The sequence below is a fragment of the Camelus bactrianus genome, chromosome 6 (genome assembly GCF_048773025.1).
Source record: "Camelus bactrianus isolate YW-2024 breed Bactrian camel chromosome 6, ASM4877302v1, whole genome shotgun sequence".
Taxonomy (NCBI): Eukaryota; Metazoa; Chordata; class Mammalia; order Artiodactyla; family Camelidae; genus Camelus; species Camelus bactrianus.
The window spans coordinates 3620715-3691284 of NC_133544.1; the positions used below are offsets into that span (position 1 = coordinate 3620715).

General features: G+C 52.9%; 2 long non-coding RNA genes across 4 annotated transcripts; both read left to right on the forward strand.

Moving 5' to 3' along the window:
- Positions 1 to 10440: 10440 nt before the first annotated feature.
- LOC141577869 (uncharacterized) lies at positions 10441 to 18171 on the forward strand. The gene is made up of 2 exons (XR_012507336.1): positions 10441 to 11507; positions 12815 to 18171. It is a non-coding gene; the product is annotated as an uncharacterized LOC141577869 (long non-coding RNA).
- Positions 18172 to 34460: 16289 nt separating this feature from the next.
- On the forward strand, positions 34461 to 37591 carry LOC123612437 (uncharacterized). Of its 3 annotated transcripts, none has more exons than XR_012507337.1 (4): positions 34461 to 35076; positions 35391 to 35669; positions 36377 to 36465; positions 36796 to 37591. It is a non-coding gene; the product is annotated as an uncharacterized LOC123612437 (long non-coding RNA). The 3 variants fall into 3 exon arrangements; XR_006719682.2 differs by having other exon boundaries at positions 34463 to 35076; positions 36800 to 37591; XR_012507338.1 differs by lacking the exon at positions 36377 to 36465 and having other exon boundaries at positions 34466 to 35076.
- Positions 37592 to 70570: the final 32979 nt, after the last annotated feature.

Here is a 70570-nt window from a genome sequence, read left to right on the forward strand (position 1 = left end):
AGGTGCCCTGAGCCCGGCTCCGTGGGGCTTGGCACGAGCAGACGTTTCCCCAGGGCCGGGCTTTCGCAATCCTTCTTGGCCACTGGCTCCTGAGTCTCTGGCAATTGCAGGTTTTCTCGGCTGTGATTTGGACAATGTTTTTTCCTTTCTAAATAACCCCTCTGGAAAAAGGGACTCTAACTTTGAACGAGCTGGCTTCGATGTTCCACTTCTTTCCACAAACAGCACCCCCCCCGCACCCTACCCCCAGCACCCTGGCCAAGCATTTGCAGACCCGACAGCAGCTGGGGGTCACTCCGAGGTAGAGTCACGGGCAGGGGTCGCGGGCAGTGGCCGCTGACCTCTGGGGCCTGGAGTTCTGCCTTTGGGACCTCACGGTCCAGTCTCACTTTAGAGCGGTCCTCGTTCGCATGCCGGCTCCAGAGGGATGTTTCCTGATCGCCTACTACGTTCTGGGCGCCTGCCAGGCACCTCTCGGGAGCCTCAGAGGAGGGCACAGCTGGCAATGGCAGGACTGGGCTTTAAAGATGAGTCTGTGTGTCCCCACACCTGCCCTCCAGTCGCTGAGCACTTGGAGGGGGAGGGAGCCCTGCTGATGGCTCTGATTCTGCCCAGGGGCACAGCATTTTTTTTTTTTTAAATAGGTTTAAACGCCCTCCAGAGGGGCCCCCTCAATGCCTCCTTGGACTTCTCAAGTCTGCTCGGATCTGCCTCACTCTCATTCCAGGCATCATGGACTCAGGCTCAGAGAGATCAAGAGACTTGCCTGAAGCCACACAGCTGGAAGTGGCAGGGCAGGGACTAGACACCAAGGCATGCGACTGCTGGCTGGAGAAGGCTGAGGGTACCTCAGTTCCAGTCCGCGTCTGTGGCCTGGGGGTCAAGCTCGCCCTCTCTCTACACCCGGGGCCGAGCCCCTGAAACCAGCTTCCCCGTCAGCCACTCCAGGAACCTGGAGTGGTCCTCAGGCTCAATTCTGGTCTCAGTGAGAGGGAAACGGAGTCCACGCTCCAACAGGGCATCAGAGGCAGAGACAGGGAGGGCCGGGGTCTCTTGGGCCTGCCCACTTCTGCCCCCTGGGGCTTAGTGACATCGAGACAGTGCAGGATGGCTCGCTGAGCTCCCCTGGGAGGAGAGCGCCTGGTGGAGGAGGTCCTCCTGGCCTCTCGGGCCTGCCAGCTGCAGACTAGAAGTGGCATCAGAAAGTTGGTCCCTGGCGTCCCCTGGGAGACCGGGAACAGCTGGGACACTCCCACGTGTCTCCCCTGTAGCTTACGGGGATGAGCCATGACTCCGGGTGCACTGCCTCCCCCGTGCAGTGCGCCTGGACTCCAAGGCCCCTGGTGACTTCAGACCTCCACGGCTGTGTGCTCCTTCCTCATCCTGAGCCCTCATTTGTCCCCGTGAGACCTGTTGCTTCTGCATGGCCTTTGGTCCTTACTTGAAGGGCCCTCCCCAGCCCAGCCCTGGCCACAGTCCCTCCCTCACCTGCACCCTTGCTCTGGCCCTTTGTCTATGGTCCCAACACCTGCCCAATGCTGGTGGATGCTTCTTGAATAAGGGAATGGACTGTGTAGATGGGGTGTCTCTGTGCAGAAAATACATCAGCATTTTATTATTGTTATTATTTTGCCAACAATGACACGAATTTGTGTTGATTTAAACAAACAAAACTGGATGACTTGTAATTGAAAAAAGTAACACTCTTTACTTTGCCCTGTGAGCCCCAAGCGCAGAGGATGCTATGGAAGGCTGTATTTTGAGAGGTTTTACAAGGTAGACCCTACACACCAAGATTTCAGGAGGGAAGAGCTGGGCTTGTGACTTCTGGAGCCCCTCCCAGCCAGCCACAGGCTCCTGGCTGCCTGCCAAGCAGTCCCTGACATGTACTCTGACAATGAGAGGGGACAGGGTCCCAGCCAAAGTCCAAGCTCCAAGTAGTGTTGGGGAGATCCAGGAATGTGGATGCGTCTGCCTGTAACCAGGTAGAGCAGGGCAAGCGAACCCTGGGCACCGGCCCCCGCAGTCGGGCAGCTCTGGGGGTCCCCTGGCTGTGTTCCCTGTGGGTAGGTCCACCCTCAACCCCTGACAGGACGCGCTCTGCCTGAGCCCAGCCCCGAGCCCGTCCGAGGTGCCTGGAGGTCTCACGCTGCCCCTGGGGATCCTTTGCTCCCCGTGATCGCTTCCCTGCTGGGAGTTTGGGGGTGACGCCAAGGGAGGCCGGGGAAGCCAGCTTAACCGTCCCGCCTTCTGTTCTAACCCTCAGAGTAAACAGGAACATTAAATCACTACTTGGGGGTCAGGAAACTGGAAATAATCAAAACACAGTGTCCTGTCCTCGGCCTGGGTGCTGGGCCGTCTGTCATCAGCCCAGCCCTGCCGCCCTGGGGCTTTCCTGGCCTCGCCTCCACCCAAGTTGCCACCCCCACCATCTGCCTTGTGGGCCCGGGTGCCCACAGTGGCCCACGCCCCAGGGGACAGTTAGGGAGACACCCAGAAAGCTGGCAGCCGCCAAGCACACGCACACGGGCACCACCCAGCCAGGGACATCCCCATGGGGCTGGACCCCTACCTGCCCTTGGACCCCAGGGATGGGGCTGGGCACTTGGAGGGCCTCAGGGGTGACAAGGGGGCCGGGGAGCTGATGCCTGCTGTCCTTCCCCTGTTCCTACGGCCCGTGCTGGCTCGCGGGCGGGCTCCACCTGCCAGTCCGTCACCCAGAGGACAGGTAGGCGGGCCTGGGGTGCAGGGAGGGTGGGGAAGGCGAGCGTTTCTTCTCCTGTGACACCTCAGGTCACACGTGTCCTTTCCGACTGCCTTCTCCCTGGTAAGCACTGAAAAGCTGGTAGGTCTCCCAGGAGCCCCCAGCGGCCACTTCCTAAAGGGGAAACTGAGGCTCAGTGAGGGGAAGTGGCTTCAAGGCTTGGCCCCCAGGCCCCCGCTCCTTCCCATAGCCCAGGGACATCTTCAGGCTGGTTCTGCTCCCGGAGGTCACCGGGTGGAGTCGGGGTGAGAAGGCCCCTGGGCGGGAGACACGAGGCCCAGGATCTGTGCCCAGGCTGGGTGTGAGCTTGCTGTGCCACCAGGGGCACAGCCCTGCCCTCTCTGGGCCTCCACCTTCCCGCCTAGATGACCTTTATGGGATGCCGCATCTCTCAGGCCCCACCCCACAGTGAGATGAGCTGGAGCCTGAGGAACGCCCTCAGAGGACCCCAGCCCCATGTGGTCACAGATTCCCCGTGGGGCCCCGCTGCCTTCGGCCCCCAGGGCCTGGGTGCTCCCTGACCCCGTCCTGAGCCTTGACTGTGAGCTGGGGCTGCTGGGCAGGGGGCGCCTGATGGAGGAGTCTCACGGGGACCTGAACCACCGAGCTCCCAGTGGCCCAACGGGCCTGACTGGGGACCACGACAGCCAGGAAGCTGGGCCAGGGAGAACGCCCTCCCCAGCTTGGAGCCTGGGTACACATGGCCCGGTCTCAGGCTTGCCTGGTGGAGCTGCTGGTCTGGCCGGACGACCAGTGAGAACACAGGTGCTTGTAGCCCCTGAGACTTGGCAGCACCTGGTGGAGGGGCCTGGGTAGGAAGTGGCCCTCTCTGCCTGGTGCTCAGAGATGACTCGTTGACCCGCCCGGCGATCTGGGACCCTGCCTTCTGAGTGTGTGCACACCACGTACCTTCCTGAAAGCCAGCCTGTGATCATACCCATTCTCCAAATGAGGAGACTGAGGCCCACAGAGGTGAGTGGCTTGGTGAGACAGCAGCAGGGTTTTATGTCCAGTGAGGAATTGGAGCCTGGCCCCAGTGTCTCCAAAGACCCAGCTCCTCCCTTACTAGGGCTCTCGTCTCACGTCCCCCGGTGGTGGGCTGGGCAGCCCGCCGTGCTCTCTTCCTGGTCCTTTTCCTCCCTCGGTGCGGGGCCATGGCCCCCAGTGGCAGTGCATGGGGCAACCCCAGCATCTTGGCTCTGCTCTCTCCCCGGGCCGGGGAAGGTTCCAAGGCCTGCAGCCAGGGTGGAGGTTTAAGACTGATCCAGTATTCACGGCAGAACTGGGCTGGGGCTGGGGCTGGGGGAGAAAGGGCTCCACTTGAGAATGCAGTGGGTTCTTAGTTCTGGAGAAGGGGTGAGCCTGGCTGGGCTGGGCTGGGCGCTAAGGTGGGTGGGGTAGAGGGGAGGGGAGCATTCCGAAAGGTGAGTAGAGATAACAGTTTAGAGGGAGGCACAGGGCAGGAAGCTGCAGGATGGGAATCCCTGAGAGGAAGTGGGTGTGCTGGGGTGTCAGGAGGTAGCTGACCGCTGGCCTTTACTCCTTCCCCTCACCAGGTGGTACAGGCCTGGACGTCCACCCCTGGTGCCTGTATCACTTTGCCGGAGGGAATAGATCAGGCCAGAAGGACCAGAGAATCAGGCCTTCCCTGTTCCAACCCAGCAGAAAATCTCAGCAGATGCTGTGGGAGTAGGGGGATCAATACCCCAGCTCCCTTGGCCTTCAGGTCGGACACCAGAGTTCCCGGTGGCAATATGCTCCTGCCTTGCCTCTTGCTGTCATCTCCATCCCATCCTGTTGTCCTGGGACCCTGTCCAGGGTTGGATCTTGGGGAGTCCTTACTAAGTCTGCGGGTTATTGACAAATGTTGGGTAGGGTTAGAAAGACAGCTAGGATTGGGTCAGGAGGCCTTGGGGACAGATGAAGGAGTTCAGCCTTTTCCTAGAGAAGTCATGGGACAGTTTGGATTGTAAAAATATCACTCTGCTTGTTCAGTGGACAGGAAGGGATGGGCCTGGGGCCAGGAGACAAGAGATGAGGGACCTGGTGTAGAGCAGGAAGGACAGGCAGGGATGGGGAGGAGGTGGGGCTGGCTGGAGGCCAGGAGGGAGAAGGACAGGTTCTGGCACAGGTGACAGGTACATGGTGATGTCATTCACCTTGATAGAAAATTACCTTCCCAGACGCCCTTGCAGCCAGGAGTGGCTACAGGAGCCAGCTAAGGGCAGGGGATGGGATGTGAGGGGACATTCACTGGAGGGCTTCTGGGAAAGGTTCTGTCTTCCTGAGAAGAGAAGGTATGTGAGGAGGAACGCCTTCCCTGCACCTCTTCCTGCTTCCTGCCTTTGGGCTTTGAGAACTTGGTGTTTGGAGCTATGGCAGCCATCTTACAGCAATGAGGTCAACGTCACGAGAAATCGCCAGGGGCTGGCCTCAGGCTGTTGCAGCAGCCCTGGGAGACACCGACCTGCAGACTCCTTGTTATGTCAGAAAAACAGACCCCTCTTTGTTTAAGTCACCGTTCACTGGACCTTTCATTATTTGCAGCCCAAGGAATTCCTAAATATGACAGGATATGCTGACAAGAGCGGGTTTGGAAGTGATTTTCCAGCACCCAAGCAGCAGAATCTGCTGGGGCAAAGGAGTTGGAGAACGTGGCAGTGGTGGGGAGAGAGAGAAGGCTGGTGGGTGCGGACAGAGCTCCGGCATTCAGGGGGTGGGTGGAAGAGGACGTGACCCCAACGGTGGGAAAGCACAGTGATAATAATAAATCCAACATTCATCGAGCAGCTGCTCAGTGTGAATGATTTACGTGGACTGTCTCATTCGTCCAGTCTTCACCACTACCTGGCTTTCTGGGCACTATTATTGTGCCTGTTTCACGGATGAAAACACTGAGGCTCTGAGAAAGGGCCACAGGGACCCAGAGCATGAGGAGAGATCTCCAGGGGGCACCAGGTGGGTGTCGAGAGGAGGTGCTGCTTCAGTGGGCGCTGGGACCCACCGGAGTTTACAGATCCCAGGGCCAGGGCGGGAAGTGAGGTTGTCCAGGCAGAGGGGACAGTGTCAGCAATGGAAAGAATGGGTTCTGGATGGACTCAAGGATGAGCTGGGGGCCCGGGAAATCAGGTGGGAAGGATATGCTGGGGCCTCAGTGCTCACCTGCGGAGTCTCTTGACTGGAGAAGCCTGGGGAGGGGCAGCATGACCAGGGCCAGCTCGCCCCACATCACTGAGGATGCAGCTGCCCCCAGGAGCTCGGGAGGCCACACCTCCTTCCCAGATGTCTCTCGAGGCGGAGACAAGGCGAGACCACAGTTGGAGCCCTTGGCCTGTGGCCATGGCAAACAACTTGTCCTCACTGTCATTGAGTAACTGCACTTGGGCCATTTGGTCCAGGCCATTTCAGGACAGTGGGCTGTTGGCTGCCCAGGCAGGGTGGCCGGGACCCCGGGCTCACCAGCCCAGGCCACACCCCCTGGCTGCAGGCCAGAGCCTGGTTCTGAAGGGGAGGCCCTCGAGATGGCTGGGCCGGGTGAGGAGAGTCTCGGTGATGCCTGTTCGAGGGAGCCCTGGTTGTCTAGTTGGTCAGAGGGATGGTGGGAGTGGGACTTCCTGGAGTGGTCACAGGTTGAAGAGGTGCTGGGGAAAGAGCCCTGGGTTGGGGCGGGCGGACTCAAACTGATGGCCAGTGCCAGGATGACCACTTCTGCTGCTGGCTGGGTGGGAACAGGAGGCTTCCATCCGGAGGGTGGGGGCTGGTCCCAGGAGAAGAGCTGGGGGCAGGAAGGGAGGCTGTCAGACAGTTCAAACCCCACCCTCAACTTATGCGGTAAGATCTTGGGCAGGTTCTCCCCCCTCATCAGTTTCCCCATCTGTCAAATGGGCACCATGAACCCCATCCCGTGGGGGATCCTGTGACAATGAAAAGAGGATTTATACAGAGTCCTAGGCCTGTGGATTTCGCAAACAATTTAAAATTTCAGAAATCAGCTTTAGTTCCTGCATAGGATGCCAACTGTGTATTTTGCCAAGTAAGAACATTGAAAACAAAAACAAAACACCAGCTACCATCTACTGTTACCATCACTTGACAAAAGAAGCGGTATTTAGACACAAAAAGGGTTGGAGGCATCTCTGCAAGAAAAGGGCAGGCCCATCAGAAAACACAGGCAGCTGAGCCCTCAGGCCTCAGCCCCCACCTTACCTTGGCCTTCTTCTTTACTCTCACCCCTGGGACCAGGGGTGGGCAGCCCCAGCGCAGGCCTGGGGCTCGGTGGGCGTGGTCTCGGTGGGGCTGGGCCACTCCTGCTCCTTGCCGGCCACTTCTGGCAGAGCTGGAGAGCTCACCTCCTTTCAGAAGTGTGATCGGCCCCGATGACCACCCATACTGGCTCTGTGCCTCCTCCCCAGCCCGTCCAACTTTCTCAGCGAATATGCTGCTCTTTGGAAGAAGAGCCCACACCAGGACCATTCTAAGAGAGATGGCACTGAACACAGACACCCGAGGAGCTGGCACCCCTCAGCGCCTTAGTGCCCTGGGGCTGAGGGTGAAGGAGCGAGGCTCGGGGAGGCAGAGACCCAGGGTATGTGTGGCAGAGCTGGGGTCCCCACACCGTCCTTCGGGCCAGACTTCCCAGGCAGGTGATGGAAACTTGGGGTGCAGAGTCCTTCCCCAGCAGAATCAAAGCTGCGGACGGAGTTGGGCAGTCGTTCCTTGCTTCATTCCAAGGTCATGGGTTCAGGAGGAAGGGATGCCAGAATCTCAGCTGGGCTTGAAAAGCTGAGCCAGCAGGGACCCCGAGGTGTGGGGCTCCACGTGGCTGGTGTCACACACGGGTGCACGCAGGCACACGCGTGCACACACACACTCACTCACCTGGCAGCACCCCAAACTCCCAAGACCCAGCCTCCTTAAACCAGCCCTCCCTGGGTGCCGGGACTGGGCTAGAGTGCTCCTGGAGTGGGGGCGGGGGGGGGTCCTCCTTGCTTGTCCCCAACGCCCGGCCTGCCTGCCACGGACCCCAGCTGCCCTCACCCGGAGAAGAATGCCTCTGGAACGTGGCTGTTCCCACACCCAGGCCAAGGAGCAGGAGGCTGGGATCCCCGGGGAGCAGGCTCTTCTGAAGCCCTCATTTGTGGTGGGGATGTTTACGCAGCTCGCTCCTCTGAAACTGGCTGAGGAGCTGCCCAGATCACCACCAGCGGGCCGTTGACTTTACACCTCCATGAGGCAGGGGTGGGGGCGGACCAGGGCCTGGGCTTGGGGGAGAGCTGCCTGTGTGGCTGGCGCCGTCTTGTACAACAGGCTGGGGGTGGCATTTCTGGGTCAGGGACGTGACCATGGTTTCTGCTGGAGGGTGGGCAGGGGTCACAGGGCCTTGGCTCCTGGGGATCTGAGTGCCCCCAGCCACAGGTGTGCCTGCTTTCCCACATCTGCAGGCGTTTCTCAGGGGACCGGCGCGCCTGCATCGTTTCGGTCTGCAAAGGTGGCGTTCATTTGTGCCGTTCTCCCGTGCGTGATGCTGTCTTTGGTTGGCTCTCTTGACCCGGGTGGGGGAAGACACTTTCAGATAAGGCCAAGGTGGGGGTTGTCCCAACTACCAAATATGCCTATCTGAATTGTTCATTCCAGAACCAGGGAAGAAACCACTGGTCCCCAGACCCGGGGACTCGCAAGAAGCACACCAGGCTGAGGACTTCACTCAACACCTAGTCTCCACTGGCCTCATTCTAACAGGATCATTTGGTCTCTGGTACCATTTTTCAACTCAAATCCTATGTCTGGACATTCTCCTCTCCCAGTGTAAGGATGCTCATCTGGGGAAGATCAGGGGCCTTATTACCATTACACTTGCGGTGGCCTAGGGCCCTTCTTATTGGAGACATGCCCACCTGCCATCAATGGATACCTGGTCTGCAAACTGGCTCCAGATTGGAAACTGGGCCAAGAGTCATGACTTTTTACTGGGGCAGCTACCTTCGGCACCTCGGGTTCCCATTCTTGATTTCTTTTTACTGTGCAGACTGTAACTGACCCTCATTGGCTGCCCGGCTACTTTGCTCCAGGTCCTATTAACCAGATTAACCACGTCCAAAGCCCTCCTCTGGCTGTCACTGTGATCCTGCCCCCGCCCGGTTGCTAGCAGTGAGCCTGGTTCCTGAGTGTCACCTCCCACCGCCTGCCCTGGCTTCTGGAGGACAAGCCTCACTGGGCTTCTCAGTGGTGCCTGAGCTTTCCTTGCACTTCTTACTGCTTTGGTGAACGTGGTATAACTTCCAGGGTCCCCGTGGGACCGAGTCACCAGGTAGCGGCTCTGGCCTTCCATGTTATATGCATCACAGCGTGCCCACACCTCTGAGCCTTTACTCAGTCCTCCATCCCTCTACCAGGCAATTCAGGCATCTCGGCCTCCCTCCGTGGAGGCTGTCACTTCCCCCCTGCTGCTCCGTGCCATTCATTCAGTATATTTGCACCGTCACCCATGGTCCTTGTCAAGGTGTTAGATTCTGCATCCAGCAAACATGCTCCCAAAGAGACAAAACCCCTCCTTTTCCAACTTTATGGTCCAGCACCTTCAGAAGCCAGCCCTGTGCTGGCTGGGTGTCTGGCTTCCTGGGAGCCCAGACTCCTCTTTTATCAGGATCCTGGATGACCTATGCTGTGACTTCATCCTAATCATTGGCCTGGCTTGTCCTCCAGAAGCCAGGCAGGAGTGAATTCTGGGGGTGTGTTGCCTGCTGTCCTGCAGAGAGGAGGTTTCTACACATCTCCAGGCATGTGTGAACAGTTGCCTTTCACAGGGGCACGTGGACTACTTCTGTAGGCTTGGAGAGTTCAGGGGACTCCAGGTGGTCAAGGTTTTGGGTGCATCAACTCAGAAGTTTGTCAGACTCTTAGTGTTTTCTGGCAAATGTCTTAACAGTCACAGAGCTCCCCCCTGCTGGGGGCTCCCTGTACTCCACCTGCTCCAGGAACAGGTCCTTGTAGCCAGACACTCCCAATCTCACTGTCAGGGCTATTTGCTCAGACCATTCCCGGCCCCGTCTTTCACAGGCTGTTTCCCAGGAAGCCGACTCCAAGGTGGAGGTGAGCAGGTAGGAAGTGCTCTTGGTCAATAATTATGAACAGAGGGATGGGATGGCAGGCAGAGGGTGGAGGGAGGCTGGGTGCTGTCTCAGGAGGATCTTCAGATAGCTCTCAGGGGATGGGGTGGCCATGCAGGGTTGGGGTGAGCAGCGTGGAACTTTCTGCCTCCACTTTGACTGGACGTTGGATATGGGCCTCTAGGGAGAGGGCATGAGCCCAGAGGGAGCCTGGCTGATTGAGCTGGGTCACTTTCCAGAGGGCTGACAGCAGAAAGCCAATGCTTACAGCATGTCCAGAGGCCGGGGAGTGGCCCTTGGGGACGCTAGGCGGCACATCAGGGGACCCATTCCGACAGCACTGGCTACTCCCCTACCCTCAGGGCCTGAGACCTTCCCCATCCATCCAGGAGGAGAGGGAACAAGGGAGCAGGATAGGTTGAGGCAGTGTTGTGGGCCAGGCTGGAGGGGTGAGTTTCACATTGATTGGGTAGTATTCAGCACAGGCTGCTTTGGACCATAGGGAAAGGCAAATGATTTGATAACAACCACCTGGTCCCTGCCACCTAGCTCAGAGGGACTCGGGGCAAACCAGGTGAGCTGGCCCACGTCAGGTGGAACTGCTCAGGGTGAGAGCTAGAGCCAACCTCACGGACTCACAGGGACCTCGGAGCCAGGTTTCCCAGGATACCGGCCAGCCTTCCCTGAGAGCAGGCCTGTTGAGGTCTCAGGATCCAGAGGGCCCCCAGGCAGCTCCTTGCCCTCAACAGACCCAGGACCTGGTCTGGAGGGCGACTCCAGACTAGAGTGTTGTCACACCTGGGGCCTGGCCACCCAGCCCCTTTTCTGGACCCACCTCTCCAAGAGGCACTCCCTGCTCCTGCCCTCACTGTCACACATGCTCTCTGTGGCTTTGCTCACAGGGCACTTCTGCTCCCCTCATGAGGACTTTGCATCTTGGCTCCCGCCCCCTGGGGTGCTCTTTCCCCATTTGTTTTCAGGTTCACTTCTACTTGCTCCTCAGGAGCCGCCTCCTCCAGAAAGCCTTCTCTGATTCCTCCCCAGCACTGTGCACAGTGCATACGGCCATCCTGCAAGGTCACTGCCGTCTTTGGCCAAGACTGTCTCCTGCTCTGGGCGGAGGCTCTGCAAGGCCGGGGGCTGCACTGGACTCGTCTCTGAGGCCCCAGCCTCCAGCCTGCAGCCCAGGGCTGAGCAGCCCACAGCCTGAGCGAGAGGGAAGCGAGGAGATGACGCCCTTAAGCTCTGAAAAGACATTTTCCCAAGCAGCTGGCAAGGCCCCCGCCTGCTCCGGGGGATTTTCCAATCTGCTCCAGAAAGGCCCGGCTCCGAGCACGCTGGGATCATTCCGGGACACGGCGAGGCCCACTTCGCTAGCCCTGGCCATGGACACAGCACGTCTGAAGCTCTTTTCTCTTGCTTTTCCCTTTTCCCTTTTTCCCTCTGGTTTTTCCTGGCAACAGGGTGATTGGGGATGAGGAGAGATGAGCCTCCCAGAGCCCTTCTCTCCTCAGCAGCCTCTGGCCAAGTCCAAGACCTCGCCCCACACTCTGCAGCCTTTTTGTGTGATGTCGAAGGAAACCTGGCCTGAATTGTCCACAAACCCCTGGACCTGCAGTGACGGTGCCGGGAAGGAGGTGATGGCATCTCAGAGGGTGGGGCCAGGGGGCCGGGCTGGCTGCCCTGCCCCCTCTTTGGGGCTCCTGGACCAGTGTGTCGGGGAGGGGGGCTGTCCAGAGTTGGCTGTGGGCAGCTGGGGTGCTCCCTCTGGTCCCGGGGTTGAGGGTGAGGGCAGCAGATGGCTGGGGGCAGGGAGTGGGCGGGGCCAGAGGGAAGAAGGGACTGGGTCAGCTGTGGACACGGCTGGTGCCAACGTGATGGGGCATCTCCTGGGATTTCCAGAGACTGAGCGGAAACTCTTTGTAAAAGGGGCTTGTTCCTTGCTCTGTCTGGCAGCAGCTGAGATCTTCTGGGAGTTGTTTTGCTCTTAGTAATTGGTGAGAAGTTTGTTTCTAAAAGTCTGCCCAGAACCCCAAAGTGGAAGCAGGCAGGGAGCCAAGAGGAGTGGAAAATGTTCTTTGCAAACACGTTTTTTGCAGAAGTGCGTTCGGGGCTGCTCTTTGGACTTTGCGAGTTTAGCATTTGAAGAAATTTAACCAGGGCTGGGTGGGGGCTCGCCTTTGTCCCCTGAGGCCCTGAAGGACAGAGGGGTGTCCCCGGCCCTGGAGAGCCAGGTGTCTGGGGGCAAACACGCTAATCACAGGCACCTCTTATCTGTGCAGGAGAGCCGGCCCCTCGCCGTGTCATCGGCGTGGTGTGGGGCCTGGTGCCGAGAGCGGAGCAGGAGGGCCCGCCGGGCCTTCTCTGTGGTCACTCAGAATTCAGTGCCCGCTGCCAAGTGCTCAGCCAGTGTAGAAAGGCATGTATTTGCCTGGCCCAGTCCCGACTCTGACCCCGAACTCAGCTGGTTTCTGCTCTACACAGACAGCCACCACCCAGCCAGGCCACCTGGCTCCCGTGGAGTGAGCTGGTGACTTTGCAGGGAGAGTGAGCCCCTGACCTGGAGCCCCTTTTCCACGGTGATGGGCTGTCACTTGGGGAGAAAAGTCCCCAGGAGAGTGATTTTCTGAGCCTGCAGCAGTGAGACAAGCCACCAGCCTCTTCCCTGCTGGGTGATGGCATTGAGTCTCTTGCCCTGCTGTGCCTCAGTTTCCACATCTGTCAAGTGGGGTGGAGGGTGCTGGACTGGCTGTCCTTTAGAGTTCCATGCTGCTATAAAATACTGTCATGTGACCCTCTCTGCCTCGGTTGCCCACCTGTAAAAGGAGATAATTGGGGAAGCAGCTTCAGAAAAGAAGTGTGAGATTTGATTGGCAGATCCCAGGAGCTTGGAGAGGACCAAATTTAAAAATGGTGAAAGATGGACGGGATGGTGTGTTTCCAGCCTTCACACAGGGCAGGAGGGCAGCCTCTGTGCCAAGCTGTTTACCCTTGGCCCTCACTCGCCCCTGGACTGGCAGGACCTGTCTGCACGCCTAGAGCATCTTTCCTGGTAGGTCCTCAAAGAGGCTGGATGCCCCCGGGGGTGGGGTGGCATGGGCTGGCACACACCACAGAGGCTTTTCCTCTGCTCAGGTTTGGCAGGGGGGCTCAGAAGCTCGTGGTGTGTAACATATTTCAGAGCATGCCTTGCTGGAACATTTGACAGCCCTGGCAGGGCATGGCCAGTGTGAGGTGGGCTGGGCTCAGGCACCAGGAGGTCCCATGGGGTCTTGGCTCGCCTGGATCTTAAACAGTAGCGGTGACCATGCCGCCATCCGCAGCTCTTCCTCAGCTAGTGGGGGCTGCCCAGTCTCCCGCGGGCTGTGGGCCCCGTGTTCCCCGTGTTGTTCTTCATCCTCGCACTTGTCTTGAGACGGAGTGACGTCTCCGTTTGGTGGGGGCGGAGACTGGAGCTCAGAGTTTCTGGAACTTGCCTGAGGTCATCCCGCTTGTGAGAGGTGAAGCCGGGGTCCATCTGGGGGGCACCTGACTCAGGCGACCGCACTTGTGGCCCCTCCCCCGCCTGACTTTAGAGAGTAGGGTGGGGTGGATTCCAAGACCGCCCGAGAGGTGCGGGGATGGACTTTCACATAGTGGTGTAGCAGGAGAAACCTGCCCCCGTCAGATCTGTGATTCCACTGCACACACCACCTAGAAGAAAAGCAGGGTTTAGGAAGCGAGACCACTTAGGACTGAATCTAAGAAAAATGCTAAGTAAAAATTGGTCTAGACTGGAGGACAGCAAAAAATCAGGGATGTGGGATAAAACCGAGTGCTGCACAAGCTGCATCCACAGCCACCTCCCTGCCCTGCCCCTGCCTCCTGCACCCTCGGCCCCGTCAGTGTCCCCAGGTGTCCTGAGAGCTCCCATCTCAAAGCCCTCTTCCTGGACCCCGCCTCCGGCTGGCTCTCCACACCACATTCTGTCTCAGGGAGAATGCCTGCAAAGGAACCCCCTCCCCCTCCCCCATCCTCTGCAGTCTGACCTCTGCTCCCTCCACCCCCAGCCTCTGTCATCTTAGCGGTCCAGGGGCCAGCTTTCCAGAAGGCCCAGTGGCCTCTTTGGAACGGTTCACTGGCTGCACTGACCCAGGTGGCTGCTCTCTCTCAGGACTTCCGGGCCCCACACTCCAGGGGCTTCCCCTCATCTCTCTGGCTACTTGCCCCCAGCCTCCTCTGAGGACCCTGGCTTCTCCCAGCCCTGAAATACTGTTTCTCAGACCCCCTTTTGCTGCCCTCCTTTCTCTCTTCTTGGCTGATCTCATTTCTTCCCTTGGCATTTGCTACCAGCAGCTATAAGCTGGTAACTCCCTCCCTTGCCCCTCTGTGCCGTCTTCCAGACCTGCCCGCTGCAAATCTCCCCTGACCTTCCAGGCGGTGAGCCGAGCCCTGGACGCACCCCACCCGGCGGGCTGTCCCCCGCAGTCCCTGTGGGCAGATGCTCGGGGTGGGCGCTGGGGCGCCGTGTCCCCTCCTCTCCACGTCTCGTGCCCTCCCTCCTCTGGACTGTCTAGGGTCTAATCCCTGGTCTCCGTCTCTCCACACCCGCCTAGTCTAAGTGCCGTCAGCTCTCACACTTCAGGGGCCAAACGGCCCGCTTCAATCCACTTGGATACAACAGCCAGAGAACCTTTGAAAGACACAAATGGGCTCAAATCATGGCCCTGCTTAGAGCCGTCCTCTCCGCTCCCATCCCATCCCCTGGGATAAAATCCGGACTCCCCAGCACCTGCAAGGCTCTCACAGACAGAGCCCGGCAGCAAACCTCTGGACTGGAAGCTTGGGTTAGGGTGGGAGTTCATTGTTCCTTTACCTAGTGACCAAGCGGGTGCGTCCCAGCTCCCAGGGCGGCTCCTGGTGACAGAAGCCCAGGCTCCTCCTGTCTTGTGGCTCTGCTGTTCTGTTCTCATGGGTCTAAGGTGACTGTTCAAGCTCCTGCCATCCCAGGGGGTGGAGAGAAAGGGAGAGAGAGCCCAACCAGGAAGGCAGACACAGTCCTGCCCACATCCATGGACCCAGCTTCGATATGCTGCCACACCTGGCTGCCAGGGAGGCTGGGAGTACTGTGTGGCCAGGCGTGAGTGAGCCCAGCCAACTCTTCTATTATGCAGAAGAAGGGGGGACAACTTGGGGGGACGCCTGGGTTTCCTCCCCAGGAACGGATGGTCTGCCATTCCCTGAGGAGCCTCTCTGAGCCCCAGTGCCAGTCTCTAAAATGGGTTGGCTGCAAGGATCAAATGAGACTGTAAAAAGCCAGTGCTCTGGACATAATCACGTGTTTTTCCAGCATGGCCTCCCTCCTTCCCAGCCTTGCCTTGGGCACCTCGGATCTGGCATCGCTGGCTTGGGAATCCTGGGCCCTGTTTAGCAACCAGCACTTAGTAGGGCCAAACAAAGGTGGTTTTGCGGCGTCTCCATCGCTGCCTTTTTTGTGCCAAGGTTTTGGCAAAGGGTGGGGGTAGGGGGCCTGGGAGCCTCAGGAGACGAGGCTGGCGGGGTAGGCGCAGTTGGTGCGTGGCAAACCGAACCTGTCAATTCCAGAAGCTTTTGGCACAGTCTGGAAGCACTAGATGACTTTGAGAAGTGTCTGTGTGTTTTTTCCCCAAGTGCAGTTATTTTTGCCACTGTGAAATGTTCTGAAATCTGACAGTTTTGTTTTGAGTCTTAGCCCGATGGGAAGATGGAAAGGAACACTGCCTCCCAGTTCTGTGGCACCCGCTTCTCAGGGTCTCCTGAGGACATCCAGATCCTGGCAGAGGTAGCCGAGCAGAAGCCAGGCGACCAAGATCTCCCAGGGGTGGGCACATAGTGGGTCATGTACACGGTGGGTCAGGCCTGGGAGCTCCCAGACCCACTTGGGGCATGAAACCCCAGGGCTGATTTGGTCAATGTAAAAACACCTACTGGGTGTCAGGCAAGGCTGACACCCAAAGTTTATTGAGCACCTACTATGTTCTTTTGTCAGGCATAGACTGCACACCTACTGTGTGCCAGGCCCTCACCCCCTGAACATTTGCTAAGCACCTACCGTGTGGTACAGAGTCATGAGAAGGCTCTCAGCACAGGAGTGACAAGATCACCTGGCCATGGGTGGTGGGGTAGGGGAGACAGAAGAGGACAATGCTGGTGGAGGTAGACCCTGGAGGAGGGAGAGGTGACTCAGATGCAGACCCTGCTCTTCTGAAGGCCAGGGGGGTCCTGCCAGGGAGCATGGAGGGAGCATGAGGGGAGCTGAGTGCGTCAGGGGACTGGCCATCACCCTGGCCTCCTTGCTGCCCCATCACCTTTCTGGACCCTCCTCCTCTTCCCCAGATCACAGCCATCCAGGGCCAGGTGGGAGACCTCTGCCCTTCCCACCTTCCCTCTGCCTGACTTCACTCAGCCCGCATCCTCACAGATGTGCTTCACTACCTGGCATCTTCAGGGTCCTCTTGTGTCGTCCATTACCTGTTGGGCACCTTCAGGCATCTCCCCCTGTGTGTGTCCCTTGTGAGTTTTTCACATGCCCCTCCCCCCAGCTGTCTGGGCTCTGTCTGGGTGCCCATCACAGAATCATCCCCACTGCTTCCAGAGGAGCAGCATCTTGGCTGCCTTCTGACCTGGGTCTCCCAAGACCTTGGGCACACGGATTTGAATGTGGTAGGTGACATCGCTAAGGGCCGACTGCATGCTAGGCACCATGCCAAAGGCTTTCCCTGCACCACATCGTTGACTCCCAGCAACAGCCCTGAGAGGAGCAACCGCTGTGATTTCCATTTTCACAGATGACAAAACTGAGACCCAGATGAACAAACCACTGGACGACACACAGCGAGCCCGGCATTTCCTGAAAAAGCCAGTCATCAGCTTAACCCCAGATGGCAACTGGGGGAACTGAGCCCTAAGAACAGTAATCGCATGCACATGTGAAGGTGTTCTTGTGTTTACGGAGTACTTCTCCACAATGCTACGGAGACTGAGGACACAGCCTTTCCCTCTGAGAGGTGGACATAAGGAGTAACTGAGAACCACGCTGTAGCGTATTCCCCGTTAAAAAGAGAAACAAAAATGTGGCAAGGTGCCTGCCTTCTCTCCCCAACCTACACTTTGGGACCTGCATGGAGAGACACTTGCTGTGTTAGGTAGATTCCAGGGTTGGCGGCTGTAACAAAGGTGTCAACACGACAGTGAGCAAAATGAGGAAGTTTCTTTTTCTTCCTTAACATAAGGCACACAGGGCTGCTGGGGCAACTTCCTGGCTCCTGGGGCACCAGCTCCTTCCACCCATTTCTGCTGCCTTCAAGTACTTTTCACCTTGTAATTCAAGAGGGCTGTGCCTGCAGTCAGACCCGCAGTGCAGCCAGGGAAAGAGGGAAGAGGGTGGAGTTCGCAGCCCTTTCCTTAAGAAGTCCGCCTGTGTCACTTTTGCTCATAGCCCATTCACCAGAAGTTGGTCACATGACCACGTGTAGCTGCAAGGGAGGTGGGGAACATCGTCTTAGGTGGGTGGCTCTATTCCGAGCTCAGACTTAAAGGGCTCTGTCATTAAGAAATGTAGGGACAAATGGAAACTGGGAAACAACAATCTAGGCCACAGTCTGTCCCTCTGGGCCACCTGCTTTCTATGCAGACTCTCCCTTCCGTCCTCTGGACACATGTAGCCCCTTCTCTTGGAAACAACCCTGAAGCCCCTTCCAGGCAAGAAGTGTCCAGGCATTGTGTCCAGCCACGTCCAGGATCTGAGGGTGATACACAGTCCTCTTATCAAGGCCAGATGAGATGTCTCAAGAGGAAACCTGTAAGTGAAAAGACGAGGGGTCTGCAGTCCCTCTTAGTAGGTGACAGTGGGGCAGGGGCAGCAGGACTGTGTGAAACCTTGCCTTTGGAAGAGGTGAGCTGGTCCAGGATGACAGCTGAGCCAGACTGGCCGAGCATCACCTCAGCTCGCCGTAGTGGGCCCCTTTGGAGACACTGTCTCTGCTTGCTTGCAGGATTGCCTTGCCCGCTGTCCCCCGCTGTCCCCCACTGTCCCCCACTGTCCTTGCTGGGTCCTCTGGGAGCACCCTCTTTTCCCACCATCCTCCCCAAGCGCACGTCAGAAGTGGGCATTGCTGACTATGCCCTTTCTGGTGGCCACTGAACCCTCACAAGACGTTTCTGGCTGTGTGTGCATTTTGGAGGTGTCCAGGGATCTCTTTAGGGGAGTGTCAAAAAAACCCAGCACTCTTTGGAAAGCTGGGCTGCGGTTTATTTGGCAATACAATTCCATCTAAATCTCCACATATGTCTTTGCATCTGGTCCGTTTGCATCGGTTATTCCACATTGCATGGCGTCCCACCTGACCATCCTGTCCAGACCTGGCTTTTTAGTCTTAAAAAGCTAGTCTTTTGTCTCCAGGCCTCTGTTCTCAGCCAATTTAATAACAGCTACCTTGATGTTATCTGAACTACAGACTTGGGCAGGGAGATAGCACCTCATTCAGATCGTGGCCCCTGGGCTGGTCCCCTTGCCCGGCTGAGAACTCTCCATGGGAGGGGCTGGGGGAGGAGCAGACCACCTCCTATCTTCCACCAGGATTGCACTTCCAAAGCCGTCTCTGTGAGTCTCAATGATCACTTCCTAAAGGCAGCACACAGCTGCCAACACACCTGCATTGAGTTGTTTCTTTCTTTTTAAAATTAAATTAAATTAATTTTTAAAAATTGAAGTATAGTTGATTTACAGTGTTGTGCCAGTTTCAGGTGTACAGCAAAGCAATTCAGTTATACATATACATACATACATATATTTTTTTCATTTTCTTTTCCATTATGGCTCATTACAATATATTGAATATAGTTCCCCGTGCTACACAGTAGGTCCTTGTTGTTTGTCTATTTTACTGAGTTTTTAAGACAGTTCTAAAGTTCCATATTAAGATATGTTCAGTCTTCCAAGCATCACAGGGAGCATTTGAATGACAGGATTTCTGTAGCACAACGGTCAGAAGGTTTCTAGCTCATAAAACCTGAGTCCTGGACTCTGGAAGCCAGACCACGGAGGTCTGCGTTTGTTGCATCAGCACCCTTAACCCCACCACGTCTGTGTACCCAAATCTGTAATAGTCAGGACATAGGCTTGGCTTTAGAACAAAGATCTCCTTCGCCCCCCACCAAGGATGGTTGTAACATGATGGGAGTTTATTTATTTCTCATGTTACAGTTGAAATGTAAATCGTTCAGGATGATAGGGTGACACCAGAACATCAGGAAACTAGACACGTGTAGCCTGCTGCCCTGATGCCCTCAAAAAGAAACATTGAGCTCATGGTCTAAGATGGCTGCTGCAGCTCCCACCATCTCATCTGCATTCCGGCAGGGGCCAAGCAGAAGAGAGGAAATGGAGGACACTCCCCGCCCCTCCCTCTCAGGCCCAGGGCCTGGAACGTGCACATGTCAGTCTACTCACATCCTGCGGTGAGGAGGGATGTGAGGTTCAGGATGCCCCGTCGCTCCTGTGCATGTTTTTGTGTGTGCATGTGCACACGTGAGCTGTTGTATTGCCCAGGTCTGTCTGCCCTTTCATCCTGTGCTCTCTCTTCAAGCAGCTACATGGGAAAGAAGCAGGTCTGGGAGAGAAGTGAGACTCTCCCTTCCAACCATGAAATAAATGCCTGTGCTCAGAATTGGGACCCCAGGGTGCGAAATGAATTGCTGGCCTGCCTTGTGCATTGTGGTCGTTTGCCCTCGAGGCCCCGGATGCCAGCTGTCCAAACAGCTGTGAGCCGACCAGCTTGTGGGTCAGTGCTGGCTAGTGCCGACTGCAGTCCTGGCGGGCACCCCCTCCGAGCCCCTGCTTCCTGCCCTGTCTTACTCTGATGTTTCCTGCTGTGTGTGCCTCAGTGTTTTCACCTGTAACGCGGGGTTAACATTTTTGTCCCGTTACTTTACCCGCTGCTTTGGGCAATCAGACTGGATGCTGGAGGTGAGCTGGGATGGGCCAGGTGCTGTGTGCTGCTTGGCTAAGTGAGGGTCCTGGAAGGGACTTTGCAGATGGGATTAAACTCAGGATCCTGAGATGGGAAGGGGATCCTGGATGACCCAGGTGGGCTCTGTGCAATCTCAAGTGTCATAAAGGAAAGAGGATGATGGGGTGGGGGTGGGGGTCAGAGTCAGAGAAAAGATGCGGTGAGGGAAGCAGAGGCTGTGATGGTGCACTTTCCTATAAAGTCATACATTTGCGTGGTTTTCAGCCATGAAGTTCACGGTGATTTGTGACAGTAGCCTCAGGAGGCAGGTGCGTGAGGGGCCAGAACGGGACTGCAGCTAGCAGGGATGGGGAGGCAGGGAGGGCCAGTGGGCTGGGAGGAGGCACACACATGGAACGTCCTGGAATAAAGGTGCGGGCTCTTCGCTGGATGGGAAGCGGCCTCTCAGACCAGCATGTGGGCCACAGGGAGGGGCTACAGAGTGAGGACGGCCAAGGAGGCTGGCGCATGCTGGAGGGACCCTAAACACCCCACTGAGGGGTTTCCACTTAATTTGGAGGAAGAGAGACACAATAGGGTGGTGTTCTGGCCCATGAAGATGCCTCTGGGCCAGAAAACAACTGGAGTGTCGGAAGGCAACCTGGAAACACGGACTCACATATCCTGAGTGCTTGTGGTCACAGCGTTGTGCAAAGTTCTGGAACCCGGTGCTTGTCAAGATGTACGCGTGTGTGCACGGCCAAGGAAGGACAGAGCCTGCGAGCTTAGAGCTCCATCAGCAAGGGGAACTGGAGGCAAAGACTCAGAGCGTTTATTGAAGATGCTTTCAGATACACGTGACAAGTCCCTGCCCAGCGCCCTCTGGCTTTTTTGGGGGGTGGGGGATGTCAAAGGTGCAAAACCCTTTGAAAACCGATCTGGGAAGGGTCTCTGGGGATTTTTCTAAAGCATGGCTCCAGCCAAGATGCACAATGAAAAAAAATGTGTCACCCTGAAAGAGACACATTCAAAATTGCATGTTTTTCATCTTCAGTGTTCACAGAAACCTGCCCATTAGCGGGGGTGGGCGGCGTGGGGGTGGGGAGGCCTGGAGGAGCTGCAGAGGGCTCTCGGGAAGAGGATTTCTGCGCTCTGCAAAGACGCCACCCTGGAAAGCCACGTGAAGACGCGTGCATCCAACCGCCCCACGGATGGTTTCAGATCCTGCAGGAAAGGGAGAAAAAAACATTCTGAATATTGCCAGAATGGTATTTGAGTAAACAGTGTGGACAGCTGCTCCCTCCCTGCTGGAGCCAAAGAAATTCTGCTGTTGTCCATGAAGAAAACGCGTTTGGCGAGGGACCTGTTAACTAGGAGCTGAGCTGCCTCGCAGAACGGGTGCCCCTGCCAGAGGCATCCAGGGTCTTCAGACTCTACCTTGAGCTCCTTCCTTTCAGCTGACTGTGCTCTCCCTGATTTGGGGTTCTTTAGTCCCCCTTCTCAGAAAGAGTGCTAATTGTGCCTGGGAATGGGGAGCCGGCTCCCTCAGAGCCGCAGCCTGGCCTGAACCCGAGGTGAAGACGTGAGGGCTGCCGGTGAGGAACTGATGCCATCCATGTGGCAGGTGGGGGTGGCGGGGAGACCCGGGCCGCACTTCCCCGGAGGGCCGCGAGGCCACGCCGATGCCTGTCCAGCCCAAAGGTCAGAGCCACACAAAGGATGTGTGAGTTGGCTGGCTGGCTCCAGAGTGACCCGGAGTGTGAGAGCCTCGCTCTCCATCGGCAGAGTGCCTGGGGATTAATTTGTTTAATTGGTCCCTGTTTTAGGCCAAATAGTCAGTGTCAAAAGAAAAGAGTAAAAGATACTTTCCCATTTGGGGAGACAAAAACGGCCCCTGGCAATGGCGGAGGGTGGTAATAACCACAAAAAGCCCTTGCAGGAGTTGACTTGAATGGCCTGGGAAGGCGGCTGGACCCCGGCACCCACCCGCTGCATACCAAGCAGAGATGTGGGCCCTCCGGGAAAGGATGGCCAACCGGCAGAGGCCGGCCCGGGAATCCGCTGGCCACAGCACCGCACCGGCCTCGGCAGAAACATTTAGTGCCAATCAAGCCTCATTATCAAGGGGTTCTGCGCCTGCCCCAAACACCCCCAACCTCATTTGCAGGAGGAAACAGGCTGGTCCTGGCTGTGGCATGCTGGGGCCCAGGGACTCCTATTTGCATGCGTTAACTACTGTGGGGCTGTGAAGCCTTGGGGGCAGTTGGGCTTGAAATAGGTCTATTGCTGTCATTAAGATGCCCCAAGGACATGTCCGGAGGATGAAGGGATGGCAGGGGAGGGGCCAGAGCCCACAGCCCAAGTTTCTGCCAGCTGTGTGACTTTGGGCAAGTCACTTGGCCATTCTGGGCTTGTGTCACATCCCTCAGATGAGTGAATTCTGACTAAGCACCTACCCCACTGCTGCGCGCATTGTTAGGGTGACTAGCACAGACACTCTTTGTAATAGCAGCCAAGGGCGTCTTTCGTGTGAGGACGCTCTGAAGTCCCAGAGGAGCCGTGACTAGTGAGTGAATCACCACAAAGGCTGGAGGAGTGGTCCTGGGTGCATTTTCTGACTTAAGGAGAATTGATAATATAAGGGATGGAAAAAGTGTCTGGGGAACAAAACGTAATTACTTTAAAAAGTCAAACTGGATCTTTTCTGTTTATATTCTCCTACCCAAGTCGAGGTAGAAAATATTTATCTTTGCTGCTTTATAAGCAGCAGCCTCTGGCCTGCTGAAACGGTGACTTTGGTCCATGGAGCTCAGAGGCAAAGGGGGAAGAAAGCTCCACTGTGAACTCTGTGTCAAAGGATCTTGGAAAGCCAGGAGCCAAGGGCGGCCGCTGTTCTTTTTTTTTTTTTTTTTCACCTTTAAAAAATTGTGGTAAAATATACACAACATTACTTCCCAGTTTAATAACTTTTAAGTGTCTGATTCAGTGGCGTTAAGTGCATTCACACTATTGCGCAACCATCACCACCATCCGTTTCTAGAACGCTTTCATTTTCCCAAACTGAAACTCTGTCCCCAACAAACAACTCCCTTCCCCCGGCCCTAGCCCCTGGCAGCCACCCCTCTGCTTAACGTCGGGTCGCCCCGACTCTGACCCCTCTGAGGGCCCCATGGAAGTGCAGTCTTGGGGTATTTGTCCTTCCGCGTCTGGCTTAGAATAATGTTCTCGAGGTTCACCCATGTGGTGGACAGAACAAGTTGCAATTTCCTCCCTTTTTAAGGCTGGATAATATTCCAAGAGGCCTTTGGTTTCATTGTGTGGCGTGGCTGCCGTGGGGAATTCGAAGAGAGAAAGGGATTGGCCCTGACCCAGCTGCCAAGAAGGGAGAGAGTCATGGCCTCTGCTCAGGGCAGGCTGGAGTCTCTGAGCTGACTCTGTGGGGGGTTGGGGGGCCTTCCTAACTTCAGGAGCTGACGCGGGATTCCTCACGGCGGAACCCGGGGGATGCACTGGGTGCGGCACTCAAGGGGGCATCTTTCATGCCGATAATCCGGATAAATCATACTTTACGGCAATGTTTTGATTGATTGATTGATTGCGGGGGAGGTGATTCGGTTTACTTATTTATTTATTTTATTAATGGAGGCACTGGGGGCTGAGCCCGGGACCTCGAGCCTGCCGGGCATGTGCTCCACCACTGAGCTGTACCCTCCTGCCACCACTGCAATGTTTTAAAAAGTCAAAGTCATGCCAAAAAACCTGGGGTGAACCAAATACTAGACGTTTAAGTGAAGACAGGACTAGTCTCAGCGGCTTCTCTCTTCCTCAGGCTCCAGTTTTGACCCTGTCTTTATCTTCAATTTGGATCTTTTGTTCATCATGCATTTTTTTGGCATAACTTTTGCTTTAAGTTGTGGTAAAATATACGTAACACACAACTCGCCATTTAAACGACTTTTAGGTGCACAATTCAGTGGCCATCGACACATTCACGTTGTTGGGCAACTGTCACCGCCACCCACCAGCAGAACTTCCTCATCTTCCTAAACTGAAACTCTGCCCCCACTGAGCACAGCCCCCGTTCTCCCTCCCCGCCCCTGGCAACTCCCCTTTCTACCTCGCTGACTTGGAGTGCTCTCGGTCACTCATAGACGTGAAGTCATAAATACTCGTTCTTCTGTGACCTTATTTCACTCAGCACAGTGTCCTCCTGTTTCATCAATTCTGTCGCCCGTGTCGGAATTTTCTTCCTTTTTACGGAATGAAGTTTCGTTGTTCGGATCCACGGCATTTTGCTCACCCATTCCTCTGCCAGTGAGCTTTTGGGTTTATTTCCACCTTTGGCTGTTGTGACTAGAGCTGCTGTGAGCACTGGGGTACGTGTATTTTTTTGAGTTCCTGATTTCAATTCTTCTAGAAGTAGAATTCCTGGATTCGACGTTTAGTTTTTCGTGGAAATGCCTCACCGCTTTCCACGGCAGCAGCGCCATTTCGCATTCCCGCCAGCAGCGCACGGGGGCTCCCGTTTCTCCCCCTCCTCTCCAACGCTTGGTATTTCCCATTAATATTAAAAAACAAAACTTTTTTCAGCTCTCCCAGTGGGCGTGAAGTGGGACCTCACTGTGGTTTGGGTTTGCGTTTCCCTAATGACTAGTGGTGCTGAGCATCTTTCCATGTGTTTGTCGGCCATTTCTATAACATCTTCAGAGAAATGTCTATTCATTTTGCCCATTTGTGAATTGGGGTGTTTTGTTGTGTTGTTGTTGAGCTGTGTTGGCATTACCTTTGACTTTAGAAGTAGTCATTAAATGTGACTTATCTGCAACGCTGAGATTTTTCTGCCTCCTTACGTTCTGCATGAGGTGAGGGCCCCCTTCGCCTGCCCTCGTTCCAGCCCTGGTTCTTGCGGGAGGAAAATGCCCGGAGGGGAGGGGACCCTCAGCATGGGGGAGGAGCAGACGGCGGGGCGAGGGGTGTGGGGGCCTGGTGGGAAGGGCAAGCGGAGGGCTGAGGAAGGTCTGACGCTCGGGGCTCCCGGGTCTGAGATGGAGCAGCCCCTCCTCCCGCCTGCAGTAGAGCCTGCACGCAGAAGAGCCTTCTGTGAGTGGTTTATTATGGAAAAGAAGGGAAAAGGGTTGCGTTCCATGCTGGGGCCGACGCCTGGGAGAGGTGAGAGAACAGGTGCAGATGTGATGCTGAGGACGGGGCCCCGGGGGCCAAGAGGATGCGGACGGCCAGCAATGACAGCTTCTCAGGGAGGCACCAGGACGTGTGCCCAGCCGGTCGGACCCTGTGGGGAGGAGGGCCCCGGAGACAGGCAGATTCACCCCCGTCCCGAACCTGCCAGGCTTCTCCAGGCCTGTGGGGCTGTGGGGTGTCCGGAGCACCCAGGCAGGTGGGACCCCAAGCTCAGACAGCCCTTCTTTCCCAAGGACTCGTGCGTCTTCCTGCAGCCAGGGCAGCATGCGGCGTATCCAACTCCACAGCCAAGCCCAAAGGCGGCGGCTGTGCTGTCCTAACCCCCTGAGGAACGGAGAGAACCTCGGATGCTCACCAGAACCCAACCACATCACAGCCCTGTGAACACCCGGCTTTAACCAGCTTGTTCGGGCTCCTGGGCAGCATTCTAAGAAGTGTGGTGATCTGGGTCGTTAATAATACATCAGTTGGCCTTTATTCTCAAAGACAGAAGTGTTCTTTCTGGGAAGCCCAGTTGAAATACCACATTCAAGTTTGATAAAAACTCTCAATCTACAAACCTGAGAAGTTCAATGCATATGAAGTAGAATAAATACCAAGAAAACCATGTCGAGATATACTGTAATCAATTTGCTCAAACCAGAGTTAAGGAGAAAAGCCTACAGGCAGCCAGAGAGGAGGGAGACACACAGGGGGACAACATGGAAATGCCAGGCGTGTTCTTTTTGGAAACAGTGCAAGCCGGAAGTCAACGGGGCGCCGCTTTTAAAACAGAGAAACTGTTCATCTAGAATTCTGCACTCCGCAAAGGTATCTTTCAGAAATGAAGGCAAAGTAAAGAGTTTTTAGGACACCAGCAGACTGGCACTACAAGAAACATTACAGGAAGTTAATATTAAAGGAGACAGGAAGAAAGTTTCGGATGGAAAGCTGGATCCAGAGAAAAAGGGTGAAGAGCATTTGAAGTGGCAAATATGTAGGTAAACGTAAGAAAACTTTTAAAACAAACCTAAGCTCATTCTAAGAGTGATTATTCACAGTGACTTCTGTGACATACTGGTGGTTCATAAGCGTTACTTAAATACAGTTAAATTACAGATGTCATGTAATACTCACTTCATCTACACACAAGTAGAGACTTAATAAACTTCCAGTCTGTTACCTGAAAGAAATAATGTTTGCGATTCATCCTTCTACAGCTTTTGTATATTAAACATAAAAATATGCAAACATACACAGAGTACACATTTTTCTTTTACCTGAAATGTTTAACATTATTCTGCTGACTGCATTTAAAAACATTCACTAAAAGAAAAGATTGCCTCAACTTGTAATTTCCTTAAGAGACAACTGGCCATTCAAAACAAAGTATCAGCGATCTCCTCCGGGGTTTATTACATACTGAAAGGTAAACTAAGACTGCGCCAGCACGCGGGCTGGGAGAGCTGCAAGGAACGCAGATTGCTGTAGGAGACGTACGCTGCGTGTGCAGCGGCGCGACGTTTGGAGGTAGACCGTGGTCAATTAGACATATGTATTTTAAATCCCGGGATACTCCTAAAAATTAGGACAAAGAGACAGAGTTTATTAGGTGTCTGTGGAGAAAATGGAATTAGAAAAAAACCCCACAATTAATCCCAAAGAAGAAAAGGAGAAAGAGGAGAAGGAACAAAGGACAGATGGGACAAATGGAAAACAAGTAGAGAGATGGGAGACTTAAACCCAATGATGCAGACAATTATATTGAATGTAAAGTTATATTAAATGTAAAGGTCTAAATACTTCAGCAGAAAGCAGAGATTGTGACTGGATAGAACAGCGAGGCTCAGCCACACGCAGCTTGTAAGAACCCCATTTTAATATACAAAAGTCACCTGTCGGTCCATATGCTAGCAAAGAATGGTTGGTAACTGAGATTTTAAAATGCTGTATTATAATTACAGAAACAAAAAGCAAAAGGATGGGGGAATACTGAAAAGGCAGAGGAGCCAGTCTGAAAGAGCTTCCAGTGGCAAAAGTTACAACAATGTGAGCAACAGAATAAACAGCAATAGGACAGGGTTACAGCCCCGAGGAGAAAGGAAATGTGTGTTAGTCCATACAAGTATAAGTTAATAACGTAGTCAATAAATAAGTGGGAGAAAAGGTTAAATACCTCCTTACAGAAGAAACCCAATTAATAAATGTAGAGGGGAAATAGAAAAATCGCCATTAGAATTCCACAGAAATTATGGAGGCAAGATATACTATTGGATGCTAAAATTAGTGGGCAAACTTTAAGAAGAAACAGAAACTTCGCATTGTCTCAAAGTATCTCCCTGCCCTCAAGCTACTAATTACGAAAAGAAAATGGTGACCGTACAGGGGAGGAGTCTGACAGACACTGTCTCTACCGGGTGATGGGAGCTCTTGCCGCCAGTAACAAGCCACAGTAACACCGGGAGCTCCCTGCCAGGACGCGCACCGCTCCTGCGGTGTTCTCCTTAACAATGCAGGGCCTCAAACAATAATGAGAAAGCACGAGACAAGCACAAATGGAAGGCCATTCTAGAAAACACCTGACCTTTACTCTTGAAGACAGTCAAGTCCTGAAGGGCAGAAATGCCGAACAGCCGTACAGATTGTAGGGGACAGGAGAGTGCCGACTGATTGCAGTGTGACGGCCTGGATTAGATCCTGCACATGAGAAAGAACGTTGATGGGAAAACTGGCAAAATCCAAATAAAATTTGCTGTTTAGTTAACAGCATTTGACCAACGTTAATTTCTTAGTTTTCATCATCGTACCATGATTTAGGTGTTATCATTAAGAAAAGGTGAGAGAGGGGCATATGGTAACTCTCTACTCTTGTGGCTACTCTTCTGGTATTCTGAAATTATCTCAAAATAAAAAGCTTCGGTGGAGAGGGTATAGCTCAAACGGTAGAGCACGTGCTCAGCAGGCATGAGGTTCTGGGTTCAATCCCCAGTTCTTCCATTAAAAAAAAATTAAATAAATAGACCTAATTACCTCCTTACTCACCCCCTCCAAAACAAACAAACAAGCAAAACCCCTAAAAAAAAGCTTAAAAAAACAATACTAGCTACAATAGCATAAACTATATTGCATGCCTAGGGATAAATTTCACAGATGTCTACCAGACTTCCACACTAAAAGCCATCAAACACTGCTGAAAGAAATTAAAGACGGTGTAAAGAAATAACGAGCCATATCATGTTCCAGGAACCAAAGACTCAATCTTACTAAGTGTCACTTCTGCCCTCAGTGATCTATGCATCCAGTGGTAATCATAATTACACGTGTCTTTTTGTAGCAACTGACAAGCTGATTCTAAAAGTTAGGTGGGAATTCAAGGATTTACACTAACCAAAGGGCTTCGTTACTTACCTATTTTGTATATAGTAGTATCTGCAAATCCTGAACTCCCAATTTATCCCTCCACCTCCCCCCGCACCGTACAGCACAGGGAACTAGATCCAACATCTTGTAATAGCCTATAATGAAAAAGAATGTGAAAAGGAATACATGAATGTATGCATAACTGAATCACTATGCTGTGCACCAGAAATTAATGTAACATTGTAACTGACTATGTTTCAGTAATAAAAAAATAGAATAGCCAAAGGAATTCTGAAAAAGAACAAAGAGGGAGGATTTATGCTCCTGAATTCTAAGACTCAGTATGAAGCAGTAGTATGCTGTTGGTGTCAGAACAGACAGGCTGATCAACGGAGCTGAGTGGAGAACCCAGGAACAGATCCATGTGTCTATGATCATCTGATTTAAAAAAAAATGGGTGAAGGTAAGTCATTGGGAAAAGTGAAGTCTTTAAAACAAATGTTGATGGAACAACTGGATATCCATATATAAAAATATAAATCTCAACCCTATTGCACATCACACACAAATATTAACTTGAAATGGATCACAGACCTAGACATAAAAGCCAAAAGTATAAAACTTCTAGAAAATATAGAGAAAATATTTGTGACCTTGGGGTAGGCAAAAGCGTCTTAGAAAGACCCAAACAACCACAAAACAAAGAAGTAAAACTTAATAAAAATGAATGTCATCAAAATGAGCAACACCTGTCTTTCAGACAACCTGCTAGGACGATGCCCAGACAAGCTGGCCTAGGGGAACACACGTGCAGCTCACATATCTGATGAGGGGCTTTGCTGTGATACATAAACACATTCTTACAACTCGATAATAAGAACATAAATGATGCAACGAGAATACAGGACAACAGCTCTGGACAGACACTTCACAGAGGAAAACGGGCAGATGATCAATCCCTTAGCGTTCCCTCTGCCTGAAATGCTGTCCGCCCCCACCTACCCATCTCCCCAGCTCCTCCTTCACTTGAGTCTTTGCTCAGACTACCTTCTCGAAGAATCCTCCCCTGACATTTGATTAAGTACCACACTCTGCTGCAACTTCTCCCCACCACACGCCTATCCCAACTCCCCCGCCCCATTTTGTTCCTTTTTGCCCCACAGCACTTCCATCACTTTCCAATACACTGTAAAATGCTTATTGTTCATAATCTATCACCCCTGGGGGAATGAGCAAGAATTTTGTGTATTTTTGGGGGTGGGTATAGCTCAAGTGGTAGAGCGCATGCTTAGCATGCATGGGGTCCTGGGTTTAATCCCCGGTACCTCCTCTAAAAATAAATAAATAAACCTAATTTACCACCCCCACCCAAAAATAAATAAAATTAAATTAAAAAGAAAGAATTCTGTGTATTTTTTCCCTGATGTATCCAAGTGTCTACGTGGATGCCTGACACCTAGTAGGTGCTGGAAAAATATTTCTTTTCCATGTGAGTGAAGGAATAAGCGGCTGCTCTTATGCCTTTGTTTTGTTGCTAGTACCCTGGCAGTTTCACTTGGAGACGTGAGGCATGAATTCATTCTTATTTCTCCCACTCCAGACTCCCCGTGCATCTTGAATCTAAAGATTCCCAACTGTTATGAACCCTGGAAAATTCTTAGCCGTTACACCTCCAAGTGGCTCTCCCTACAGCCCTATTTTTTCCCATCACCTTCTTCTAGGACTTCGATTGGATGACAGTTTACTGTTAATTCCATCCTCATGTCTCTTAACCTCTTTCTTCTTTCTGCCCTCTTTTTTCTCTGTGTGTCACTAGGTAATTTCTTTCATTGCAGTTTTTATTTCACAAATTCTGTTTTCAGGTGGGTCAAATCCACCATTTCACCAAATGTTAAGGTTTTAATACCATTAGTAAGATTTCCATGGCCAATTCTGTTAGGTTCTTTTCAAATTTATTTGGTCTTTTTTGATAGTACTTTGCTAATTCCTCATAGTTTTGGGTCTCAATTTCACTTCTTAAAACATTAAAAAAGTGCTTATTTAAGTGCCCTAATTAGCAGTTACATTTATTTGATGAACTTGGGGTTTTGACCTGGCATTGGGACTGCCTGTTTGGTGGATCTATATTTGTGGGGAGCCTCTGAAGCCAGGTTGGGGGGGCATTTGAATTTGACTCCAGGAGTAGAACCTTATTGGAACTATCCTTGAGTTAACTTCATAGTGTGGGGTTTCTCGGACCACCAAAGGTAGTGCAAATTGGACCCTCAGACTATTGTGAAGTGAGGACTGTGGATATGAATTCTCAGAGGAGACTGGTTTTCTGCATCAAGATCCTAGGTAGAGACGGCAAGCTTGCTTGTCATCTCCTTTGCCGGCTGTATTAGTCAGGTTACTGTGCGTCCTGCTTCACTAACAAACAACCCCTCCCACTGGCTAAACCCAGTAGAGGCTCACTGCCTGCTCCTGCGATGTTTGCAGGGAATCTGAGCAACTCTCCAGGCAACTGTCCCTCATGGAGCACCTCAGTGACCCAGAGTGCCTCAATCCCAGCACAGCTTTGCCGTCTTGATGTCTGGCCTCCATAGGCACAAAGACGTGGGGTGGAGACGGCGTGGGACAGTCTGGTGCTGGCTGTTTATTGCTTTAGTCTAGAAGCGATTCACACCTCTTCTTCTCAGCACCCACTAGCCAGAACCAGTTCCAAGGCCAGGCCAGTTGGAAAGCGGCAGGGTATGTGTCCCTCTGTGCCTGGAGGAAGAGGGCTGACTCGAGTGGCACTGGACGTCTCTGTTGTTCCAAAAGGTGGATTTCCCCTTCTTGTCCATCCCTGCAGTGGGAGCCCTCTGAGGCCCTGGCTTTGGGCAAGGATGCCAGTCCCAACACCCCACCCTACACGTGCCCAAGGCCCTCTCTCCTGTCCCCGACGACCCCTGAGACCTACACTGTGAGAGCACTGGGCCTGCCTGACGGCCTGGGGTCACGTCGGCATCAGGACCAGCTCTCTCATCACCCGCTTTCAGCTCCCCCTCAGTTCTGGCCCCTGGGTGACTCCTCTACTGTCTCCCAAGAGCAGCCGCAGCCAGCAGTGTCTATCCTATTTTATGTGGCCTCCCCGGACACCCTGTTTTAGGGGGTGAGTATTGTTAGTAGCATTATCCACGCTTTACAGATGAGGAAACCGGGTAGACAGCTTCGGTAACCTGCCCAAAGACACATATGAGGGTGTCCTGGAGCCTTGTTTCTTAGCCAGGCCCCTGTGACCCCACAGCCAGCGGTCCTGCTGGCCTGCCTGGGGACAGAGAGGGGTTGTGTCTGGCCTGGATCGGGTACAGGCTTCCCAGAAAAGGTAACATTTGACCAGGTCTGGAAGGATCTGGGGTTGCGGTGCAAGGGCACAGCAGTGACCCAGCCCAGGGAGAAGCCTGAGGGTGTGACAAGGTAGGGACACATGTTAGCTGCTCCATAAATATTTGCTGAATAAATGAATAAATAAATAGCCCACGAGAGGAACGGCTGGATGAATACGCTGTTGGGTCAAGTGTGAGTCAGTTTGTCGCAATGGCTTGTGTTTGACCCAGAGTTTTCCTACCTGCTCTTGCCTAACCTCCCGAGCCAAACAAGCTGGGAGGAGCTGGCGGGGCTGCCGGGGAATGAGTCTGTCCTCCAGCCTCAGCGACGGCAGTGCCTAAAATTACAAGCCTGTCTGAGCTCATCTGCGAAACAGGACTGAGAGAGAGCCCGGGTGGGAGCTCAGCGCCGACGTGGAGATGCCGGAGTCTTTGTCTGGCCCCGGCACTTCCCAGGCCGGCCGGGTTAGCTCCCGCAGGCCTGCTCCACTGGCCTGCCCGCCCCGGAGGAGGGGAAGGCAAACAGAGGGAAAGGCCGAGCTCAGCCTGGACTGCGGTCAAATCCCCGTTCCTTCGTAAACACCCCGCCTCGTATTTATTACAACGTGGGAACCTGAGCCTGGGGCTGCGGGAAGGACCAGATCCAGAAAGGCCCACTGAGGCCGACACTGACGGGAAACCACACGGAGTGGGCTGGGGTGAGACGTGAGGGGCCCACGCAGCACTCGGGGGCCAGGATCAGGGGCTTCAGACCCAGTTTGAGGACTCTGAGATTCAGGTAGTGAAGAGAGCCAAACGGACTGAAGCCTGAAGAATGAAATCCAGAGGTCTTATTTGCAGAATCAAGTTGTGGCTCTCGGGAGCATTGGAGGAGACAGAAATATTGCTGTCTGCACGGAGGGCAAGGATGCTTATAGAAGCAGCTCTTCTTCATCTATCTCCTCCCGGGGACCAGGCTCAGATTAGTGCTTCCACACCCATTAGCTCAGGCACTCCTCATAAAAGCCTGCAAACAGGTGTCATTATCCCTGGATTTCAGATGAAGGATCGAAGACGGGCTGGTTAAGTAACTCGCCCCAGGCCACTTAGCTGGCAAGCGTGGCCCGGGGACCCTCGTCTCCATTAGGCGGCGGAGATGCGGAGGAAGAATGTGTCTCCACGTGCATTGTTTTAGAGGCCAATGAACATCTATTCCATTTTGCCTAAAGCAGAAAAAAAAATGTTGAAGTATTTGAATATAGGCTTATACAGTTTTTAAAAATATAGATATTATGATGGTGGGAGGGGCTTATGAAAGTCACAGCACATCTCGGAGGCATTCTAAGCGGGCCTGTCACCTCCGCATCCCAGGCTCTCGGAGGTCAAGGAAAGTGTGCGGGTGAGGGGTCCTCCCGCAGGGCTGGGGGCGGTTCCGCTAGACCTGACATCCAACACATGGCTATGAAAAGTGCTGTCTGGTTACCAGTAGAATTGCTGTATTTACCAAAGTGAAGTGCTATCAGATGAGGTGCCGAGGTGCCCTGGAGAGGGTCCCCCTTTCCATTCCCCGCCTGCTTACATATTGCTGCTCCAGCCCTGGAGGGAAGCGGGCCGGGGGGCTGACTGCTGAGCTGTAGTGAGATTCTGCCCTCTTGTTTACGCATTCAGTCACATTTGGCTTTGTTTCTTTAAATCCACATTTAATTTTAGAATAATTTCAGATTTCTAGAGAAGCCATGAAACGTAACAGAGTTAACACCACGCGTGACTGCGGTGCGCCTGGTGGCAGAGCCACACCGACAGCGGTCCATTTTCGCCGGTTCGACTCCAGGCTTGGTTTGGAGTTCACCAGTTTTCCCACTAATGTCCTCTGTGCTCCAGGATCCAAGCCAGGCCACCACCCTTCATTTCGTTGTCTCTTCTCCCCTGGCCTCTCTGCTCTGTGTCACTTTGTTTTTTTTTGATACCTGCTCTGGACCAAGTCTAGGACCCGAGAGGTGAGCGAGGAGAGCTGTGACTGCGGGCTGCTGGGGCTCCCGGGAGGGCGGACGTGGGCAAGCACTTGTGTCCTGGTGAGGCTGGCAGGACGGAGCGGCGGAGGGCCGCGAGCTCTGCCTGGGGGAGCGGCCTGGATGCTTCCGAATTGCTTTGAAAAGGGGAGGGGGTGGTTCTGATTGAGAAGCGTGCTCGAATAATAATATGGAGCACTGTATTTTGATGGGATAATTGTTTTATATTTATAAAGATTCTTAATTATCTCCAGCAAATGCACTGAGCTCACTTGGTAATTGAATTAAGGAAAAAGCTTTTTCAAGCATTGTAAGTCTTTGCAATAATAAAAAAGAAGAAAGAATAACTTTAAAGTACTTCCCCACATGACCTGGACAAACTCGCTGTTACTGAAAGCTGAGTAATTCCATTAAGGGCCCGCGAGGCTCTAACGTAACAGGCATTCTGGGGATGCCGACTTGAAATCACAAGGAAGACAATGGAAAATTCCTTTCCTTGGGGAGCCCTTGCTGACCCCCATTTGGAGCTGGTCCTTCCCTCCGGAGCCCTGGACATACTTTTACTTTTGTGCTCATCACACTGTATTGTGGTTATCTTTGGGTCTGCCTGCGCTCCGTTTATCCCCTAAATGTGTGTGTGTCTTGAGAGCTCAGACCACATCTTGCTTACTTAGATGTCACGGAAAAAGAACCACGTATGATGCTTCCCAAACTGAGTTAATAGCCCTTCTTCCACGGCCGTGGGTTTCTTCAGAGCATCCTCTCAGCCTTTTGTCTTTGGATGGACACATCTTTAAGCATGCTGCCGCAGCCATGGGGCTGCAAAGTCCAAGTTACGCGAACGTTGCGGGGTGGACACCTTGGCTGCGGGACCTACAGCATCCAGGAGACAGTGTTCTGATGCTCAAGTCCGGGTTTGTCAGGCAGCTCAGGTGGCTGTGATGGGCGGGGAGCCCAGAAAAGCCCAGGCAGACATGCCCTGAACTTTGAAGAAAAATCAATATTCGCCCTGGAGTTTAGTGTATCATAAACGTGTCCCTAGCGGCGCAGCAGCCTCCTGGCTCCTGCGCGCCCCGGGGGCCGCCCGCTCCGCCCCGATGCTGCCCACCTGAGGCCGTGGGAGGAGGAACATCGGCCCTTGTGTCTGCTAGGGCTTCTCGTGGAGGTAAAACCCACTCAAATTGCCCACCGCCTTGTGGCAGAGCGGGGTGGCTCTCTCATTCTTTCAGAGGTGCATGAATTCAACAAACAATTCCCACGCCTCTGTGCCCAGACGTAGGGCCAGGCTTCACCGACACAGCACGGAACAGACGGCCACTTAATGCACGGAGCCTCCAGTTCGGTGTGGAGATGGATGCCGAACAGGTAAACGAAACAGAAACAGGGTAGGTCTTATCCACTGAGCAATAAACAGCGGGTGTGATGGAGGTGCGGGTGGGGCCGGAAGGGCTGCTTCAGGCAGACAGGCTGCTGCCCACGCTCCGGGCACTGGTGCCGAGCCTGCAGAGGTCGGCCTCTCTCGCGGTGGCGGGTCTCTCCCACCCCTCGGCTCCTCTCCTTCTTCCCCCCACCCCCGTCAACTTCCCGGGCCAGCCCCAACGTGCCCTATGGTCCCGGTGTGCACATGACATCAGGGTTCCCAGCAGCCAACTGCCCCACTCTTTCATTTCTTCCTTCAGATGCCCAGAGACCCACCCATTGCCCAGCCTGTGCATTGGCTGTCCCAGGTGGGCAGCACACCGATGCCGGTGCAGCATGGGTGACCCGGGCCACAGGTGCCCGTCGCAGGGGCTGCGGCATGACAGGCGCAGCCACCACACCCTACGCTGCAGAGACACACAAAGCCTGGGATCGAGTCCTGCTTGTCCTTCTTCAGGGTTACATCCTGGAGCAAGTCTTAACATCTTGGAGCCTCAGCTTTGTCACGGTCACCCGATCCCTACTGGCACTGAAATGAGGTAGGGTACGTCCAGCACCTGGCAGCCAGGTGGGCATGTGAGGCTGCACCCCAAGGAGGGGTTCCACCATCTGTCGTGAACGTCTGCAACCCCTGCTCTGATCACTCCCCCGAGTGCCCCGGCACCCACGAGGCAGGGAACGCGGCGGGGTTTGTGACTTACATAACGATGGACGAATGTAAGGTCTGCTGCCTGCAGTGATGATTCAAAGGGCAGCTCTGGACAGGTGCTCGTTATGCATTCTTATAGAATTCCGCATCCTTTCTGAATCTTGGGATTACAAAACAGCCACCGAGAAATCACGTACCCCATTAACACGGAGACTTTCATGTATTTACAATTCAGCTTAAATTTTTACCAAGAGAGGTTTTCAAAATGTAACATGTGTTAGTCACTGCGTGAATTGCGAAACCAAGGAAATATCTCCAAAGTGCTGGCCTTGACAATGTAATCTGGCGAGGCTTGGGGAGGAATAAAAATAACGCTTCTCAGCATCGCCGCCTCAAAGGGGAGGAGGGATCCGCAGCCCTCCCCGAGCCCACAGGTAGATGGATGCATGCGCAGGGCCAGCAGCTCTGCTGTGCCCTCTCCTCTGCCCTCCCCAGGGCTGTGGCTGAGTCTGGCCACGAGACTGGAAAGTCAGGGGCGGGGTGGTTTGAGTTCTAGGTCTGCCCCTCACTGGCCAGGTGACCTTATGTGTTTTCCAGACCCCGTTGTGCACAGAGAGGTGAGGGGACGTGCCCAGGGTGGCACTGCAGTGATGAGGAGTGACCACTGCTGTCCCACTGCCTCCCAGGTGATTTCAAACCCAGAGGCACGGGTGCCCCCTCCCCCACCCAAATCCTTGGTGGCCTCAAGGGCTGCTCTGTGTGCGGAGGGAGCGGTGTTGGGGAGGGTGGAGGGAGGCGGCCCGGACGTCCCCCGCAGCTGTACGGCTAGCTTGGCTTTCTAAACACAACAAGGCTGCACCTCCCCACTGAGCTACAAGCCCGCAGGTGGCTTCATGAACATGTGGTTTCTGGATGTGACATGAAAGTCAGCATTTGCACGCTCTCTGTCTGGGTTCCCTGGGTTTATTTTTCTTGCTCTTACGGTCCTGAAATATTCCCATCGTGTTTATGTTGAGGCAGAACACGCAGAAGCCAGCCGCTGCTGTACGAGGGTCTGCTGGGCCCGGCCTCCACCACTCTTCCAGAAAGCACCAGACAAGCACGGAGCCACCGCAGGGCTGTCGGGCCTCGGGGCACCCACCAGCCACCGCGCTCTTGCAGGCACCACCTGCATCCCAGCCCCACCTGGAGCGCCTCTGTCCATTGGGGATGTCTGTTTCTGGGGGGCCGCGTGTGAGTGACTTCTGAGCCATGCTGCAGCTGGGGAGTAGAATTATTCCCACATTGCGGATGACAAAACTGAGGCTTGGGAGTGACTTGTTTGCCCAGGGTCACACGGACGGTACCGGATAAAGCAGGGTTGACAACCATCACCATTTCTGTCCTGATCTTCCTGTTTGCCCCCCCTCTCCCCTGCCGGTGACGCCTCTGTTTCTCACTTAAGTCCCGGAGCTCCCAGAGGCTCCCCTGACAAGGCCCGCCGTGGCCCATCTGGGGCTCCCATTGGCTTGGATTATATGCCACCTAAGCGCCCGTCTCCTGCTCTCTGGCACTGCTTTTGAACTGGCCACCTCTTGCTTGCCTGTCGGGATTGTGGACTCCAGGAGGGCAGGAGCCAGGGGACTGGCCCGGGGCAGCCACGCAGCTGACTCGCAACCACGCTGTTGAATGATGACTTGGTTTATTCCCTGAGGCTGGGTCCCACGTGTCTGGCCACAGGAGGCTGGAGCTCACCCCCCGCCCCCCGCCCCCAGGTCCTTGGCTGGCCAGCATTTCAAATGATATTGTTTCATATTAAATTATTTTAAATTCCATGGGCCTGGGTTTCACAATCCAATAATTCGATCTTGTTTACAAATGGAATTTTTACTTTTTGACGGTTTCTAGCTTTGCTGGGCTGGATGGTCAGGAAAGCATGTCCTCTCATGCCCTCCTGTCCACCTCTGCTGCCTTTCCCGGGACACCGCGGAGCCAGGGAACAGTCTGGCGGTGGGGGTGTGTGTGTGTGTGGGGAGGCAGCCCCTCCACTGCGCATGTGGCACGGGGCACGGAGCTGGGGTCTTGCTCAGCCTCCCCTCGCCTCACCCACCTCTCAGCTCCTGCTGAGTAAACCCACAAATAACAGAACTGGAAGGGGCCTGTGATACCTGTCATTCTGACACTGCTTTTGACAGACTATGGAACCGACATGCAAGACCCCAGTCCCTGTGGCCAGTTCAGGACCTGTCCCCACGTCTTGGTGTGTGGGAATAATTCCACTCCCCAGCTGCAGGGGCTGTCCCACACCGTTTTCCTCCACCCTGATTTATGAAATCCCTACCTTGTTACACGTGCTGCTTTGAGCTATGGAGACACAGATGAGGGAAGATGTGATCTGTGACCTCTGGAGGCTCACAGTCTGGGTGCTGGGATGGGGGGCTGGAGAAGGAGACAGAAAGTGACCACACAAGGAGGCGGTGGCTTGGTGGCCCACAGGAGGGAGGAGGGGTGATGGGAGGCCCAGCGGGGCAGGGACGGCATGTCTGCGACGCCACAGACCTGGGCCGAGCTTGGATGCTGCTGCTGACCCTGTTCTCGGCACGTGAACACTTTGACCAGTGTGCTAAACCCCAGTCTCTCCCAGTGATTCTGCTTATCGCCCTGGAAGCTGATGCCGTCAGCCCCAGTAACAGGTTTGCAGCCTCTCTTCTAGAACTTTCTCTAAGCCAGTCATGGTCCTTGGCGACGTGCTCTGTTGTGCTGTGGCCACTCGTGCGGGTGACCTGGGTTGGCCCCAGCAGCAGCCCCGCTGGGCTTGGCTCACAATGGCATCTGGCTGTTTCCACCAGTCGCCGGCTCTCTGAGGTCGGAGCTGAGCCTCCGCAGAGATTACACGGAGGGCCGTCTCCTGGGCCACCCCCAAAGGCCGCAGGGCAGGCATCTCGGCCAGCCTCAGGGTTGCAGAGAGGCCCTCAGGAAAGGCCAAGAGAAAGCTGGCTGACAACATCCCAGCCAAACGCAGGCATCTCATTCTGTAAAATGTCCTGGGGAACGAATGCAGGGCAAGTCCGATAGGCACTGTGGACCTGGCCCATCCTGCCAGGGTCCCTGAGCCCTGAAGCCCTCTCCCCCTTTCTCTTCTCGGTCCCTGAGCTGCCTCACAGGGCTGTCCCTGTCTGGGCACCTGGAATCAGACTGCAAACTACCCTGACAGTGATGACGCCCGGGGCTGGCAGGGGTGTGTGGAGACCCGAAGCTCCTCCTGGCTGATGGGTGTGTAAATCCAGTCAAGTTGAAAGTGCACAGGCAATTTGGGCCAGAATCAACATTTCTAGGTGTCTAACTTCCTGGTGTCCTGGTGTTGGTAACAGTAAAGGATGAGACATGTGCCTCTAAAGACTCCTAAGAAAGAGGGAGGTGCGTCCGTCTGCGCGTGTTGGGACAGACCGACCTCTAAAATAAACAAGATGAAAAAAGCAAGGTGCCAAACACAGTATAATCCATTTCCGAGTTAAAAAAAGAACCAGATGGAAGGATACGCTTGGAAGACTACCCGCAGTGGGCACGCGGACCCCGGTTGCTGAGCCCCCGGCTCCCAGGTGCCCCCCACACGCCTCGGAGGTGGGCATTGCCAGTCTACCCACTTTGCAGATGAAGGAACCGAGGCCCTGCGGATGGTGGGGGAGGTGCGGGATGTGAGCCCCCGACCATCCTGCTACCGGCCAGGGTGACCCCGGATCCGCTGGGAGGGGGCTGGGTGGGGCCGGGGCTTTCAGAGCACCCTGTTTACCTTTGTGTCCTCTGCATTTTCTTCCCAGCTGAGTGTATGACTCTGAGAAAATGTAAAAGGGTATCCTGGTTAGGGGTAATAAGCCTTTAATTCCTTTCTGTGTCTTTCTGTGTTAAAGGTGACGACGCAGTCATGTCATTTTAAAACCTCACCCCTCAAAGGAGAGAATACTGAGGCCCTAGGAAGGGAACTGAAGGAAGACCCGGAAGTCTAGAAAGGGACCCCCAGTCTTGGTGGGGCCCCTGGGCACTCGCTTATGGAAATCGGCTATTTCCCACGATTTCCAGAAGGCAGGAGATGGGAGAGCCCTGGACAACGTCTGGTCCAAAGCTGGCAAAGGGGGCCAAGGATAGGGGCCGCCCTGCGGCAGGAGCCACACGGGCCCTGTGCCCATGCCCGGCCCCCAAGGCTGCCCTGAACCTGCGCTGGGAAAGAGACCAATGATTTTTGCACCACGGTTGCTTGATGGCCAAGATCAAACACACCCAGGAGCTATATTTAATCCAGAACAAAATTCAAAGACCACCCAGCCTCTAAGCGGCCGCCTCCTCAGCTTGCCTGGTCTCTGAACCCAGCGCGTGCTGGAGCTTGAGGCCGCTGCGCTGTGACTCACACAGCTGTGGAGAGGGTGACGTTGCCATTGGTGACCGCAGGTATCCCAGCAGCCTGGTGCAGAAAGGCCACTTCAGGCTTCAGCGAGGGCTAGGTTTCCAGGAGCGACGGCGGAGCCTCGGTGTGGCAGGCGGCCAGCTCTGCCCCGATGAGCCTGAAGCTCCCCTGCCCCAGCCTCAGTTTCTCCATCTGTAAAACAGAGGGAGTGGCCTAGGTGACCTCAGGCTTTTCAGATGGTGGCAGATGCCAGCACCTGGCCTTGCTCCTGCTTCAGGTCAGAAGAGGGATGGACAAGTGGGCCGCTGGGATACTGGTTCTGTCTCCATGGAGACCAGCTCACCCTCTCTCTCTGGTCAGTCTCCTGATGGCCACCTCGGGAAATGGTGGGCTCCAGCCACAGGCCTCCTACTGGTTGGTGACCTTGATTTTTAGAGCCTGGAAGGCCAGTGGTGGTGGTACCCCAAAAGACGAAGGCCCTCACTTCACAGAGGAGGAAATGGGGCTGTCGAGGGGCTGTAGGGCAGCAGAGCCCAGCTGGCAGGCCCTGAGCCCCTGTCACAGGGCAGGCCCCTCAAGCCCAGCGGGCAGGCAGCAACTGGCCCGTCCCCACCAGGGGCTTCCTTCATTCTCTAGGTCTACCCGCTTGCAAAGCAGGTCTTCTGCCTCTACACGGGCCCCCAGACCCCAGTCCTCACGTCTCTGAGCTCGGTCGCCTAGCTGTCACCTGACACAGGAGGCCTGGGATGCAGGGGCCGAGGGGTCTCCAACGCCCAGTGGCCGAGACGCCCCCTGGACGGGTGCGCAGCCCCGCCTGCCCGCAGAGTGTCAGGGCGTGGGCTGGTGGGCCATGGCAGAGAGCGCAGACTTGGTCTTGGCCATCTGTGCAGGGCCTGGAGCATGAGATGTCTCCTCTTGGTCACATTCCGAACCTAGTTTCAGCCTTTCTGCCCTGAGGCATGGCCATGACCCTCACCGGGATGTCCCACCAGAGTGTGGACAGAGTTTTGTGTGTAGACTTGGTTCTGAGTTCAGACACACTTTCTGTGAAACCCTTCTTGTCCTGCAGGTGGCACGGGCATGGCCAGCCAGCAAAAATACTCCATACAAACTGGATTAAAGGTACATATACTGGTTTTCTGATCAAGGAGATCAAGGTTCAGCTGGACCCAGCAGCTTAAATGATGTCACCACTACTGTCTGTCTGTCTGTCTGAGCCCAGCTTTCCTCTGGGACATCTGCACTGCCCAGGGGGCTCCCCTACAAGGTGACAGGGTGGCTGTCAAGTCATCAGGTCATCCGGCCGGTCTACAATCTCAGCGCCCACTCAGCTCCTGGCTTGACTCTGAGTGGACCCAGCTCTGCCCTGGTGTCCACTCCTGAGCAGTCATGTGTCCAGTGGGGTGGGACCTGCTGCTGCACCAGGCAAGGGTCACATGTCCAGCTGGAACCCTGTGGACTCAGCCCTACCCAAACTGCAAGAACCAGAGAAGGGAAGGCAACGCCGGGGACACTGGGCCAACGGAGCGGTAGGCGTTGACCGCACATGCAGTAGGAGAGTGGCTTTGGAAGCACAGCCAGGTGGGAAGGCCACGTATCTCTGGACGGGAAGACAGGAGGTCGCTGCTGTCCCTGTGGGGCTCTGTCTCTGCTCTCCCCCACGCTCCTGCCCACAGTATCTTCCACAGGCCCTCAGTTTCCTCTCAGGTCCTGGCTTGCACCTACGTTGTCACTCAAATTCATGTCCACCCAGAACCTCAGAAAGTGACCTTATTTGGAAATAAGGTCTTTACCAGTGCGATCAGCTAAGATGCGGTCACGGTGGGTGAGGGCGGGCCCTAAGTCCAGCAGTGGGTGTCTGGGTAAGTAGCAGAGGAGAGGCACAGGCACGGGGCGGCGGAGGCAGAGCTGGAGGGAGGCAGCCACAAGCCGAGGATGCCTGGGGCTGCCAGAAACTGGAGAGGCCAGAAAGGGTCCGCCCCCAGGGCCTCTGGGGGGCATGGCCTTCCCACACCTTAGCTTCAAACTCCTGGCTTCCAGAACACACAGAGTGCCATTTTTTTGTTGTTTTGAAGTATAGTTGACTTTCAATATTGTATTAGTTTCAGGTGAAAAGTGATGCGATTATCTTAAATTTTTTTTAGTTTATTTTTTTGGGGGAGGCAGTCAGGTTTGTTTGTTTGTTTGTTTATTTATTTTTAAATGGAGGTGCTGGGGACTGAGCCCAGAGCCTCGCGTATGCTAAGCATGTGCTCTGCCACCGAGCTACACCCCCCGCCTCCATTAGTCTTTTCAGATTATTCTCCATTATATGTTATTACAGGACAGTGAGTGCAGTTCCCTGCACTGTACAGTAAATCCCTGTTTTCATCTATGTTATGTGTAGTGGTTTGTGTCTGTTAATCTCATACTCTTAATTTATCCCTCTTCCCCTCTCTTTCCACTTTGGTAACCACAAGTTTGTTTTCTATGTCTGTGAGTCTCTTTCTGCTTTGCATATAGATTTCATTTGTATTATTTTTTAGAATTCTACATATATGTGATATCATATAATATTTGTCTTTCTCTGTCTGACATACTTTACCAAGTGTAATACTCTCCAGGTCCATCCGTGTTGCTGCAAATGGCACTATTTTATAATTTTATAGCTGAGTAGTATTCCATTGCATAAATATACCACAGCTTCTTTATCCAGCCATCTGTCAATGGACATTTAGGTTGCTTCCAGGTCTTGGTTATTGTAAATAGTGCTGCTATGAACATTTCGAATTAGAGTTCCCCCCAGATATAAGCCCAGGAGCGGGATTGCTGGATCGCATGGTAAGGCTAGTTTTAGTTTTTTGAGGAATCTCCACACTGTTTTCCACAGTGGCTGCACCAAACTGCAATCCCACCAGCAGTGTAGGAGGTTCCCTGTTCTCCACAGCCTCTCCAGCATTTGTCGTTTGTGGACTTTTGAACGACGGCCATTCTGACTGGTGTGAGGTGGCACCTCACTGTAGTTTTGATTTGCATTTCTCTGATAATTAGTGACATTGAGCATTTTTTCACAAGCTTATTGGCCATTTGTATGTCTTCACTGGAGGGTTGCTTGTTTAGGTCTCCTGCCCATTTTTGGATTGTGTTGTTTGGGGTTTTTTTTGTTATTAAGTTGTATGAGCTGTTTGTATATTCTGGAATTTAAACCTTTGTCAGTCGCATCATTTGCAAATATTTTCTCCCATTTGTAGGTTGTCATTTTGTTTTGCTTATGGTTTCCTTTGCTGTGCAAAAGCTTGTAAGCTTAATTAGGTCCTATTTGTTTATTTTTGTTTTATATCTACATCTCACATCTTCTTAAGCCAGTCGTCTGTTGGTGGGCAGACTGGAGCAGCTGGATCATACGAGAGCAGCTTCAAAGCGATAAAAGGCTGTCAGGTCAACAGAACTGAGTGAAAGGGAGCACCAGCTCGGAAGGACAGTTACAGAAGCCACACAGATGGGGGCTGGCCGCACAGAGAAGCCCACAGCTCCACGGGCGCCCTGGGAGGGCCCCCCAGCTCCGCCGGGCTCTGGGGTGGAGGAGGCGGAATACTCAGGGCTGGAGGGTCCAGAGCGGCCCCACCGTTCCTTTCCATTTATTCTCCTGTCACTTGCCCCTTCCTGTATGCCTGTTGCCAGGCCGACTGCAGGTTACAGAGAGGGCAGAACGGTTAAAGACCATGAAAATAACCTGCCCACTCCAATGCACTGGACAGTGTGCGTGCATGCAGGCGTGTGTGTGGGTGCGCGTGTACCAGAACGTGCGGCAGCCGGTCCTGGCCGCGTGGCTGTGACTCAGTCACTGAGGCCGTGAGACCGCCGCCGAGGGAGGTGCAGGAAGTCTGTGGTCCTGCCCACTTCCCGTGGGGGGGCACTCAAAAGCAGCCAGAGGAAGAGGAGCTCGGCTGGGGGGGTGGACGGGGGCAGCCAGGGAACAACCCTCCTCCCTGCTGCCTGGGGCCCCCCTGGAAGACAGGCGCTCATTCCCCCTTCCACAGAGGGAGGATGCTGGGCACAGACCCCCGCTGCTCACTGAGCAGAGTGTCATCATCTTCCAAGGCCAGGAGAGCCGGCCTAATTGCAGCCCTGCCACCGAGTAACTGTGTGACCCACAGTCACGTGACCCCCCGCTCCGGGCGCCTAACCCTCGATCCGCAATCAGGCGGAGACGGGCAGCCCCATCGGCCAGGCTGATAGTCCACAGACGCTGGTGCGTTAGGTACAGCCCCGAGCCCTGGAGCTTCACCGGGGCAGTGTGACTTCACCACCTCTGTGGGTGCTGAGCTGGGCCACACAGGCCCGTGAGCCCTGAGATCAGCGGAGGAGGTGGCCTGAAGGGAAGCTGGCAGCTGAGCTGGCAGCGGGGGGAGCTTACTGGGAGGCTCCTCTGGGAGCAGGCGTCCTGGGCAGGGAGGCCTAGGAGTGAAAGTGACCGGCGCTCGGGCACTTTGAGCCCTTAACTAACCCGTCATCTCATCTGACCCTCACTGTGACCCCAGGAGGTGGGCACCGTCATCCTCATCCTAAGAGGAGGCTCGGGGAAGGGAGGCGGCCTCCCCAGTGCCATGGTGCTAGGGTATGGTGGCCAGAATCCCAGCGGGGTGGTCCGACTCCAGGGCTGGAATTGGGGAAAGCAAAAATAGCAGGTGGGGGTTGTGGGCACCCCGGCCTGAATCCCCAGCTGCACACCCTCATCTCTGAAAGCAGTGGTCTGCAAGCTCCAAGCTGCGACCCACTGGGGTCAGGCGACCATTCTGGCAGGTGGTGGCCACCGCTGGGAAGAGAAGCAGGACAGCAAACATCAGCGTTCACGGCGCACAGTGAGTCTTCTTTCGCAGGAACGCCTCGGTTAGGCGTGTATCAATAGTTCATTACTTATTCTACGTGAAGCCATTATGTGTGCACTGGGATGAGATGGACAACGTATTTCTTACCCTGGCCACGGTCAGCGAGCTTTGAAAGCCATTGCTTTCAGCCTTTCTCCTTCCTGCAGGGGCCTCCGGGCCTTTGTTCTCCCAACAAGAACACCAGTGCTGGGCACAGGACAGGAGCCAGGATGAGCTGGAGGATTTCTGTACCGTGCCCTGACCTGCACATCAGTGCGGCTGGCTCGCCAAGGTGGCAGCACCTTGGTGCAGGGTCGGAGAACTTGGGGTGTCGATGTTTGACTGCAGCATCGGGGCAGCAGAACGGGGAGGCCCAAGGCCCTGGCCCTGGGCCCGATGGGCAATGCTTTCCTCTCTTTGTGAGTCTGCAGGGTTCCTCACCTACAGGCCAAGGTGCTCCGGGGGTCCCCACACCGAGGCTCCAAAGCTGCTCTGCCGGGACACTCTGCTCTAAGAGGGGCTGCACCCTGCGCAGTCACAGGTAATGGGCAGGGTGAGAGCCTCTCTTGCCTCGGGACCCATGTAGGTGATGGAGGAGGGTGTCTGGGGAGGAAGAGGATCTCAGAGTGATGGGAAGCCTCCTGAGGAGGAGTCTGAGCCCCCTCCTGCCAGCCGTGGGCGCCCGGAGGAAGGCTTCTGGGGTGAGCAGATCTGTTTTCCAGTCAGGTCACTGACTCTGGCTGGGATGTGGAGCTGGCCCCATGTATCTGTCTGACTTTCTCCGGATGGTCCTGCTCCAACCACAGAAAGCTCCAGCTCGTGCTGGGAGACCCAGATGTGGGCAAAACCCCCCATTTTTCAGGTGAAGTCTTCTCCCCTCCCTTGGGCATTCATAGACACTGCCACTCGTTTTGTTTAACACGGCCACCTCGTTTTAAGGCCTCCATGCTGGGAGGCCGGCTGTCTAGTTTTCTAAATATCCTTGAGCATTTGGGATGTTCAGAAGGTGTCAGCTGGCTGTTTTAATCCTTGGAGGGCACTGGGGCTGACTCCATGAGGAAGCCTGGGAAGAGTCTTCAGACACAAACTCTGCAGGGCCTCCTCGGGGAAGCGAGTGTTCCTTCCCATCGTGGGAACAGGCCCCCGGGTTGGGCAATTCTAGGCACCTCGCAACCTTCATTTGTAAGAAGCAAGCACAGAGCACACTGGCCTTCCAACGTGAAGCCACGTCCGCCTCCTGCACCGGCTGGTTTTCCCGTTTGCTACGCTGGCTGGCCCAGGGGCCACAGAAGAGACCTTTGTTCTCCCAGAAAAACAGAACAAAACAAAAACAGAAACCAAAAATATCCCAAACGCTCTCACACACACACACTGTGTCCAGTCAGGACCGAGGCAGGGTGTGAACAAAGGTGTCCCACTGGGGCCTGCTTCTTCAGGCTGGACCTCTCGAAGTGACAAAGAGCCCAGGGACTCTTTGGATGCCGAGCTTTGGTCCATACTCTGGTCACTGTCTGTGTGTGTGTGTGTCCGAAAATGACCAGCAGACCCCCAGAATGCTGCTGAGTGGGCCACTGGGGAGTGTTTTAAGGAGAGAAAATAGGAAATGGAGGATGGTCCTTTAGGTGAGACCGAAATGTGGACACGGCGGGAGCGTGAGGGAAGATGCCCAGGCTGCCTGTCTGCACACCCGGCTGGGGGTCCACCCGCAGCCCCCCTCGCCCAGCCGACCCTCCGGCCTTGCTTCATCACACTGTCACACATGCTGTGGTTCTAAGGGGTCCCAACAATGTCCGCACAGATACAAATAAACATTCCAGACCCTGGCGTTCCTCCGAGAAGCCCTCTGTCTGGAGCGGCATCTCCCCTCACACTATAGTGAAAGTACGCATTTCTACTCTTCCCCGGATTTCCAAGCGTCAGCAACAGCTCAGCTCCCCCTCTCCTGCCCAGTTTAAAGGTTATTCCTAAAAAGCAGCAGTCAACTTATTTTTGAGTTTTTGAAACTGAGAGAATTGTTTACCAGGAACACACAAATCATTTGTTTCACTCTATACTGCTCACTTATTGAAACAACCCTGGAAAAGCCATTTCAGAACAAATAGAAGATTGGTTGAAAAATGGATTTTTTTTTACAACTATTAGGGTTACTGACGTAAGAGAAGTTGTAGTTCAAACAAACCCAAGGCCACTTGGTTCGTTATGTATTAGTTAAATATTGCTGTTTTCTATCAAACAAAAACAGATATTCTTTTGGTTAAAAAAATTCAGTGATTTTGCCTGTGCAACTTTTATCTCAAGTGGAAGATGATTCTAATTTTATCTGTGTTCAATAAGCAGATTTAAAAAAAAATCATCAGGCTGGAGCTGTTTACTTTCCTTACATTTCTCTGAGCAGCTGAAGGAAGGAAAATCCACCTTGAGCTAGCATTTTCTGAGCACACTAAAACCGCCAGGTCCCTTAGACCCATCTGGAACGAAATTAATTACATCTACATGTTGGTTTAATATGAAATTATTTTATTTTCACTGTATTTTCCTTCAGGCTCTTAGGGAAGAAAAGAAAAAAACAGGGTATCTGGGAAAAGGCTTTGGGTCCTCACGGCCCATCTTCTCTTCAGGCTTTTCTTGGTTTCCCACTTTTAAAAAAAATTTTTTTGGGGGTTGAAAAATGGACAAAGTGTGTATTTTAAATATCAAATAATTATAGATTTTGAACATGAAAAAATTTTAGATCCACCATACATTTTGCCAAAAATATTATTAAAAAATACCGTCTGCTTTCAATCCACTTAAATTAAAATGTCATTCTTTTCATTTCACATCTTCTGATCTGTTCAATCTGACATTTTTTAGATGTGAAAAAGTTCTGCAGACTATTTCAGAGAACGTTTGAAAAAAGTAAACAACCGTTATGTAAAAATTCCACGGAAGCACGCTTGCTTAGTTAACATCAATTTGGAAAACAGTGTTGTGCTTGAAATGGCAAGCGTCGCTCATGGGCACGGCGGCTGCCCCCGCGGGGATCGGTTCCCGGAGGGCACCACGGCGGCGGCGCCCTCGGGGCCGGCTCGGCTGCAGCCCCTGGGCGCACTCTCTTTCCCGGCCTGGGCGCGGAGAGGCCTTCGGGTTTGCTAGCACTTTCCTTCTCTGAGGCGCACGGAGGAGGCCCGCAGGCGCCGCAGGAAGATGCGCGGGTTCAGCCGCGCGTCCACCTGCTCCGCCCGGCCCCGTGCGCCCCAGAGCTGCAGCTGCAGAATCCCAGGGCCAAGGCCACCTGGCGGAGCATGCCCAGCTCATTTCTCCGCCTGGCTCCCTCTGGGCTTTTATTCGCCTTTCCCATCCTAAATGGTTCCACATTTGCAACTTCAGAGGCGCGGGGACTCTTTGGGCCGCGCTCTTGGCCCCTTGGGGACCCCGAGCGAGCAATCACCCCTGCGAGCGCACAGCCGGGCCCGCGGGGAACAGGGCCACGGGCAGGGAGTGAACAATGAGGCCGGGGCTCGGAGCTCGCAGCTCGCATTCCGCGGCCCCAGGCACTGGCCCGGCCTTCCCCGCGCGGGACGCAGCGGAGCTGTCCCGGGGTGCACGGTCTCCGCCAGGTCGGGCAGGTTGGGGAGGAGTCCCCAGGACCTCTGGGCGCAGGGCATGAGCCGGCACGGTGGGCAGTGCGGCGCAGACACTTGCTCTCAGGCCCCGCGTCCCCGGAGGCCACGAAGCCCAGCCCTCGGGGGAGGGCAAGACCACCCACGCCGCCGCCGACGTGGGAACCGGCCGTGGCCCAGGCCTGGGGGCGCTGCAGGTCGCGGGGGCTCTGCCATGCCCACCACTCTCCACGCCTGCACCACCATCCCAAGTCACCGTCCTCACTGGGGAGACTCCAAGCCGACCTATTCTGAACCCGCTAGACCCCCAAAGCCCCGCAACCCCAGGCCTGGGTAGGCGGCTGGGCCCCGCAGTCGCCGGGCACCGGAGGGGGAGGGACCTGAGGACCCAGGGCGCAGTTCCAAAGGCCAGAAAATGGAAACTGTGCGAAAAGAATCCCCAAATCCGGCCGGGCCCAAAGCCCACCGGCTTACATAAAGCCCCAGGAGCTGGCCCGCCCGCCCGCGGCCTCCCCTCCTGAGGGTGAACAATCGGCCGGCCCCTGGCCAGGCCGCCCTGGGGCTGGCACCGCCACCGACCCCCTGACCAAGGGCCTGGCATGACCCCGGGGAGGGGGCAGGGGTCTCGGCCTCTTCCCACCGTCTGCCCCGAGAAACATTTAACTGGCCTTTAATCACATTAGCAGCCGGCCCCAATTAAGGCCGCGGGCGGGGGAGGCAGGAGGAAACGGCGGGCTGTGTCACTCGAGGATAAAGATCCTTTCATGCCCTGGGCCTGGCCTGGGGCACCACGGCGGGCCGCCATCCCCAGGCTTTGATTGCCGGCGCCTGGGCTTCGCCGACGCCGCCATCTCTTTGCTCCCTCCACCCCGCAATGTGCCATCGCCCTCGGGTGACCGGGTGGGCACGCAGGGCAGCGACCGAGGCCCAGGCCCAAGCTCGCGCCCCCATGCTGGCGAGGCCTGGCCCCCCTCCGGCCCGCGCCTGCGCACGGGGAGCGCTCGAAGGGGCGGCGGGGGGCTCGCAGAGGGCCCCAGGGACGCGCCGCCCACGCCGCGGATGCCGAGCGCCCGGCCGGGACCCTGGTAAGGCCGCTGCCCCCGGAGTGGTTCGGAGGGAGGGTGACCCCCGCCATGGGCGACCTGGGCAGGTCACCTGTGCTCTCCTGGGCTCCCGAGTCGGGCTCTGCCCGGCCTCCTGGGCCCGGAGTGAGTCCCAGCGGGTCCCCTGGGCCGGGCCCAGGCGTAGGCCCAGGCCGGACGCCGCGGTGGCGGGTCTCCTGGGGGCCCGGCTCCGACGTCGGGCCCCAGAGGCGCAGGGAACCCCCGGCCGGCCGGGGCAGCGGGGCCCGCCCCAGGGCTCTCGTCGGCTCGCCCGCCCAGCGAAAGCCAGCGGGGCGCGCTGTCGAGGGGCGAGGGTCCCCCCGCAGTGCTTACCTTGCTCGGGCGCCCGGATCGCGCTCCTCTCGTCGCCCCGCGCGGGCGCCCGGAGGGTCCGAGCGGGGCGCCCTCTGGATGGGCCAGGGTCGTGCGAGGACAGCGGCCGCCCTCGCCGCCGGAATGCTGATGCGGCCGGCGGCCGGGACTCCTGGGGGCCGCCCGCGACCCCCGCCCCACGGCGGCAGCTGCAGCCCGGAGCCGCGTGACCCCGGCCCCGACCTCCCCGCGCTGGGCTGTTTGTCTCACACAAAAGAGAACACTCATATTTTTCTTTCCCCGGCACAGATTTAACACCCACCCCATCTCCCCTCCCCCGAATTACCCCCCACCTCACACACGCTTCGCTGAGAACCGCCTTCTCTCCGCTCACCCACTTTGTCTCAACTTTATCTACTCTTTCATTCCAGCGTTGTATTCGAGGGCGTCAGTATAGCTTAGAAAGTTTCATAGAAAGTCAGAAAGCAATTAGAGAGGCCCTTTTATTGGAGTTTCGCTGGTGCCATGGAATCTTTTAAAGGACAGCCTGAAGCACCGAACGAACGCAATCCCATTAAGCCGCCAAAACTCCCACAGTCCTCAATAGGGGTGCTCAGCACTTCGACAGACTTTCGCTGGCTCATTGGGAACTGAGGGGTTTCAATTCCTAATTCCGCAGCCGACTCACAACAGCTCGGGCCTTGAACCCCTCAGTCCTTCCTTTCTCATCGGAATTTCCATTGGTAAAATGGCTTACCGGGCTCGAGTGGACATTAATTAATGTCTGTGGAACGGCCCGAGGTCTGTGTTTGACAAGGGCTATGAAAACTTCAAGCACTTTCATAGCAACTCCCTATCCTGACTGTTTATTTGAAATTGTAAAAAAAAAAAAAAAAAAAAAAGCTAGCCAGTATCTAGAAATGAGAGCTTGATTGAAACCAACTTTTCCCTCTGCCCGCTTGAAAAATTGATCGGCCAACGTTTGGAAAATGGGTCAAAGGAATTATGTGTTGCTGAGAAAAAGGCCACGTATGACCAAAGTTTCAGCTTAATTGAATTTTAGTGCCAAATTATAACTCACTGAATGACTGGACTTGGGCGCCGGTGGGGGTGGTGGTGAAGGAAAAGGCAGTGAAGGACAGGCAATTCTAATGGAAATACCGTCAACCCCAACTGGGGTCGTGTGGCCACCCTCGTATAATCAGAATTGCAGCCTAATTCCAAAGGGGTGAGGTTATCACACTGTGGCTTTTGTGTGGGAAAACTGCGGACCGGCCCCGGTGTGATTTGTGGGTTTTGGTTAATACGCTTGTGTATCATTTAATGTAGCAGGCGACTCTTCTCTAGAGGGTAGCTTTTCCTTTGTTGTGGTAGAGAGTAACTTCTGTTCTGAACATTAAAAATTAATCTCTTCCTTAAGAAGGCAGTATGTAAAGAAAGCAGGTGTTTTAAAGGGGGAAGGTATTGAAAAAATAAAACAGGTACTTGGCTGTCAAAACGGAGTGCTGGGTTTAGAACCACCCAGGTTTTGCCCTGGGAATGTCACCACAGATGTTCATTTTATTAAACAGAAGTTTGAATTTGGCAGTTTCTGGATTAGTTTTAGAAAAGAAGGGTAGGTGATAGGCTCATAAGTAAGGGGTTTGGGTGGTACAGAAATGAGCACCCGTTTGGGGGAAACGGGTTGCTTGCTAAATCTCCAAGGGGATAATTAAAAATGAGCATGAGAAAACTGGATATTTTATTTTCTGATAGTTTGTATTCGTCATCAATTATTTTGAACTTTTTCTCAGAGTTGCTGCCTTTTGTCCTGTTTCCTTGCCCTCCGGGCCCTGCTGCCTCCAGGGTCAGCTTCCTGGCCTCTGAGCTGTTTCGTGTGCACACGGGCCCCTCGGCCTCTGCTGTGTTGCCACACCTCCCGTGCAGACCTGTCCTAGCCTGGGTGGGGTGGGGGGAGGACAGCAGGCTTCAAGCCCCCGGATCCAACCTCAGGCTCTTCCCCGCTGGGCCTGCGAGATCTTCAGCCTTAGCCATAGCAGTTTTTTCACCCATTCCTTCACCGGCTTTTTTTTTTCCCTGCCTCTCGACACCCCTCAGACCCTCCCCCTGCAGAGACACCTTCCACTCTCCCTCCCTGTCCAGACTGTCTCAGGCCTGGCTCCCTTTCCTTTGTCACTCACACCCACATTGACTGGGCCCCTTCGGACTCCCGGGGGACTGTCCCCCCGGGTCTGGCCGCCGTGGAGGTCTTGGTGCCCTGTCTGTTTCCTTCTCCTGCAGCATGACTTTGGGGATGTTTCTTGTTGAGGAGAAAACAATGGAGGCCCCTTGAGAGCAGGAGTCATTTTACCTCCGTCCCGGGGCTCTGTCAGCACCCACAAAGTAGCCATCCATCAGCCAGTCGCATGCTGACCTGTAAATCAGCAGGTGGCGAGGAGAGGAGCTCAGAGGAGCCCGTTCAACGGAGCTGCCAGCGAAGTCCACGGGCTTCTCCCCTGGACTCGTTGGACCTGTCATTGGACTTTTTCAAACAACATAAAACCATTTAAATTAAACGGACTCTTAAGTTGTTTAAAAAGTGAACATGACTCAGTTGGGCTGCAAGAGAAAGTGGAGGAAAAACAAACAAGAGCAAATCCAGGAATCCACACAGTTCAGCCTGCTCTGGAGAGTCTTGATTTGCCCAAGAAAAGGAGCAGATTCCCGAGAAACAAGCGAGAGATTTTGAAAGAGCTGTGGTGTCTCGTCTGCGAAGACGCCGCCCTGGCGGGTTCACCCGCTCACTGTGCTGCACGGCCAGCTTCTAGGAGGTGGCCCTCCACCCCGCAGGCCCGGGGTGGTTGAGAAAACGTGCCGTCCAGGGCTGTCCCTGGGTGCCTGGAGGGGCTGGAGACGGGCGCCTTCTTCCAGGGAACCTGGCCCATGATAAATTCACCCAAAAACCTCGCGGCAAGGCTGGCTCTGAAGAGGACATAATCAGTCTGGTTAATAGCGCAGGATGAAAGCAACAAGATAAAAATGACGCCAACACAGCCACCTTCAAAACTCTTCAGGGAACAGACACTAGCAATTGCTGCGGTGCAGGAAGAAATGGAAACGATGAAAATAACTCAGGAATTTGAAGGAGGAACATTTAACATTTAGAATTCAGTGCAAATGCGTGAACAGTCCATCTGTGAGCAAGGTATCATTTCTCACCACTTAATCGGATGAACCAAATCAGGAGTCGTAGCATTTCGAGACACTGCTGCGGTTCTGAAGGAGGCCATTCTGAGAGTCTCGGTCTTCAGCCGGGACACTCAGCTTCCTTCCGGAGTACCGATTCCCAGCTCAGGATTGCAAGGAACAGGAAAATAATCAAAAGGAAAAGCAGGTATATAAAACCCAGAGCTGGATTTGGAGGACCACCAGGTGGAAAGGTACACATGTCTCTATTTTCGAGCTGTTTTGAAACCTTTGAAAAGCTTCTTCTCTTTCTCCCTGAGGAAGAGTTTCTTCGATGAATGGATGGATGGGTTAAGCCTTTCCCGTCCATGAAACCACTGACCTTCTGCTCCTGTGTTTCTGCCACCGGGGACTTAGACCAGCTGAAATGCTAACTCTGTTCACATATATTTTTAGAGAGGAGTCTCACGTTCTGAATTTGTTCCAATTCAACAGTTTAAGAAAATACATAGGTTCAGGTTCATTTTAAATGGGTTCACTCAGTGTCCTTCTGGAGGAAAGAGAGAAACAAAACAAAGCAAAAGCGTCTCCTTTAGACTCAAGGGTCGACGGGGAATTACTGTTGGGGTTTGGGCCAGCGACTGGTGAATGGGTGCTGTGTGTTTGGGTGTTTGCTAAGGACAGCTTTGGGTCCCGGACAGGTTGTCAGTTTTAATCCCAAGTGTCCCTCTTCTTCTTCACAGTAATTTAGGTGCTTTCTTCTTTATCCTAATTACATGCCAGGCCCCTCTTGCACCAGACTTCGACAGTACCCATCCACACAACCTTTGGGGCAGGATGTTTTCCAGAACTTAGATTTGTTTTTTCTTTCAGATTTTAAAAGGGGACGACAGGGTCCAGACTGTGTGTCCCGGAATTCTGTAGCCTGAGAGTGCTCCTGTCTCAAAGCCACAGGTATTTTCACAGTAAACACGTGAATCTTCACTCTTGGGGCATAAAATAGAGACCACAGATAACCTCACAGCAGCGGAGGGCTAAGTTTAGGAAACAACTTTTGGTTTTCAGAGTTTTAGAGTTTTGGGCTTACATGTAAGGGATTGTGGGCCCTGGTTTACAGGATCGCACCCCTTTTCCTGAAAAAGAAAGACCCGGTTCCAGGGTCCTTTAAGACCCTTTCCCATTGGTCAGTTTTAATTGTAGCATTGGTGTTTCAGTGTTATTTGTTTAAAGAATGCTGATAGATTTTCAGATAACTCACAGCAAGTTATGGACTAAGGGCCATGCTTAGGGTATTAAAAGCGCCCATTCTAACATTTCCAAGGCTCATTTCCACACGTCCTGCTGCAAGTAGGAGGCATCCTGCCAGCCGGGCACAGTGGCAAGGATAGCAGGTGACCTCTGATGGCCACATCTCACTCCTCCTCCTGCCCCGAAAGTCTCCTATGCCGAAGAAAGTGGCAAGTGACTTCATTTGTCTCTGACCTTTGGAACGAAAATAAACTGTACATGACTAATAGAATATAAGGTACTAAGAGATTTTTAAAATAGTTCAAGTTAGGCACCAGCACGTGGACGGGACTCCTGCGCAGGGTAGACCCCTACCATCGCACCCAGGTTTGACTCAGTGAGCCGTGCGACCTGTATCGAGTTCCCGTAAACATTAGCTGTTTCAAGAGATACAAACATTTTGCCCAGAAATAGAGAGCATTTTGATTTAAATGGGAATGCAATGTATTTACTTACCGCATTTTTATTTTGTAGGAAAAATCACGAGTTGTTTGCGAATTTGATTTGAGTTTTTTATAGACCCACCCACAAGGGCCAATGAAATGCACAGGGGCTGTGTGCATTCTCAGAAATGTCCCAAGTCTTGACTAGATTTTACACTGTGTGGGACATAGGTATTCGACCTACATGGGTGCACTGGTGCAGTTAACATGGAAATCCCGGGGCGGGACGATTCAGTTCTGCCCTTGCCTCTTCAGGAATCCATCCAATGCTCGAAACAAAACAGTCCTGTCTTAGTAATGCGGCTTATTAGGGGGTTTGGAGTTCCCATCAGTGTGCATTCCAGAGGTCCTGGCTTCATGGAGCTGACAGCTTACACTCACAAAAGAGGAAGAGGGTTTGGAGGCCGCATCCCCTGTGTCTGAAAGGGTTGGGACGGGTTGGGGGGACCAGCAGGTGGCTCTCAGGGGAAAACTCTGAAGAGAGCCCTTCTGGTACGTATTTTGGAGCTGCCAAAGTGGCAGGCCGGGCCTTAAGAAGGCAGTGGAAGCGGTGGCATTCTGCTTGGTCAGTCACCTGCAGACCCCACACCTGTGACCTGATGTGTATACTTAAGTGCACGCAGAGGGCAGGTGCCCGACCACAGAAGGGCTTAAAACGCTGGCAGGTGCACTTCAGCCCCGAAGAGGGAGAGGCCATGCCTGCCTCGTGGCAATATTTTCATCTAAAGTTCCTCTAAATATTTCTCACATTAGCACTTTTTCATCTGAAGATTTCCAGGTGTTGAACCAGGGTCTTTATGAATGAAGCATCTACTTAATTTTGTGTGATTAAAATTAGGGGAGACAGGTGAAAGTGTAGGCAAGAGAAAAGAGAGCTGGGTTAAAGGGATGGTCAGAGGATGGGGGAGCAAATCCAGACGCTGCCCGAGGCAGGGTGGTTAAGTCACTGCTCTAAAGGCAAAGAATATATATCTGGAGGAAATGCTGATTCCAAGAGACACCTGCGCCCCAGTGTTCACAGCAGCACCATTTACAGCGGCCAAGACATGGAAGCAGCCTAAAGGCCCGCGGACAGATGACTGGATGAAGAAGTTGTGGTGCGCGCACACACACACACACACATACATACTACTCAGCCATAAAGAAGAATGAAATATTGCCATTTGCAGCAACGTGGATGGACCCGGAGATCATCATACTAAGTGAAGTAAGCCCGAAAGAGAAAAAAATACCATATGACATCACGTATATGTGGAATCTAAAAAAAATGACACAAATGAACTTATTTACAAAACAGAAACAGACTCAGAGACATAGAGAACAAACTTATGGTTACCAAAGGGGAAGGAGGGGTGGAGGGGTGGAGGGCTGAATTGAAAGTTTGGGATTTGTAGCTACAAACTACTATATATAAGATAGATAAACAAGTTTCTACTGTACAGCACAGGGAACTATATTCAATACCTTGTAATAACCTACAATGTAAAAAGAATATGAAAAGGAATATATGCATATATATAAGAAACACTATGCTGTGCACCAGAAATTAACCCAACATTGTAAACCAACTATACTTCAATAAAAAAAAAAAAGTAAATAAGAAACTGTCTCTGCCTCTTTCTGACCCAATGCCCAGTGAGAGCCACTGAGCACTGGTTACAGGAGAGGGGTCTTGTGTCAGGTGCATGAACAGGGGTGTTTATGGGGGACCCATCAGCCAAGCCAGGCAAGGAGGGGTCCAGCGACACATCCTTGGAGAGATGATGCCTGAGCTGAGTCCCACAGGATGAGGTGGCATCGCTAAAGACAAGGGATCACATGGGGTGACACACGGGAGACGACGGTGTGGGAAGAGAGAACAAACAGCCAGGGCCCCGGGGACCCCTCTCCATTACGAGGTCTCTGTCCCTCATCCCTGCTCCTCCACCACAAGTTTCCGGGGTGAGCTCTTTCCCTATGGCTTGATCTGCCGAAGACCCTCCTGGATTGTTGCCAGTTCAAGTCCTGCGGACTTTGACACATACTCACAAAAGAGGAACACCCAGTGGGCAGTTTTCCAACGTTCGATACAGAGGATGCTCGAGAGATTCCGGCTCACAGGCCGTCTGGGCTTGCTCCCAGCATCTCTGAGTCAGTGTTGTCTTCAGCTCACGTGTTCAGCAGACGTTTGCTGACTGCCTAACGGGCCCAGAATACTGGCCCAAGCGCAGGGGTAAGTGGCGAGTGGACAGGTTTCTGCCCTCAGGGAGCTTACCATCTGCAGAGGAAGACCTTTAAGGACAACGTAACAGCGTGATGTGATCCAGGTGGGTTTTAATGCCTGCTGTGTTAGCAGCTCAGAAGGAAAGGAAGCTTCAGCAAACATCTCCAGGAGTCCTGCCATGTGCCAGGTGCCTGTGAGGTGCTGTGAGTATGTGGGGTGGTCCCGGCTCTCCGCGAGTTCGGGGCTTGGTGGGGAAAGACAGGGACAGCCACTCGAGTGTTATCAGTGGTGGAGGTCTTGGGGGCACACGGAGGGAGTGGCCAACGCTATGCATGGGGTCTTCCAGGAAGAGAGAAGACCACTAAACAGCTGAGCGTCTCTGCGGCACAAGACGCCCTGGCTGGGGCTGGGGGAGGGGGCAGGATGGCGCGGTGAGGGACCCGAGCCTGGCGGCGGGTGGGGCTTCTCCTGGGCTTGTCTGTAGTTGTTGGGTTAACTACGTGCTCTGTGGGACAAGAATCATGAGGTTGAAGGCATCCCATCGAAGGTATTCTCCTGAATTAAGTTCATATTTTATAGAAAATGTTCCACAACATTAGGCATAATTTGACATCTCTTAAAGAAAAATCCGATTTCCCAAATGTCACCTGGATAGCTATTTCCATGTCAGATAAGCTTCCTGCTGAATCAAAATTTGCGCTATGGGACGCCAAGAGGCGGTAGGGATGCACGTCCTTTTCTGGGACAACACTGACCCTCGCTGCGGATTAGAAATGTGACTTGAATTTCACAAGAGGCCAGCAGGATCCCCCAGACCATCGCCAAGGAGGACTTCACCACCCAGGGCCCCGTGACAGGCCGGGCGGGTAGCTCAGGCCGCCTGGCTTGTGCTGAACCTCTGGGTTCCATTTCTGGGATCACGAGGGAGGAGGGCGAGCCGGGACGCCACGGGGAAGCAGGCTGCTCCCACCTGTTCAGGAGCCAGCTGGTCTGTGCTCGCTGCAGGGAATCAGGTGGCAGCAATTTTGGAGGCTTGTTTCTGCAGGTTTCCTATTTTTCCCCCAGAGTGTGGAGGAGCCGTCTACTCTGAAGACGTGGACGCAGCGGTGGCTGGAGCAGCTGGTCAGCCTGCCTGGGACCCCCGGCAGGCCTCCCGTCCTCAGGCCCAGGAGCTGCCTGTCTAGTCGATGGAATTGATTTGTGGGCTCTGCTGAATACCTTTCCTTTTTCTTTTCTTTCTCTTTTTTTCCCCCAAAGAGCAATGAGTTAGTAATTAGTTGTTCAACTCAACTGTTTTTCTGCCTTCTCTTAAAAAAATTTTTTTTAATGTGGTAGAATTTTTATTATTTTTTTTCCTGGGAAAATTCTCAGGATTTAATTGCACTTAAAAATTGTGGAGCCTGTCAGAATAAATTGCAGATAGCATAGTTTTACCCAATAAAACTAGTCCTGTGATTGTCACCATTGTCAGGCTTCTCAGATAAAGTTGCGGGAAGGACAATTTAAGTCTGCACGGTGAACCACACTTCAAATCAGTATTCAGCACGGCGCTCGTCACGCTGAAGGACATACCCAGGGCAGCAGCCATGACGTTTGAGAAGTCAGACATTGATTTTAAAACGATTCTGAAATTTGCTCCCCTAAACAAAAGGAGAAATGTCTACCCCATCGGTTTTAAGTTAAAGCAGTGCAATTTAATCTGTGAAATTTTTTTCTGAAAAGATAAAACCGTTTCATAGCATATTAAAAATAGTAAAGCATAAGCAATATTACTCACTCCATGCAAAGCTGCACCTGCCATGTAGCTCAGCCGAGTTCCTGCTCATTTCCGGGAGCAGCGGGCTCACTGCTGGGTCCTGAGTAGCTGCGGCCTTTCCTCTGGCCGTGAGAAAAGGAGCCGCCCTTACAGTATGAAAAGCTCACATATATTTTTACCCCCTGAGAAATACTTTCATCTTTTCTTCCTCCATTTTTGTTAAGTGAGCTTCCAGTGCTGAACCGATTTATCTCCTGGAAAGGCAGAACTTTTCAGAATTCGCAGCTTATCTGTACAACTGAACTTGGATTTCTGTGGACAGGACGGGGCTCCGTACTTCTTATTCTTCCTCCTGGAGTCTGACGCTTGTGCTGACCAATAATAAACTTCAAACAATGAATGCCTCTACCAAGGATGGAAAGTAGTTCCTCTACTCTTTGAAACCATTTTTAGGTTAACTGTGTTACGTCTATCAAGAACTAATATCTAATTCATAGATATTTTATGTCATTCCCTACAGACGAGGATGGACGGGGAGAAAGCACCTTCCTTATGTGAAAGTGTCAACCCCTTCTACTCTTCAGCGTTGTGGACAAGGTGAGGTCAATAACAGATGGCTGAGCTGTTGGAACTTTTAAGAGGAAAGATGCTCAATGAGAATCCAAGGAGTTGGGAGGCCAGCCTCTAGGTGCTAACAGCCTCAGGTCCAGCTCCGGGTCTTCCCCTTGGAACCTGGATGCGCAAGTTACTCAGTAACTCTGCATCTCAGTTTCTTCATCTGCAGAAGATGTGGCCATTGGTGTCTCCCTCAGAAGCCACTGTAAGGATTAACCCGGTGACCCAGACCAAGTTCTCAGCGCGGTGCCTGACACCCTGCAGTGCATGATTATGTAAGCCATCATTAAGGGGAAAGCAGGATTTTGCAAAAACAAAGCTAGAAAAATTAACGTGGCTGAACTTCTGTCTTATGAGTGATGTGTACTTTTTTCGAATGGCATATTGAGCATCGGCCTGTCATCAGTTGACATGATGATGTACATTCAGAGCCCTGAAGAGTTTTAAAAGTTTGTTGCGCATGGAAGTTATTAGGTTATATGTGAGCGTGTGTGTGTGTGTGTGCGTGTGTGTACATATTAAATGTGTCCAGACATTTTATTGGCAGGTGGTCAGGTAATAGCAGTGGGGCTGGTATCAGCTCCATATCTGCTTGGAAGTGACCAGTGTTAGCTTGAAAGTGACCATGAACACCACCACCGAAAAAGAAAGCCCCTGTGTGTCACGTGTGTCCTCTCTGTCACTGCAGAATGCACCAAGCTCTGGAGGACGGGCTTCTGGAGACAGGGGCTCAGAGGCTGTGCCCTGCTGGTGCCATCAGGGAGGCGGGAGGAGGGCTTCCTTCCTCTTCCTCCTGGTGGAACGGGGCAGCCAGGGCCCTGGAGCCAGCTCCCCCGGTGCAGCCAGCAAGTGGGTTCTGGGACCCGCTAGTCCCTTGCAGAGGGAGGCGTGAGCAGGGTGGAAGGGAGGCACACGGACCACAGAGGGCCTTGGACGGATATGGCTCTGCCTGGGTCTTGGGCAACCTTGGAACCTTCCAGAGTCTCACATTCCTTCTGTTGTGTGAAGATTCACTGATGCCACCCAGGTTAGTTGCAATAACCTGCCATCCCCCTTTACAAGCAGGGGAGGTGACAGATGTCACTCGGTGTAATAACACCTCATTCCAGCTGAAAAAGAGGCGATTGCTTTTTGAAGGAATTCACTTTGATACATGCCGGAGGCGGATAAAACAATTGAACGTCTGATAGGAGCAGGAATGTGTTTTGTCCCGCCCTGCCTACGAGGGGTCTGTTTCTGTGAGTGTGCTGTTTTCCGCAGAGAGCTTTCCCAGCCTTGCGGTCATCTCTGCGTTAGACGCAAAGCCAGCTTACGCCGTGAACTGCGTCCCCGCCAAAAGGCCCTGCCAACCTCTCATAGTAAAGGCCTGGAACATCTTTTAAAAAGTTCAGGTCTTTCTTACACAGTTTATTCCAGGCAACTGTGCTAGAAGATATTGTAAATGTCGAGGCACATTGTTCATGGACAGCAGAATAGGCCCAGTATTCAAATAGCTTACATACCTAATATTTCAGAAAATGCACACAGTATGCTAGTCATTTACTCTCAAGCTGAAAAATTAGATTCAAATCTGTCCACTGAAAACCTTTCTTTTTAAAAAATTTATGTGTTTATTGTTTCTTGACTTGCAGTCGACTGACAGCGTTAGTTTCAGGTGCACAGCAGAGCGGTTCGGTTATACATGTACATATACATACATACTTTGGATTCTTTCCCATTACAGCCCAACACACTAAAAGCCTTTCTGATGACGTATTTGAGATAACTTAAATATGGCAAAAAATATTGAGGATTCGGTCCAGGAATATAAACCAATTTGTATAAAGTATTGCTGGCGATCATTTGCTTGGTTTCATCTGGGTGGCATTTAATGTGGGTCCGTGAGTGCAGACAGTCTGAGTGTGAGTCTTGTGTGTGAAAAGACAACATTTCTGATGGGGCTCTGACGGGGGATTGCATGATACTTTTTTTGTGTGTGTGGTGGGGAGATGATTATGTTTATTTATTTATTTAATGGAGGTACCAGGGATTGAACCCCGGACCTTGCGCATGCTATGCACATGCTCTGCCACTGAGCCACAACCTCCTCCTTGTGATCTGGTTTTATAAGATGTGTTAAACTATATTTTTTTCCCCCAAAGAGAACCTCGTGTTAAACTTTTGTGCAGTTCTTTCTGTCCGTGTCTCCAGTTATTCCGTCCTGAGGCTACAAGGACTTAACAGGCGCTAACCTTAACGGCGCGCCTGGCGCCGTTCCAAGGGCTTTGCCTGTGTTCACTCTCTGTTTCCCGCCTCCCCCTGGCGAGATGGGGCCTCTTCTCAGCCTCCTCTGACAGCTGAGGAAACTGCAGCTCCGTGAGGCTAAAAGCCTGCGCACGTCTCAGTATTAAAGAGGCATCTGGGGGCTCTCTGTTTTCAGTGGCAGGTTATTATATCGCATACCTATACTAACAACTGCAAAGGGACGTAAATTAGCACGCCTGCGTGGGTTTCCCAGCGGTAAGTGTGCTTGCCGTACACTTCTGTTGACGGGCAGCAATAGCTGCTGGAATTTAGAAACTTCCTTCCAGTTCAGACCAAATCACTGCGTGACAATCGGAGGAAGTTTCCAAATGGGATTGGTCCTGGGAAAGTGCAGGGAAGAGCTAGTGTTATATTATAAATGCAACTCCACAGACGATAACCGTTAACTAATAGTTAGCAGGGGAGAGATAAAAATACAATTTTAATTAAAAAAATCATTCTGTGTTCATGGTGCTCTCTCACCTGCCAGATGCTGTGAGAATGTTCTTGCAGGAGCTCACAGACTGGTACGGCAGGAGAGAGAATTGCATCAGTGAGAAAATAAAATGATGCATTTCTGGATGGACAGGAGGAGACATCACTGTGCAAGTGATATAGCAGAGGTATAAAAAGTGAACGTTTTCAGTTAAAAATCCTCCATTATTTGACACAAATGAGCTTATTCACAAAACAGAACCAGACTCACAGACATAGAGAACAAACTTATGGTTACCAGAGGGAAAAGTTGTGGGGTTAGGGATAAATTGGGTGTTTGGGATTAGCAGATACAAACTACTATATATAAAATAGATAAACAGCAAGATCCTACTGCAGAGCACAGGGAACTATATTCCATAGCTTGTAATAACCTAAAAAGAAAAAGAATATAAAAGGAATATACTATATATAACTACTATATATAAAACAGATAAACAACAAGGTCCTACTGATAGCACAGGAACTATATTCAATATCTTATAATAAATGATAATGAAAAAGAATATATATATATAACTGAATCACTATGCTGTACACCAAAAACTAACACAACATTGTAAATCAATTAGATTTCAATTAAAAACAAACCTCCATTTCTTAAAAATACCGGCAGTTTTGACAGTAACACCTACTTGGGGTACACTCACAAAGAACAGTGACACTTGATAAAATGCTGATCAGCATTACATGCTACTGAGACCAGAATGGCTCCCTGGGGCTCCGTTACGCAACCCGGTCCCAGACAGACCAGCAGACTGTTTGGGAAGTAGCTGGGGGCTGCACTTCTGACATTTGTGTATTTCAACAGGTTTGATTGAGTGGTTAAGGGAAGTCACCGACGAGCAAATATGCTTGAAGGACCCTCTCCCCCACAACAGTCCCCCTACATGAGAGAGTCCCAGGAGCGTGGGCAGGTGGAGGTGTGGGAGGTGACGCATTCGGGACTTTTAGGCTCTGGGTTCGTCTCATTAGGGAATCAGACATGTTTGTGCTCATTTCGAAACAGAAGAAATAGACTTTTAGAGGAAGAAGAGAAACTCAGCTCTAATCCTGCCCACTGGAGTCCGTGGCATAACTTCCAGATGGTGATATTCAGAGTCTTTTGATATTCCTCCAGCTAGGAATATGAAATACATACAAGGAAAAAAAACACTTAGGTCCTGGAAAAAAAAGATAAGCTCATCCTAGCGACTGGCAATCCCTTGTCTGTGTTTAAGGAAACGATCACCTTCTGGTGTGAGTGTCATGAAGTCAGCTCTGGGCGGTTCTGGAGTGTAAACTCCACATGGCCACCCAGGATCCGGGACTTCGTCTGCCTGCTCACTCTGTTCCCAGGGCTCCAGACAGGGTCTGGGGTGCCGTAGATACTCAGAAATATTGATGACCTAGTGACAATGATGGACAGGGATGAACCTGGAACGGGAGCATTCCATAGAGGAGTGCCTTTCAGGCAATGATTTAAAACATCGTAGACCACCGAGCACAGTGGGGTTGGATAACCAATGTTCTTGAACCTTTCCCTAGGTTCTTCTACAACCAAAGAAGAGTAAGGAAGACCCACGGAGGAATTTCGAAGAACACAGGACTGATTTACAAACAAGCACAAAATAGAACGTTGGAGACATTCAGCGGCACTGAAGGCGGCAGGGGATTTGGAAACGATCAGAAAGTGGGCTCAGTGGTGAGTGCAAGCAGACGTCTGTGTTTCAGAAGTAATTTTTAAGGATTCACTTTGAGAGGGAAGAGCGATTTTCCTTTCCTCTTTTGTGCAGGATGGGTCTCCATCATGAGCTGTTCCAACCGGACTAGAGAATTTCTTTGGCACACACTGGCTCAGAACCAAGGGGAAAAATGCCAAGTCTCCATAAGACTGTCCGCCCCAGATGACCGGAGTCAGTTGGAAACATCTTAGTTTTAAGAAGGTGGTGGAATTACATAATTATTCACCACTCATAAGAAATTAAAATACCTCTTCCAAATATGAAGTTGTGAGATAACACAAAGCACAAATTCTAGACTTTCGGAGAGAGTGTGCCTGTTTTTCCTTCCCACGCAGAAACCCACGTCAGGATGTCTGGGCTGAGAACACGTGGCTGCGCGGCCCTCGCTTCCCCCGTGTCCCTCGGCGCACAGGACAGGTCTCTCGGGAGTGGCTCCTTCCAGCACCCGCCTGGGGAGTCTGGGGTCAGTGGCGACGCTGAGCCGCTGAAGATGCAGCACGCTGGAGAAGCAGGTGGGCAAGCGGTCATCACAAGGTACCCAGGGCTGCAGGGGCACCTTCTCCTCCACCCACGACAAATCTGCACGAGGTGAGGAACAATGGAGAAGGTCCTAAAATAAAGGCGCAGGGCTGTGGGAGGAGTAGGGCAGTATGGAGCAAGGGTCAGATGGCCCAAGGAATCTGTGACTCTGGCTGGGGTCCACTGCACCTGCGTCCTGTGTGTGAGTTACTTTGAAAATCACAGCACCTCATTTAACCAGATTCATTTTGAGAGTTCATGTTACCTGTTCAAAATCCCAGGGAGTTGCCTTTGGTGGATAGCTTGAGCATCCCTCACTCAGTCTCATTTTAAGCATCTGCCCTGCATCTCAGTACAAGGCCCTGGGGGTTCCAAGGCAAAGCAGCTGAGTTCCTGCCTGCAAGGTGCTTATCATTAGCCCCATGGTCAGACGCGTAAACCACAAGGAGCTGGACCAGTACATCACACAGTGGGGAGGAGAGGAAATGCAGGGAGGATGGTCACCCCAGAGCAGGAGAGGGGCGAGCCCTGGCGTGTAGAGTGGGCGTGGGCTGAGGGTTGGAGGAAGTGGGAAACCAGGACTGTGTTTGGTGGAGGCAGGGCTGCAGAGGTGGGGGGACATGGTGACTTTGGGAGGCTTTGTGTGCTGTGCTGAGGGGCTGGGTCTGGTGGTGGTGGGAGCTGAGTCTGGAATTCTCTCCAGAGGTCCTGGTAACCATTGCCAAAGCAATTTATTGGAGACAGAAGCCTTACTGTGTTGGGCAGAGGAGTGAGTGGGACGTACAGGGGGGCAGAGTTTTGAGGATGGCAGCTGTGCCTTACTCATCCCAGGGTCCACTGTAGGGTGCAGAGTGAGTCCCCAGTTCATTGGAAAGACTTACTCAATTTTAGTAAAAGCTCATAATCTTGACTTAGGAAGTAGACTTGTGAACTTGACCAATAAGAAGCAAGGGATGAACCCAAGATCTGTCCAGTCTGTATTTTCTCCACTTTTCCCTCTCCAGGGGGCCTTGCTAGAGTTCCTCTTCCCCACAAGGAGTCTTATCTTTGAGTTGCCTGTTACCTGCTTAGGACAGAAAATTCAAGAAACAACTCCCATCACATTCTGTCAAACACTTGCCATCTACCAGAAACACACAAGCTGTGTGGGGCTGCTGCCCTTTGGGAACTCACGGTCTAGGTTCTTTGCTTGTGTGGTAGAAATTGGACAAGACTGAATTCTCGGAAGAAATGATGCACACAGAGGAGTTAGGACCAGAGAAGCATCAGTGCCATTCTGTTTGTGTTTGGAAACCCTGTAAGAGAAATAGGCCACAGTACAGCAGTTATCACGAGAGCCGTCTTCAGTCAGTCCCACCTATGGAGAATTAACTAGCTTCTGCCAGTAACTCTGACAGTGAAGGGGTTAAAATAACAAATAAATGACTTTATTTAGACTTGAGCATCTCTGGCATTTTTTTCTCGATTTTTTCCCCCACAGTATTTGATGTGACAGCTTTTGTTTGCTCACACTTGTCTCTCTTTTAAATTTCTCATATCAGCGGTAAAAGCTATTTCTTTTTCCTGTAACATCTTGAGCTTGGTATCCAATGAAGGGAGAAATTGCTCTTGCATTACTTGAAATTATAATATTATACCTAATTTTTGGGGAGAAAGATGAGCGTAATTTAGATCTCCAGGCACTGAAGGTTTTGCAGACGGGTCATTTACAGCATTATTACTGATTAGTCACCCATGAAAGTGTTTTTACTGCCGGGGAGGCGCCGCCTTTTCTGGTATTCTTTAGAAACGCCAATTTTGAGGCCCGTCCAGGCAAGAGGAGGACAGTCACCATCCACGGTGAGGCCACGGTCTCTCCCTGATGGGCCTGTGGTTGGGAGCGGAGAGCCCCTCCGCAGGGAGGAAGGGCGCAAGGGAGGGAGAGCCGGTGCCGCCGTGGCACGTCGCCTCCATCAGCGTGCCGCGCTCCGCACCCCTGTAATTTCGCACGCGCATGCGCACACGCGGCCGCAGCCCCCCCCCCCCCCCCCCCCGTCTGCGCGCGGGAAAAGGGTACCCGGAGCTTGGCTTTTCTGGCCTTGCTGAGATCATCTATAGACCATGAACAAACCAAGATTTGTTGGCTAACCATTGAAAAGCAATTCTGGAAAGAAACCTTCTGTTTCCCGACGTTTCCTTATGGGAATGAGAATCTGTAGTCTTTCCCAGTTTCTTTCGCCTCCCCAAGCCCCCTTCCGGGGGCCACCATTTCCCAAAGGAATTCTCTTACGGGGTGTGAGCCTTTGGGCCGCAGCTGTCCGAGCACGCGCACAGTTGGAGCGGCTCCTGGCAACCCTCCCCCGACGCCGCCCGGGCTGGGGGTGGGGAGGGCGCAATGCTGGCTGAAAACGGCAGGGGAGAGGCGCCGGCCGTTCGCCCGCGGCCGGTATTTCCCAAACGTCCCGTGTAAATCGCGGGAGCGCAGCGTTACCACTGCAAAGGGGGGCGCCGAGGAGCCGCATGCCAGTGGAATTCTGTAATGTGGGCCGCAGCGTACGCTGCGGCGGGGTTGAACCGAGGCCTGTTCTAGAGAAACCTGTAAGTGATTAAGTTCTCCCTGCAGCAAGGTAGAGCCGGGCCTGAAGTGTATCAGCACAGGGTGAAACCTTTGCTGGTGGTTGCATATATATGTATATTTCTTCTTTAAAGTAAATCAATACAGAATTCTGGCAAGACAAAACAAAACAAAGCAGAAAAACAGAAAACCCTCGTCTCTCGTTACTGACCTAAGGAGAAGAGGGAAGACGCCGCCGTGTTGGTCGCATGCTTTACATTGCTGAGGTCAGGACAGAACTTAGATTACCCTGTTTCAGCAACTCCCAAACCATGTTCTGGGGACTATAAGATGCTTCCTGTGGAGGAGGGGAGAAGAACTTAACGGCCAACTCGGTTTCGGAAACCTGTGTATCATTTCCCCTCCTCTGGGGATTCACGGGGCTCGTCAGCCTTTCAAGAGAATACTGTTTGCCTTAGTTTGACCCAGTACTTTCTCATTCCGTGTGATCCCAGAATCCTTTTCCTCAGGGCACCTGCTAGCATCATAGGGGAAGCACTGATTTCTTCATCCACATGGGGAACGCTGCCCATTGGTCGCTGACCTGCCCTCCCTGACCTCGTCTGTGTCTGCTCTGTGGTGCTGTGTTCATGTCGGTGGTGTTGCAGTCTGTTGTGGCACGTGTATCCGGCTTTCAGGACAGACTGCAGGCTTCTGGAGGAAGACAGGACACTTTTCCTGTCTCATCTTTGTTTCCCCATTCAACTGCTCTCTCTTCCTGCATTCCACTTCCTCGGTGGAAAACCCATACCTTTGGTGGACTCTTCACCTCTCTTTGCACTGGCAAGGATAAAAGCATCAAGAAAAATTTTCATTGTAAAATTAGGAGAAGAAATCATCGGATGGACTGAGGCTCAGGGCAGACAGAGAATCTGGTACCTGGCGAGGCTGAGTGGGTAGCAGGCACTGTTCGCCTGGGCTTTGAGCAGAGAGCACAGGGCTGGGAAGAGAAGGCTTGAGTTTCCACTTCTACGAGGAGTCAGGATGAGTGACAGTCCTCGGTAGGGGGACTCGGGGCTGTCACCAAGAGGGAGGCTGGCGAGACGGTGTGATGTCCATTGCTTAGTGTCGTGGGAGGAGCGTGGGCTTTGGAGTCTGGTGGTCTTGGCTCCGAATTCCAACAGCTCCACTTTTTAGTCGCATGATCTTAGACTAGACTTTCAGTTTCTTTATTTTTAAATGTTAAAAAATATTTATTTTAAAATTCACTAACTTTTTGTAAATTTGAGACTTATATTAAGTATTTAAAAGTATTTAAAATTATAACTTCAATAACATTTATCTCATAAGGTGACTGTGTAGGTTCCAGTACGAATCTACTTGCTGATGTTCATGTAAGTGTGGAGCACACCTGTTAACATGGGTTACCTGGGAGAGGTGGCCTTGCAGGACAAGGTCGTTGAAAGCCCTGGTAGCCAACATCCAGGAAGGCATCCCGTGAGCCTTGCTCCCGGTGTTCAGTGCCACAGTGAAGAGGGCCAACCTGGGTAACCAGCAGGACATGACAAAATGGAGAAATGTGAGTGTTGAGGCTAGCTTGTAGACATTGTAGCTTCCACTGTGTTCTCTCAGTTTTTGCTCTGGGAGAAGCCAGCTGCCATGTTGTGAGGACACTCAAGCAGCCTTATGATCCATGTGGTGAGGGACACAGGCCTCCTGCTAACAGCCTGCGCCAGCCCGCCAGTCATGTGAGCTGCCTTCTTGGAACCAGAGCTTCCAGCCCCAGTCAGGCCTTCAGATGAAGGCAGCCCATCCAAGTCCCTCTGCCCAGAGCCACCCAGCTCAGTGCTCCCAACATCCTGATCAACAGAATCTCTAAGATAATAAACGTTTGTTACTGTTTTAAGCTGCTAAGTTCTGAGTTGCTTTGTTATGTAGTGATCGATAACTAATACAAGTCAGGGATGTGAGAAAGCAGACAAAAAGAAAAAGGCTGCACTAAAAAAACTAATGTGCATGATATGATTTCATTCACATAAATTTCATATAAATATGCATAAAGAAACTTGAAAAAATACAGTCACAGACTTGTAGGAATATCTATGTTACAGTGTCAATTGCCAAGTGGCGAATATAAATTACAGAATAATGTGTGTAGAATAAGTCTATTTTGGTATAAGCAAGCCATAAATCAGCGCTGTCATGTGTTTACAGAAGCAGGGGGAAGGGCGTGCTGGCTTTCTTCGGGAGGTGATTATACCTGCCTTCGTATATAATCTTTTCTTGCGTTGTTTCACTTGTTATAATAGGACTTAAATTATTTTTGTAATTTGAGACCATAGGTAAATAACGATTTTTAAAAATTAAAAAATAAAGCGGCTGAGAAAGAGAGAAACAAGTGTTACAAACTGCCTGACATACAGAGGCATTCATCAATGCTGCTTTCTGTGCCGTGGGTGGACTAGTTTGGTGGTCCACGTAGGGCGGGCTGGTGAACCCTGAGGACCCTGTCTCAGACTCATGGTTTTAAATGAATAAATTAAAATACATAGGCTTTCGAAGGAAACCCATTCTGTTGAAATAAAGTTACAGTGCGTGAAAAGCCAAACTTGTGATGTAGCAATAAATGTGCTCCTTTGTTAGTATTTTCGAATAAGACCTAGTGGTGGGTTGAACAGCTTCCGTGACTTTGGAGCAGTAATGAGCGTGAGTGAGATTTTGAGGCACCTGCGGCAGCTTCAGCGCGATGAGAAAACAGCTGGGGTTCTGCGGCTGGCGAGGTCGCGGGAGCTGAGGCACTGCCCTCAGGCTTGCTGCCTAAGTTCCTGATTGAAAGGAGAGTTGTAATATCTGTTAGAAGGTAGTGAAAATAAAGATATACTGTTTTTTTTTCCTCCAGTCAAGTTCATGGACGACTTTGCAGTAAATGTTAGCTACACGTGAGTCAAAGTCAAAGTTGGGGGGACATTTGTTGAAAGTCTACGAAGTCTTTGTGCGCAGGGCTGGAGATGCGCAGAGGTTCGGCTTCTCCAGGGGGCGGGGCACCGGACACTGATGCAGCCTGGATGCCAGTGGGGCTTCAGCCTGGGTGAGCGGGACCCAAGGCCGGGGCTGCGCGCGCCCCGTCCAGGCGCACAGCTCTCTCTACTGCCCTTCTCTGCTCGGGTGTTTTTGTTATTTTTCTTTAGAATGTTTGAAAAATCAACACATAGTTGAAAAAAGCACACTGCCTTGTTGTTTATTTATGTATTTCTTAATGTATTTTCCTCCTGATTCGTTTATATTTGGGAGGAGCCCGAGTCTCCTCCTTCCATCGCATTTGGGAGGAGCCGCGCTGTGACCCAGCCAGTCACCGAGACGCTCAGTTTCCTTGCGTCTTCCTACCCGTGTGCATCCTGTGGGAACCCACACAGGCAAGGAGTGCTTTGTAGTTGGAGACTCGGGCGGTCCACAGTCCTGCAGTCAAATAATACCAAATGCTCCCTGAAGTACCTGCTGTGTTTAATTTTTATTTATTTTTACATTT